The 72,089-nt window shown below is 37.6% G+C and overlaps 2 pseudogenes; both read right to left on the reverse strand.

Moving 5' to 3' along the window:
* Positions 1–34,585: 34,585 nt before the first annotated feature.
* Positions 34,586–36,090, reverse strand: LOC128049490 (28S ribosomal protein S9, mitochondrial-like; annotated as a pseudogene).
* Positions 36,091–54,482: 18,392 nt separating this feature from the next.
* LOC128050011 (protein MAK16 homolog) lies at positions 54,483–55,379 on the reverse strand (annotated as a pseudogene).
* Between the last annotated feature and the right edge of the window lie 16,710 nt (positions 55,380–72,089).

The following is a 72,089-nucleotide window of genomic DNA, read 5'->3' on the forward strand; positions in this document are numbered from 1 at the left end:
TCACTAGTTCAAGTTCTCTCTCACCCTGTTTCTGCATGTTCAGTTCAGTCACTCAGTCATGTCCTACTCTTTGTGACCCCATGATCTGCAGCACGCCAGGCTTCTCTGTCCATCACCAACTCCTGAAGCTTGCTCAAACTCACATCCATTGAGTCGGTGATGCCATACAACCGTATCATCCTCTGTCATTCCCTTCTCCTCCTGCCTTCAGTCTTTCCCAGCATTAAGGTCTTTTCCAATGAGTCAGTTCTTTGCGTCAGGTGGCCAAAGTATTGGATTTTCAGCTTTAACATCAGTCCTTCCAATGAATATTCAGGACTGATTTCCTTTAGGATGGACTAGTTGGATTTCCTTGCAGTCCAAGGCACTCTCAACAGTCTTCTCCAACATCACAGTTCAAAAGCATCAATTCTTCGATGCTCAGCTTTCTTTATGGTCCAACTCTCAGATCCATACATGACTACCGGAAAAACCATAGCTTTGACTAGATGAACATTTGTCAATAAAGTAATGTCTCTGCTTTCTAATATGCTGTCTAGGTTGGCTATAGCTTTTCTTCCAAGGAGGAAGTGTCTTTTAATTTCATGGCTGCAGTCACCATCTGCAGTGACTTTGGAGCCCAAGAAAATAAACTCTGTCACTGTTTCCATTGTTTCCCCATCTATTTGCCATGAAGTGATGGGACCAAGTGCCATGATCTTAGTTTTTTGAATGTTGAGTTTTAAACCTTCTTTTTCACTCTTCTCTTTCACTTTCATCAAGAGGCTCTTTAATTCCTCTTCACTTTCTGCCATAAGAGTGGTATCATCTGCCTATCTGAGGTTATTGTTATTTCTCCCGGCAATCTTGATTTCAGCTTGTGCTTCCTCCAGCCTAGCATTTTGTCTGATATACTCTGCATATAAGTTAAATAAGCAGCGTGACAATATGCAGCCTTGATGTACTCCTTTCCCAATTTGGAACCAGTCTGTTGCTCCATGTCTGGTTCTAGCTGCTGCTCCTTAACCTGCATACAGATTTCTCAGGAGGCAGATAAGATGGTCTAGTATTCCCATGTCTTTAAGAATTTTCCAGTTTGTTATGATCCATACAATCAAGGGCTTTGGCATAGTCAATAAAGCAATAAATGTTTTTTTGGATGTTTTTTGAAAGTGAAAGAGGAGAGTGAAAAAGTTGGCTTAAAGCTCAACATTCAGAAAACGAAGATCATGGCATCTGGTCCCATCACTTCATGGGAAATAGATGGGGAAACAGTGGAAACAGTGTCAGACTTTATTTTTTGGGGCTCCAAAATCACTGCAGATGGTGACTGCAGCCATGAAATTAAAAGACGCTTACTCCTTGGAAGAAAAGTTATGACCGACCTAGATAGCATATTGAAAAGCAGAGACATTACTTGCCGACTAAAGTCCACCTAGTCAAGGCTATGGTTTTTCCTGTGGTCATGTATGGATGTGAGAGTTGGACTGTGAAGAAGGCTGAGCGCTGAAGAATTGGTGCGTTTGAACTGTGGTGTTGGAGAAGACTCTTGAGGGTCCCTTGGACTGCAAGGAGATCCAACCAGTCCATTCTGAAGGAAATCAGCCCTGGGATTTCTTTGGAAGGAATGATGCTAAAGCTGAAGCTCCAGTACTTTGGCCACCTCATGAGAAGAGTTGACTCATTGGAAAAGACTCTGATGCTGGGAGGGATTGGGGGCAGGAGGAGAAGGGGATGACCCAGGATGAGATGGCTGGATGGCATCACGGACTTGATGGACGTGAGTCTGAGTGAACTCCAGGAGATGGTGATGGACAGGGAGGCCTGGCGTGCTGCGATTCATGGGGTCACAAAGAGTCCAACACGACTGAGCGACTGAACTGAACTGAACTTGTTTTCTTGCTTTTTCTGTGATCCAATGGATGCTGGCAATTTGATCTCTGGTTCCTCTGCCTGTTCTAAATCCAGCTTGCATACACATAAATTTTGAACCACTTCAGAGTGAGTTTTATATTCCCTGGTGGCTCAAAGGTTAAAGTGTCTGCCTGGAATGCGGGAGACCCTGGTTCGATACCTGGGTCGGGAAGATCCCCTGGAGAAGGAAATGGCAACCCACTCCAGTACTCTTGCCAGGAGAATCCCGTGGAGGAAGGAGCCTGGTAGGCTACAGTCCATGGGGTTGCAAAGAGTCGGACACTACTGAGCGACTTCACTCACTCACTCATATATAAGTAATATACTTCTAATAAAGTATAAAATATATATATAATATATATATCATGGTCCTTTATTACTTATACTTCTGTGGATATTTCTTAAGAATAGACATATTCTCTTCCATAACCACAGTTCAGTTAACAACTTGAGTAAATTTAAGACTGATAGAATGCCTTTATCATATATACCATCCTTCAATTTCAGTCCTAGGAACTGGAATTAGAATACAATACCTTTTCCCTCTACAGTTGAGGATCCACTCTAGGCTGTGGTATCGTGTTTAGTTCTCGTATCTTTGTAGTCTTTTAAAATCCAGAACAGTTCTATAATCTTTTTTTAAAATTTATGTTAGAACATAGTTAATTTACAATGTTGTGCCAGTGTCTGATGGATAGCAAAGTGATTCAGTTATGCAGATATATGTATCTATTCTTTTTCAAATTCTTTTGAATTGCAAAGGATATTGTGTAAAACCAATTAGGTTATTGCAAAATATTGAGCAGCATTCCCTGTGCTATACAATAGGTTTTTGTTGGTTATCTGTTTAAAATACGGCAGCATGTATATGTCAGTCCCAAACTCCCCATCTATCCACCCCTGCCCTGACCCTTCCTCCCTGGTAACCATGTTTGTTCTCTGGGTCCGTTTCTGTTTTATAAATAAATTTATTTGTGTCACTTTTTTTTAGATTCCACATATAAGCAGTATAATATGCAATTTGTCTTTCTCTGACTTACTTCACTTTTTATGATGATCTCCAGGTCCATCCATGTTGTTAAACAAAGGGCATCATTTCATCCTTTTTAATGGCCGGGTAATATTCCATTGTGTATACATACCACGTCTGGATCCATTCATCTGTCAGTGAGCATTTAGTTTGCTTCCACATGTTGGCTATTGTGAACAGCACTGCAGTGAACATTGGGCTGCATGTATCCTTTTGAACCATGTTTTTCTTTGTATATATGGCCAGAAACGGGACTACTGGATCAGATGGTAGCTCTGTTTTTCGTTTTTTTAAGAAACTCTATATTCTTTTCCATAGTGGGTATACCAATTTACCTTCCCACCAACAGTGTAAGGGGGTCCCCTTTACTCCACATCCTTTCCAGCATTAACTATTTGTAAAATTTTTTTTGATAATGGCCATTCTGACTGGTATGAGGTGGTATCTCACTGTAGTTTTGATTTGCAGTCTCTGTAGTCTTTTAAAATCCAGGACATTTCCATTACCTTACTCTGTGATTTTATGCTATTGACATTTTGAAGACTACAGTCTCCCATTAAAAAAAAAAAAAGCTTTTATTTTTAAAGAATGTTCCTAATTTGGAATTTATATAATATCAACTTGTGCTGCTTATATTTTCTAAGTCTCTTTGCCATACCTAGGTGACTTTATGGCCTTCTCAGGGTACCTCATCTGAAGGCATGTGATGCCTATATACTCCTCATTGGTGATGTTAATTTTCATAACCCAATCAATGTATTGTCTAATTTCTCCACTGTATAACTGTCATTTTCCCACTGGAACTAATAAGTGATCTATGCTAAGACCCTTTGTGCATGCCTGCTAAGTCGCTTTAGTTGTGTCAGATGCTTTGCGACCTCATGGACTGCAGCCCACGAGGCTCCTCTGTCCAAAGGAATCTCCAGGCAAGAACACTGGAGTGGGTTGCCCTGTAATTCTCCAAAGACCCTTTAAGACAGTGTAAATAATATTCTGTTCATCAGAATTTCTCCCCATATATATTGTTCATTGATCATTCTTGCCTGATTTAGTCTTTATTATGATGATGACATAATGCTGATTTTCTATCTCTTGCATTCCCTTCTTATCTGCCAGTTGGCATTCAACATTTTAATGTAATCTAGCATACTCCTTTCTCTACTCTTTGCTTATTTATCTATTTATACTTGATATGAATCTTGATTTCAAATTTTTGAATTGCTTATAATTCATTAGCGTACTTGATTATTTTGTGTTAAAGTTGTTCTTGATTTGACTAGTGGAATACCTTCAAGCAATCTCCCTAGTCTTTGTAACGTACTCCATTATTTATTTATTTTTAGCACTTCCTTAGTTCTGACCTAACAAGATGTTCCAGCTCATCTTGTATATCCTGTGCCAGCTCTGAACTCTGCCGGGGTCCAGCCCTGGTGGATCCAGGGTGATTCGAAGGTGGGGACGGAAACGGCGTCCTGGAAAAAACTTATTTAATTACAGATATAGAGGGAGATTAGAAACAGATAGTGTAGTAGGAGAATTAGTGGAGAAAAGAGGCTGAATAACTGGTTTACATAGAATACCAATCACCACCTACGTAGGCCACAGGTGTCTTTCCATTTTCCCAAAAGAGAGGAGGCACTGAGGCCTCCCCCGTCCAATCTCAGAAGCCCAGGCAGAATTAGCAGGCTTGGTGTGTACCCACATTTCAGATGGGAATTCAGCCAGGAAAATGGGGAGCGAAAAAGAAACGACACGGGGGAATCAGTCTTTCCAGAAACTGATCCGATTTCTTTATTTTTCAGGTTTGTTTATATACCTTTTTGTTATACATAGGGATGAATACAGAGTCACGCGGGGGTTGGCAGACCTGACCCTTGTCACAATCAGTTGCTTCATATAAAATTATACAAAGGTCTTATGAGTTTCATCATCTTTTAGCCATGAGGTCTGCTGACATTTTACGGCTCTTTCTGATACAGGTCAGTTACCCAGAAAACTTATTTTTCCAGGGGTGATTTTTTCTTAAATCAGGCGCCACCCTCCAAATAAAGTTGCATTCCTGTAGGGTGAGGGTGTAGTGAGTTACAATCAAGAAAGGAATTTACTTAACCTAAGGTTTAACATGATTAATCTTAAAGGTTAATACTTATTTCTCCTATATGCTAGTTATATTCATTATAAGGACAGGAATATGGAGATTTAGCAGCAAATATTGGCTCAACAAATGTAAACCCTTCACCAATGTTCCCCTTAAGATCTATTTTGTTTTAAGATAGTGATAAAGTTACATTTTTGCATAGCAAGGACACAGTGATTTATAGTGATTTATAACAAAGTACAGTGATCTATAACAAAAGAGAAGATTCATTAACTCAAAAAGTCTAGTATTGCTAACATCAAAAACTACTATATTTCCTTTTCTATATTCCAAATACATTGATTAATATATTCCCAGGTGCCTAAGGATATGGAGACCTGATGGCAATCATTGACTCATCAATGAAAAAAGCCCTCTGCTAATACTCCAAACTCTCTGTGCTGTTTATGGTTGAGAAGTTGTCACACACATGAGCTAGTCTGTCAGCAGAGAGGTTTGACCTGAGACATCCTTGTCACACCCAGGGCAGGGAATTTGTAGTAATTATTGGCAGGACAAATGAAAAAACCCTTCACCAATATAATTCCTAATCATCCTACTAATACTATACTAATGATCTTCTAACTTCTCAAAAGAGTCTGTTTTTAGAAAGTTTTAAAACATCCCGTGCCTCTCAGAGTTGGGAGGCTGTAAACAATCACATGCGGCTGGACCAGCCTGATCAGGCAGGCCAGAGAACCTTCAGAGTTCGTAAGTTGAAACACTCTTATCACGCCCAGCAATTTTTATTAACTGGAGCTGCAAGTTAACTCCTTCTCTGAGAGAAATGGTTATGGGGGAGAGCTCCCCGTAAAGTACTCTGGTTTTGGGGTAGATGCTCGGGAACAGGGGGTTTCCTGAGGCTTGATCACGCCTTTGCGTATGCCAAGCTTCCTTCCTCATGACCTTTGCCATGGGCGGAGTTCCTCACACTGGCTCCCAACAGAACTCAGCCATTTCTCTAAGAAGTCTTGATTCCTTTTAGTGTAAAATGGTATTAGAGACCAAGATCTAGGTACTGGGTGTACCAAGAGGGATATTTTAAGTATAGTTGACTTACAACATTGTATTAGTTTCTGGGGTACAGCAAAGTGACTGATATATATATATATATATATATATATATATATATATATATACATATACATATACATATACATATATACACACATGCATGTATATATATACAAATAATTTTCATATCCTTTTCCATATTACAGGATAGAGGGCAATTTCTAATAGACTCATAAGATGAAAGATATCTTGAGATTTTACTTAGTTGAGCTGTGATATCATTAATCATTTCAGGTTGAACTCTGCATGTTAAGAAAAGACATAAAGCTCAAATTTTAAAATATTGAAACAAATAAATGTACACCAAATCTAGAATGCTTTTTGCCTATTTTGTTTAAAACTTCATAAAGCAATATAAGAAGAAGTATTCAGCTCTGTGCTGTGTGTGCTGTGCTTAGTTGCTCAGTTGTGTCTGACTCTTTGCAACCACATGGACTGTAGTCTGCCAGGCTCCTCTGTCCGTGGAGATTCTGCAGGCAAGAATACTGGAGTAGGTTGCCATGCCCTCCTCTAAGGGATCTTCTGACCCAGGGATCAAGTGCAGGTCTCTCATGTTGCAGGCAGATTCTTTACCATCTGAGCCACCAGGAAAGCCCAAGAATACTGGAGCGGGTACCGTATCCCTTCTCCAGGGGATCTTCCGACCCCAGGAATTGAACTGGGCTCTCCTGCATTGCAGGTGGATTCTTTACCAGCTGAGCTACCTGGGAAGCCCATTCAGCTCTAACATCCTAGGTTTATTTTATTGCTATGGTATGACCACTACCAGGAAGCTTGGTTTTCAAATAATATGGGGAACTTATTGATTTGGTTTATGGTAATACCCATTAATGGCTAGCATACAGGAACATGACCACATTTAGAAGTGATGACACCCTCATCACAGGCCTCGCTGCCTTGTAGGGGTCACAGGAGAGGTATATCAGCAAGACAGGACTCCTGGAGCCCATCCCATAGTGTTGCAAATGCACAGAGGGTAAACAGGGTTCTTTCAGCATTATTTCACCAACTCCTTAGGTCCAATTTGACTGTCAAATACACAGTGCCTCTTTTTCTGGCCAAATTTCTTAATTTGATTCTCAAAAGGGCTGCTTCAGTAGTCGATTTTCTTTGAAAAGATATTTAAGTAGCTTCCTCGGAGTAATTGGCTTACATTCAACTTGAAGGTTTTATTAAGGTGAATTTTAAATAAAGGGCCTTTCAACCTTGAGTAATAAACCAGAGTTTCTATACCTGAGTTATGGCAATGCCTTGAATTGTGTTAATACTACTGACTGTTTAAATAAGCTCATACTAATTCATATTGCAACAAAATTATAAATGCCACCTTGAATTACTAAAAGCACATAGACATTGATTTTATTCGTAGCATGGACGGAGTACAAAGAACAATGGAAAACTTGCTCTACAATCATAATGCAAAGTTGATGATTTAAATCAAAACACCACAGACATACATTCACAAAACCATTCACAAACTAAATATTCATATGCATAATCACCCTCCCATACAATTATTTAGCCTTCTAGAAACAGGCTTTCTGTTTCCATAATCAGTAGTTGAGTTATCCAATGGACTATACACCACTGGAGAGAAAAAATCAGGGCACATAATATACTATATCATATAGTATCAAAAGGGTCTAGAAGATGAGGTGACATGTGCTTGGCCTTTTATTCCTATTAGGATTTATTTGGCAAACCTTCTCAAATTAGCCTATGAATCAAGGATAATCTTAACTAAAAACTCTATAGTTGCATTAACTGTTAATGAGAAATATATATCTAAGAAATAACTCAAAATTGCATAAGTTTTAGAAGAAATATGATTAAGGTATCAAAGGTTTTTAATTTGAAAAACAGTAAATCCCCTTTAATAACTAGACTAGGTATACATGGGAACCTCACCTTGCCTATCAGTTATCATTGAGATATGAAGTAATATAATACTTACATTTTGTTTTGTATTTGAAAAGGCCACAAAGAACATTTCTAATAACTAGAAATTCTTAGTTTGCATTAATTGGCTGTGATTTATGTAAAGACCCTGGAACTCTCCTATCTGTCCTCATGCATTCAGTCATTGATTTACTTATTCATATTTGCTGTGCAATCTCTGAAAATATGCCAGTTATATCTGTTCTTTAAAGATTTTGATCCCTATTCAAATTTTAAAAAATAATAAAATATAAGACTTTGAACCATTCAGATCGTTAAAGACATCTTGATCTTTGAATGGATCCTAAACAAATCTATCCTTTGTTATGTTCTTGTGTACATACTATATGCCATAGTTAAGTGCTTTTGAAGAGCACTGTACCAAGTACAGAGGAAATTGGAGAAAAAAAGTAGAAAATATAAACTCTGCCTAGAGGGAATTCAAAGGAAAATAGTAGACACAGAGTAAGCTCAAATAAATACATATAATCACAATGAAAAGAAATGAATATATATTAAATGAACTATGAATGTACCTACCAAAATAGTGTTAACTATTTCAGTGCCGCTCACAGAATTGTCTTAGGAAGGAAAGAAGAATGTTTTCTAACATAGTTATGGCAGTCAAGCAAGGAATAGTGAAAGGATGAGCTACTTTTGCTACTTTGTAGAAAATCAGTTCAGTTCAGTTGCTCAGTCGTGTCCGACTCTGCCACCCCATGAATCTCAGCACGCCAGGCCTCCCTGTCCATCACCAATTCCTGGAGTTCACTCAGACTCACATCCATCGAGTCCGTGATGCCATCCAGCCATCTCATCCTCGGTCGTCCCCTTCTCCTCCTGCCCCCAATCCCTCCCAGCATCAGAGTCTTTTCCAATGTGTCAACTCTTTGCGTGAGGTGGCCAAAGTACTGGAGCTTCAGCTTTAGCATCATTCCTTCCAAAGAAATCCCAGGGTTGATCTCCTTCAGAATGGACTGGCTGGATCTCCTTGCAGTCCAAGGGACTCTCAAGAGTCTTCTCCAACACCACAGTTCAAAAGCATCAATTCTTCAGCACTCAGCCTTCTTTGCAGTCCAACTCTCACATCCATACACGACCACAGGAAAAACCATAGCCTTGACTAAATGGACTTTAGTCGGCAAAGTAATATCTCTGCTTTTCAATATGCTATCTAGGTTGGTCATAACTTTTCTTCCAAGGAGTAAGCGTCTTTTAATTTAATGGCTGCAATCACCATCTGCAGTGATTTTGGAGCCCCCAAAAATAAAGTCTGACACTGTTTCCACTGTTTCCCCATCTATTTCCCATGACGTGATGGGACCGGATGCCATGATCTTCGTTTTCTGAATGTTGAGCTTTAAGGCAACTTTTTCACTCTCCTCTTTCACTTTCATTAAGAGGCTTTTGAGTTCCTCTTCACTTTCTGCCATAAGGGTGGTGTCATCTGGATATCTGAGGTTATTGATATTTCTGCCGGGAATCTTGATTCCAGCTTGTGTTTTGTTGAAAATAGTCAAGGACAAAAAGGGACAACTAATCCAGCAAAAGAAATATTCCCAGATAAAATCCAAGCATAAAGTGGTCAATTAATAACCAATGTTGGAAGAAAATGAATAAACTTTAATAAAACATTTGTTGTAAACTTTTATTTCAAGCTTCACTGGTCAAAAATATGGTCTATTTTTAGAAAATGTATATTAAGCCAACAGCTATGAATTGTCTGTTTCTGACAATAGTCACATTCTCCTCTCTACCTTAAGTAAAAATGCTGATGAGTTAGATGTCATCGAATTGCAGTTTTTTTATAGGCCATGATTTAGAAAAAATGGATGGTGCTTCATTCCTATTACTGAAACGCTCACAAGTATCAATTCTAAAGTGTCCTTTAAGCAAGACTTGGAAGGCAATATATACATGATGTTATATCATAAGAGATAATCACTAACATTAAGTTTTATATCACTTCTCTGAATGGCTGTTATAGTCAGCAGGTGACTTGGTTCAGTTCTTAAACAGGTCTAGACTATAGAACCAACTGCCTTATGACTGTGATAGCTGTTTAGGGTGGTTACTCATTCATTGATATTTGGTATGAGTCCCACTACTGTTAGGCAACAGGTGTTGCTTCTATAATCTCTGCACAAGAGTCAACATTCTTATTTTGTTTTATCACAGCCAGTAGGCTCCATGGTTGGATAAACTTTATGAGACTCGTAACATGAATTGAAAGGTGTCAGAGCTTTTGTGAACATACTTTTTCAATAAGAATAGCTAACATCTCATGAGGGCATGCTATTAATATATGCCATAATGCTAGGCATTTTATAAACAAAAGCTGACTTAATCATTATAAAAACCTATAAATATTATTGTTATCTCTGATTATAGAAAAGAAACAAGGCACAGTCACATAGCTATTAAGTAGTTGAGCAGAATTTCAAAGTCAGGTTTGACTCCGGAGTATGTATTCTTTTAACCACTGGGCTTATGTCAGACAGTGGAGAAATATCAGTGTGGTTGCCTTTACAACATAGGAACTGCATATGACATGAAGCTTCTTGTTAGACATCAGATCTTAGTGAGAAATTTGGTTGAATGGATGGGAGAAAATGTGAATTCCTAGTTATGAGTTGAATGGAGCAGGTCTGATAATAGTAAACAAGCTAACAAGCTAAACTTACCAACACATGTTGGGAACACTTATCCCAATCACATCAATATAAAATATGAAAATTCTATTACAGTCACAGCAATTGTTTCAAATAATGGAACTCAGAAAAAAAAAAAAAAAACCCTCACCGAAAAAGACTCACCAAGGGTATGTAATAACTGATGAAGTTACTTGCTACTGCCCAGGCAAGAATGTGACAAGTATGGCTCAGTATTTTGCATCTGAATTCACAATATTAGTATGAAAATGTTGAATGGACTTTAAAAAAGAGCATGCTTCAAAAAAGAAAAACAGCAATACAACTCAAATACCTGAAAAAGATTATCTGGTAATAGCCAATTTCAGATGAAATGGTTTTGACATAAAGCTCAATTGAAAAATTTAGGAAGCTGGTTATAAAATTAAAAGCACTATAAACATGAATTATATATTTTCAAACACCAGACACTTTAGTATAAATCTGTATACTATCTGATTTATTATAAACTCTTACAGCATGATGCCAATAAAACCATTCTATATCAAAAGGGACAAACCCTTGTACGTTCCCATATGCCATGTGTTACAGGCAGTTTCGTGCACCTGCTGTGGGTGTGTTTTTAGTACTAAAAATTCATTTACTGAAAAGCCATGATAGATACAAATTATCTAGAATTTAAAGCCTTTTCACATGTGTCTCTGGTATGAATCAGGATAATTTAGGCCAAAACAAAAATATTAAACAAAAGGCAAAAAACATTTGAAAGAATTGGAGAAACAGTCCTATTAACATCATATAGAAATGTATGACTTTATATATGCAAATATCAGATACTAATAGATGATGAGAAGTTTTGGTAATAGTCAAGCATTCCCTTTATCTTTATGGGAAACACACATATATGGATTTAGGCTAAAGTTTATAACAACAAAACCTGTGCTATGCTTGTAGAAAAGTAAAATCTTTTTATACACAGAAAAGTAATATTTCATATCAATACTTTTTAATATTACATGAAAAACACTGTTATATAAATTAAGAAATACATTGGAAATAGAAAAATGCTGAGAAAATACCTAAGAACTGACAATGAACAGTACTACTTTACAATAAATTCTACTACCATTTTTGACATGACTTGGATAAGAAACACAGCCTCTCTAATATTCATCTCAGTCATAAGAAGGCAAAATACAGTTGCTTACTTCTTTATTGGTGGTGTTAAAGAGAATGTCTTATTATTTTTGAAAATATTATGATGAATGTTGCTATTTTAACAGAACTTGAATATTAATTTTATAAATATAAATTGTAAAAGTTTACTATTATTCCTCCAGATCCATTGTTAAAGAATCTTACTGAAATTGAGAAAGAAAAGATCCAATACAACCTTTTCAGCTGTAGAAAAATTATTTGAAATGCTAAACCTCAAAGAGTAAAATTATTATCATTTTTTTCCTCCAAGTCTCTTGCTCTTTGGGGACTGTTTCTTTTTTAATTTATTGCTCTGTGTTCTAAAAAGTGGAGAAAGATTACAAACCACATTTTAAAAGTGTATTAAATGTAACTTATAGTAAATTAGTAATACCTCTTGAAAAACCATGCTATGCACTCTCCCATGGTACTTCCTTTGGGGGAAGATAACTCAATTGTGTTGATTTAAAGGTTCTGTCTGGTTCTTTTAAACATTCCTTTGATGTTGTATTGCTTTGCTTGTAATAGACTGTTATTGCCTATATTGAGTTTGCAGAGTGAAGGTAAATCTTTTGTGATGTGATTGTGCCATCACAAACTCAATATTGTTCATAGGACCTTTATAACTCTCAGCCACATTGCAGCAGAACAGCACACATTTTCATTTTTACCTTTTTAGATTTTTATTCTTTGCTCTGAAGCTGGAAGTATGTATGCTTACCTACACTCTATAGTGCTTGTTCTGTGAAGCGATAACTCATAAGAAAAGAGAACATTGTCAGGTGGTTGTTTTCTTTTTCTGAAATTGGTGATTTTATTGTTGATCTTTTTCATTATGTTCCATTAGGTACTCTACTGTGTTATTGAAAAAGCACCACTGTTGGAAAAAGCTCAGTTCAAATATCTATCCAAGTTTCTAGTTTGAAATGTTTTCTGAATGCATAACGACAATATTAAAAGAGGTTCTCCTGAGGAGTTCCATCCCACCTTGAAACTCAGATAAATGCAATTTCCCCCATGTGTGGCAGATCACACAAAGAAGACAAGTGAATCAGAAGTAGTAACATGGATATTTCAATATTAACATTGGCCTGTTTGATTGAAAATAGAAACTTCATGTAATGGCTTACGATATTATTTGCTGCTTTTATTTAATTTCTTGCCAATTTTTTTCTCTTTTCACTGGTACAGCATTCAACTCAGTTTAAAACTGCTTGCAAAGCAAGAGAGCACCAAGGCTACTTTTTAGGCATTTATTTTACTTCCTTTATTTGTTTTTGGTTCTGGCTGTGCTGGGTCTTCATTGCTTTGCACCAGCTTTCTTTAGCTGCTGCAAACAGGGGCTACTCCTCTTTGTGGTGTGCATTCTGGTTGCTTCGCTTGTGGAGCGCAGGCTCTGTGTGTGTGGGCTTCAGCAGTTCTAGCACACGAGCTCAATAGTTGTGACTTGTAGGCTCTAGAGCGCAGTCTCAGTAGTTGTGGCGCATGGGTGTAGTTGTTCTGCAGCATGTGAAATTCTCCAGACCACGGTTTGAACCCATTTCTCCTGCACTGGTAGGTGGATTTTACCCACTGTGCCATGGAGGACATTCCTATTTTACTTCTGACATGTGCCTTGTTCCTACTATCATTTTTCCTGTTATGTATGATGGTATGAACACACAGTTTGGGGGGAAAGTTAGCTGATAATCAATTTTGAGAAAAATAAAGACTATCCACAAATATACAAGGATATTTTATATATTACAGCAGGCTGGATTTTAAACAACTGTATTCATTGGGTATATTAGCAGATTATACCTCTGCTAAGGGGCTTCCCAGGTGGCATGAGTGGTAAAGAATCCATCTGCCAATGAAGGAGACATAAGAGACGTGGGTTTGATCTGTGGTCAGGAAGATCCCCTGGAGGAGGGCATGGCAACCCACTCCAGTATTCTTGCCTGAATCCCATGGACAGAGGAACCTGGCCAGCTACAGTACATGGGGGTCTCAAAGAGTGAGTCAGTTAGTTAGTTAGCTAGCTAGTGAAAATAAAATCATAAGTCTTTTATCCTGAGAGATTGATAAATATTAGTTACAGTGGTAAATGTCTATAGTATCTGCATTTCTAATTAGCTTCTTTCTGTTTTCCCTTTCTTGTCACTTCTACACATTACTCTAGGACCCTTGCAAATGAAAGTCTTAAGAGCTCTACAATGATTTGTGGAGAAAATTAAAGACACAATTTATAGGAAGAAAAATTTCAGAGGTAATGCTTAATGTGTGTAATTTTCAAAGATGAACATATGTTTTTCAATGAGAATGAAGTTCATGATTGAAACAAGAATTCCTTTGATGGGGTTGCAGAGAGCATCTGACCCAGAAGTTGCAAATGGATACCCATAGGGCCATAGATAGGCTGTAAGATGTTGTATTTGACTTGCACAAGGCTTTAGGTTTTTTTATTTTTGTTTTAATTAGGTGTTAACATTTTAAAATTGGAGTTTTACTTTAGAATATGAATTTTCACTTCAGTTGTACAATTGAAAACTCTGATAACGCTGGGCCAACATTCTCACCAGGGGCCCCTCCTCTAGGTTTCTCGTGCGTGCATCTTCTGGCCACAGCCTCCACGTGGGCTGCTTCATTTCCGTTACTGCTGGCTCCTCTGGGCATCTGAGTTTGTGGTATCTGTTGCTAGTTTAATGTTAGCAAGTTCTTCAGCCTCTTCACTTTGCTCACTCTGGCTTCTTGTTTTGGCTTGGGTTTCTCTCCAATTCCATCTGTCAGAGTACTTATACCTCAAAAGCATTTGTTCCCCATGGCTTTCTTCAGTTCCTCATTATTACTTCATAAGAATCTCTCCTGCTCTAATTCTTCCTCTGCCCCTTGTTGCACACAATCTTCCTTGAGTTATGTTGATGGCGTTTTTCTTTTGCTTCCCACTAACTGTGAACACTTGAAAGGCAGGGGCCATCTTTGCATCTGAAAGAGTGACTTCTAGCCATGCCTTGCACCTTGTACATTCTCAATAGATGTGTAGTAATGCAGATGCAGGTATATGGGAATGTATGGTTTTTATCTGTTAGATCATTGAAATTAATATTTAGAAAGTATTTAGGAGATTTAAATTTCCTATCCAAGTGGCCAAGGAAATAAAAATTAGAGGGTCAAAGAGCAGAATTCCTTAAATGGATAATTGAGGGTAGATTCTAACTATTATTCACCTCAGTAATTGTAGAATGAGTTGTTAAATCACAGCTTAAATCTCTTTGGATGTTAACACTGGGAGAGAAGTTGCCTCAATCCTATCTCCTGCCTACGACAGGCTGGCAATTTAGCCTCACTTCCCCCCCTGCTTGTTCTCCTTTTCCTTTGTATGGAGATAGCAGGGCACTTAGCAATTACATTCCCAGAATCGCTGACAGCCATGTTTTGAGTTTTTGCGAAGCAATGCATTTGTATCAGGTCTGCAAGGTGAAAGAAAAGTCAGCGCCATATTGCCCTTCCTCTGGCAGCAGCAGGAAGTGGACTTCTCTGGACATGAGAGTTTACAGTTATCTCTGAGCCATTTTTCTAAGAATTACCTGTTTCCTGATCGAAGTATCTAGAGCAGTTTCTGCTTTCCTAGCTGTTTTCTTGATGGAACTCTTGCTGACTCACTTTAAAAAGAAACAGACAGCAAAATGCCATTTAGTAAATTTGTTTCTGACTTTGACATAGTCAAATATTTAAAATAAGAGTTTTACCAACTAGAAAATAGTGTGAATGAATATCTCCAGAATAGGAGGAGTATATCTTCCTCATAAAAGGAAAATAAATTGGCATTTCCCCCCCTCCTATCTTTACCCTAGGAGAAAGGTAAAGATATCATAGGTTTTCTCTGGAACATTCATAAGAAAAGCATATATTTTTTATACAAGACTGGTTTGCAAGGAGAGTAATGTTTTGGAAAAAAGCAATCTAGGCTATGTATAGCTGATAAAAATACTTATAATAAAAATATTTTAAAAGTACAATGGAAAAGAATAAATACTTCCTATCCTTAGCTTAAATTGAATGGTTAGCAGGGTGTTCTGTATATCATATATATCTGGTAAATACTTACCGATTTAAATATGAAGAAAAAGGGAAAATTACCTTGCTCTTTTTCAGTGAAATCTGGTGTGTGTCAATGATATTACTTGTGTGAAATAATTTTAAAGATGTCTTTTTATTTGGCTTTGTGAAGCATAATCAAATCAGAGTGTACTGAGCACTCCGACAAATCTAGAACTGGCATTGGTTCCTACTCAGTAGATACGGGAAATTGCAAATTACGCTTTCCTTTTGCTTTCAGTTAGCTAGAATTTCAGTAAAATTGCAATCACAAATTTATTTTGATTAGCCAAAGCACAACAAGTAAATTTACCATGTCTGAGTCAGAGCCGTATAGTATGGAAGGCTAGACCACTGAGGTTTGCTATTGTGAGTTAGAGGATCAGTAATATTCCCATGAGCCCATACCTCAAAGTCACCCCCAGTCTACAAGACAGAGCTGTCTTGGTTGGAATTCAAGGAAGTTCTTCCCTGAAAAAGTGGTTAGTTTCAGCCAATTGCATGCTTTTTTCTCTGCTATATTTCTAATTGTCCTGGGTTCTTGTTGCCTGCTAGATTTCTTGCATCAGGCATTTGGACTCTTCTCACAAGTGAAGGGATGCAGATTGATGTTTTGCAGGTTAACATTTTTCTGTGAGATGCTGCTTTGTCTCGGCGAACATGATCTGCTAGCCATTTCACTTTGCTTTTTACACAATTTTTTCAAGGTAAACCAAAGAAGTTGAGAAAGTAGTCTCTTATCAGTTCAGTTCAGCCGCTCAGTCATGTCTGACTCTTTGCAACCCCATGGGCTGCAGCATGCCAGGCCTCCCTGTCCATCTTATATAAGATAGTAAAGATGAGAGTTATATTATTACTGATAATATGTAATAAATGTATTTGGCTGTTTGGTGAGTCATTGGTAATTTGAGGTACTTTGTGCATATTTGTGAAAACTTGGCTCATTTTTAGAACAAATTGGCACTAGACATAAAGTCTCTTTCTTTCTTCTTTATTCATATGGCAGCGTATTAGAAAATAGGCACATAGAACTAAAGCCAGCAGAATGAAATCTTGGTTTACCTCCATCCAATAAGATATCTAGGAAATGCAGTTGACTAAAAAAACTTATAAAACTTAAATAATGGCAACTAGATTTTTTCAATTTTCGGAGAACCACAAAGTATTATTTCATAATAGGATTTTATATTAAGAGAAATATGCAGGCTGTCTCTAGCAGTCATTCTTGATTTGCTGTCTTGTAGATTTTATACCTATGCAATTGTGATTATTTAAAAATCTAGATAATGGAAGTCCTAAAATTCTTATTCTAATTTGTTAAAAAACCCTCTTGTTACTAAAACAGGAATATTTATTAATATATATTTTAATATGTAAAAAGTATATATAATCTAATTTATAGACATCTATATATACTAATACAAATATTTTGCCACTGTGAAAGAAGAAACTTTGTTTCTGACAATCTAATATATTTTAAACAGATAGAAGATAGTATTTATTAGTGGCAAATCCCAAACAATATGAAAGTATATAAAACACAATCCTTTCTTTTAACCCCTTACTAGGACGATAAATAATGTCAGTAATTTGACATATATTTTCCCTGTTTCTTCCCATATATTTGAAAACATAATGTAATTTATGTAGATTTCTAAAATCCTGAATGAAATAATACTAATCACAATATTACATAAACTACTTTTTTTTTTGCTCAGCTGGGTCAGGAAGTTCCCCTGGAGAAAGGATATGCTACCCGCTCCAGTATTCATGGGATTCCCTGGTGGCTCAGCTGGTAAAGAATCCTCCTGCAATCCCAGAGACCTGGGTTTGATGCCTGGATTGGGAAGATCCCCTGGAGGAGGACATGGCAAGCCACTCTAGTATTCTTGCCTGGAGAATCCCCTTGGACAGAGGAGCCTGGCAGGCTACAGTTCATGGGATCACAAAGAGTCAGACACAACTGAGCAACTAAGCACACACACATACATATTGTGGACATCTTTCTAGGTAAATATATAGGGAGTATAAATAATTTTATAAATAAAATAATCAAGAAATAATAGAGTAAAGTAAAATAATTATATAAAAACATATTTTATATTTTATGACCTTGATTTGCTTTAGATTATTTCAGTGTATTGGTAAATTAATAAAGTAAATAAGGTAAATTCACCTTATTGGTGAATTATTGAAAAAGTTTCCTTGATAGTGTATCCATGATAATGAAAGTTGCTTTAAAATTTCTCTTATTTTTGTTTATTTTTAAAAAATGTATCAGTTCAGTACTTAAAAAATTATTTATAGAGATATTCTGTACTTCAATAAATATGTTTAATGTAATCTCTAATTCTATTTTATGATTAACTGTAAAAAATTCTTTCGTAAGTTCAAATAACCTGAAAGTCATAAATCAAAAGTCCATTCATCTTCATACCTTAAAGGAAAATAAGGTTGCACTATTATTTACTTGTAGGAGAAAAGGAAACAAGATTATAGGAATAAACTCACTAGGAGAGTTGCAAAAGAATAGGAATAACATTATTAAAAAGATAGGACCATCTGGATATTTGGTAATCATATTTTAATTTTCTGACTTAGTGTTTTTATGTGAAATAAGAGATAAGTAAGGGCAGACCACTTAGAGTGCATGATACCACTCTAATGGCAGAAAGCAAAGAGGAATTGAAAAGCCTCTTGATGACAGTGAAGGAGGAGAGTGAAAGAGCCAGCTTAAGACTAAATGTTAAAAAAACTAAGATCGTGGCATCCTGCCCCATTGCTGCATGGCAAATAGAAGGGGAAAAGGGGGAAGTGTGACAGATTTCCTCTTCTTGGGCTCTACAATCACTGCGGATGGTGACTGCAGCCATGAAATCAGAAGACAGTTGCTTCTTGGCAGGAAAGCTGTGACAAACCTAGACTGTGTATTGAAAAGCAGAGGCATTACTCTGCCAACAAAGGTCCGTATAAGTCAAGGCTATGGTCTTCCCAGTGGTCATGGTACGGTTGTGAGAGCTGGACCATAAAGAAGGCAGAATGCCAAAGAATTGATGCCTTCAAACTATGGTGCTGGAAAAGACTCTTGAAAGTCTGTTGGACAGCAAGATCAAACCAGTCAATCTTAAGGGAGATAAACCCCTGAATATTCACTGGAAGTACTGATGCTGAAGCTGAAGCTCCAGTATTTTGGTCATCTGATGTGAACAGATGACTCTTTGGAAAAGTCCCTGATGCTGGGAAAGAGTGAGGACAGAAGGAGAAGAGGGCATCAGAGGATGAGATGGCTGGATGGCATCACCAGTGCAATGAACATGAACTTGGGCAAACTCCTAGAGATTGTGAGGGGCAGGGAAGCCTGGCGTGCTGCAGCCCATGGAGCCACAAAGAGCTGGACACGACCGAGTGACTGAACAATAGCAGCAGCAAGGGCAGACCACCATTAAGATTAACATGGTGTGTGGATTATGTGAGAATAGAAGCTCTCTTGTATTTTTGAGATGTCTAACTAAAAATTTAATTTCTCAGATGAGTGAAGCAGTGAGGAGTCACCAGTGTGATCCAGGATCACATTGCTAAGTTCAGTGATCAGTGCTTACTCCTAATTTTACTTGACCTTTCAGCATGACTTGAAAGAGCTGTTCTCTTTTTACATTTATACATTACTTACTTAAAAATTTTAAAAATTTCCAGCTTTATTGAGATGATGTGGATATATAACATTCGGTAAATTTAAGGTGTATAGCATGCTGATTTGGTACACTTATATATTGCAAAATGATTATTACCATAAGATTAGCTAACACCTACATCATGTCACATAGTTACCATTTTATTTTTGTGGTGAGAATATTTAAGATCTACTCTCTTAGCAACTTTCAAGTATGTAATTCAGTGTTATTAACTATGAGCACTATGCTGTATATTAGATCCCCAGAACTTTCTGATCTTATAAGTTCAAACAATACAAACTCCTGAATTAATATCTCCAGTACACTCCCACCCTCTCACTCCTGTTAACCAATCACCAGGCTAGTTTCTTGAAACAAGTCTTTTCTATTAAGAGATTTGCAAATATGTAAAACAATGTTACTCTTATCACTATTTTTTTCTGTTTTGGAAAATATGACTTGTTTAGTTAAATTGATTATGTTAGCATATGAACAGTTAATTGTTACTTTAAGTGATTGAATAAATATTTTAGTATTTCTGTTTTAATTTCTAATATTATAAATATGGATAGATATAACCCACACAAACAAAAGATCTTTGGGGTCATCAATACTTTTTAAGACTGTAAAGAGGTCCTGAGAACAAAAGTATTGACAAATGCTGGACTAAATTAAAGGAGAAAATAAGTTAAAAGAAAATAGTAAGATAAAACAATAATTTTAGCATTAAACTTGAGAGAAAACCCAAGAATAATAAAGATCAGAACACTTTCATTTCAAAGGCAAAATTTCTAAGATGCCAATTATATTTATAATTACATATTTTGATTTAACATGTAAACTATTTTTAAAAAGCCAAGTTCAAACAGAAATGTAAATTAAATATGGAAAGCTGATCAAAACAGTATACTTTCCTTTAAATAGTGCTCCACTCCACCATGTTTAAAAAACTTCCTGAGACACTCATAGAAAATATACACTTAAGTCCTTAAGCTTGATTATAATTAAGTCCTGAAAAAATAAACACAAAAAAGAAATCAAGGCATAATAACTAAGAAAAACCAAGCAAAAAGAAAAGATCAGAAATGAATATATTCTTTACAAAGGTTTTATGATGAAAATAAATCCCAAAATAAAAGTAAAAGTCAAGTTAGCTATGTTAAATCATTCAGTGAAAATAAATCAGACAAATGCATAAGTTTCATTAGGCAGAACAAAACACCAGAATTTAGAAAAGCAAATTAATGCTGTATATAGTAAATTCTATTATGTGTAAGACCCTGGCCTATGAACTTCAAGGAAGCCTTAGATGAATTGTAAAGAAACTTGTGGTTAAGATGGTTATAGTTTAAAATAAAAAGCAAATGTAAAGTGATTTAGATGATAAAGTAAAGCATAAATTTTAAATGATAAAAAATATAATAGGCTATAAAATAATGAAAAAAGTTTTTTAACTCTTCAAAAAATTTAAATTACATTAATAACTATATATACTTCAAATTTAGACAGATATAAGCCTTAGCAACAATATTCGTTCACATATTTTATTCAGTTCAACTCAATTCTAATCTACTCATTCATTTATTTAGTCATTAGTCATTTAATTACATACACAAAAAATCTACTGAATAGAATATGCCAGGTACCTTGTAGATGCTAAGAATAAAGAAAAAAGCAGAACAGACTTATTTGTCCCTAGAAGATAATAGTCAAATAACATGGTCAAACATATACTTTCAAAACTGGCACTGAGCTCTGAATGGGCAGCAGAGATGCTATGAAGTACAGGACAGGAGAGTGATCTAGCTGGGATTCTGAAAAGGCTTCCCTGGGAATGTACTATTTGAGCAGGTCTTTGAGGGCCTGTAGAAGAATAGGTAAAGGAAAAGGTCATGACAATGAAGATGAGAAACTGTACTCAGTGTACTGTTGAAGCTTAGCATGGAGAATTTTGAGCATTACTTTGCTAGCATATGATATTAGTGCAATTGTGAGGTAGTCTGAACATTCTTTGGCACTCCTATGCCAAAGCCTTTGACTGTGTGGATCACAATAAACTGTGGAAAATTCTGAAAGAGATGGAAATACCAGAGCACCTAACCTGCCTCTTGAGAAATCTGTATGCAGGTCAGGAAGCAACAGTTAGAACTGGACATGGAACAACAGACTGGTTCCAAATAGGAAACAGAGTATGTCAAGGCTGTATATTGTCACCCTGCTTATTTAACTTATATGCAGAGTACATCATGAGAAACGCTGGACTAGAAGAAACACAAGCTGGAATCAAGATCACTGGGAGAAATATCAATAACCTCAGATATGTAGATGACACCACCCTTATGGCAGAAAGTGAAGAGGAACTCAAAAGTCTCTTGATGAAAGTGAAAGAGGAGAGTGAAAAAGTTGGCTTAAAGCTCAATATTCAGAAAACGAAGATCATGGCATCTGGGCCCATCACTTCATGGGAAATAGATAGGGAAACAGTAGAAACAGTGTCAGACTTTGTTTTTTTTTGGGCTCCAGAATCACTGCAGATGGTGATTGCAGCCATGAAATTAAAAGACCCTTACTCCTTGGAAGAAAAGTTATGACCAACCTAGATAGCATATTCAAAAGCAGAGACATTACTTTGCTGACTAAGGTCTGTCTAGTTAAGGCTATGGTTTTACCTGTGGTCATGTATGGATGTGAGAGTTGGACTGTGAAGAAGGCTGAGCGCCGAAGAATTGATGCTTTTAAACTGTGGTGTTGGAGAAGACTCTTGAGAGTCCCTTGGACTGCAAGGAGATCCAACCAGTCCATTCTGAAGGAGATCAACCCTGGGATTTCTTTGGAAGGAATGATGCTAAAGCTGAAGGTCCAGTACTTTGGCCACCTCATGAGAAGAGTTGACTCATTGGAAAAGACTCTGATGCTGGGAGGGATTGGGGGCAGGAGGAGAAGGGGACGACCGAGGATGAGATGGCTGGATGGCATCACGGACTCGATGGACGTGAGTCTGAGTGAACTCCGGGAGATGGTGATGGACAGGGAGGCCTGGCATGCTGCGATTCATGGGGTCGCAAAGAGTTGGACATGATTGAGCGACTGAACTGAACTGAACCTTTCTTTGGCTGGAATGAAAACTGACCTTTTTCCAGTCCTGTGGCTACTGAAGAGTTTTCCAAATTTGCTGGTATATTGAGCACAGCACTTTTAACAGCATCATCTTTTAGGATTTGAAATAGCTCAGCTGGAGTTCTATCACCTCCACTAGCTTTGTTCGTAGTGATGCTTCCTAAGGCCCACTGGACGTCTCACTCCAAGATGTCTGGCTCTAGGTGAGTGATCACACCATTGTGGTTATCTCCATTGTTAAGATCTTTTCTGTTTAGTTCTGCAGTGTATTGTTGCCACTTCTTCTTAATATCTTCTGTTTCTGTTAGGTCCATACCATTTCTGTCCTTTATTGTGCCCATCTTTCCATGAAATGTTCCCTTGGTATCTCTAATTTTCTTTAAGAGATCTCTAGTCTTTCCCATTCTATTGTTTTCCTCTATTTCTTTGCACTGATTACTAAGGAAGGCTTTCTTATCTCTCCTTACTATTCTTTGGAACTCTGCATTCAGATGAGTATATCTTTCCTTTTCTCCTTTACCTTTCACATCTCTTCTTTTCTCAGCTATTTGTAAGGCCTCCTCAGACAACCATTTCACCTTTTTGCATTTCCTTTTCTTCAGTTCAGTTCAGTCACTCAGTCGGGTCTGACTCATAGACTGCATAACCCCATAGACTGCAGCACACCAGGCCTCCCTGTCCATGGCCAACTCCTGGAGTTTACTCAAATTCATGTCCATTGAGTCAGTGATGCCATCCAACCATCTCATCCTCTGTCGTCCCCTTCTCCTCCTGCCCCCAATCCCTCCCAGCATCAGGGTTGTTTCAAATGAGTCAGTTCTTCACATCAGGTGGCCAAAGTATTGGAGTTTCAGCTTTAGCATCAGTCCTTGCAATGAATATTCAAAACTGATTTCCTTTAGGATGGACTGGTTGGATCTCCTTGTAGTCCAAGGGACTCTCAAAAGTCTTCTCCAATACCACAGTTCAAAACATCAATTTTGGGGGGAGGTAGTTTTGATCACCCCCTTCTGTACAATGTTATGAACCTCCACCCATAGTTCTTCAGGCACTCAATCAGATCTAGTTCCTTGAATCTATTTCTCACTTCCACTGTATAATCACAAGGGATTTGATTTAGGTCATACCTGAATGATCTAGTGGTTTTTCCTACTTTTCTTCAGTTTAAGTCTGAATTTGGCAATAAGAAGTTCATTTTTTTTCCCTAATAAAAAAGCCACTTTCTTATGTCATATCACCTGCTTCTTTGAATTGTTATTGTTAACTTTTCACTGGTGCTTTCAATTTTCCAGTGCAGGAGGTTTGGAGATAATTTTTCAGTTTTTAAGGATTGGCCTGTTGGGTAATATAGATATAAGCAACATGTAGTGATATGGAGTCATCCAGAAATTCCAGGGTCAATTCAATAGAAAAGACAGCTGAGTGGGCATGTTGAAGTATAAGGAGAAAGTTAATAGAGGTAGTGAGAACAATGAGGAAAATCCAACTAGGTGCAGGTATTTTTTAACAAGATTAAAATTTGCAGTTCACCTTCAGTTGGTAGGGATTGATACCTTCTCACTGTCTGCAGCATTTGGAATTGATAACAACAGTTACTATAATTCATAAGTAGAATAGTTCAGCTACATTTGATTGTCCAGCTCTTCAGTAGAATCAGGTTTGGCCTTATAGGGTTTATAAGAACCTTCCTAGACATGTACATCTCACAAATAAGTAACAATTTTAAATTAAGAAAAAAGTGAAGAATATTGACATGGGTTTGCCAAATACTTTCTGTTAAGTAAGGACATTAAAAAAAATTGCCATCATTTATCATCATATTATTAACTCTCCAAGAAAAGAATGGCAAAATCCTAGAGGAAAGTAGGGTCCTCAGGAAATAAAACTTGGCATTTTAGAATTCTCTCTTTCTCTTTCCTTTGCCCTTAATATTATTTTTCTCTCTTTAGTATAGACTGGTTAAATCTTTGCCACAGACTGGCCTTAGTCCAAAAACAAACATCTGAGAACAACAGATTTTCCAACCTACTTTATAAAAAAGCAAGAGTTTTAAGATATTCTAGAAAGATGTAAGTCTATTTCACTCCTTAAAATCTTTATGATGGGTATTTTTAGTGTAAAACTATTCTGATTGTGGAAACTTTTTGGAAAACAGATTCCAAATACCACCTGCTTTAATACAAATTAATTTGTTTTACTTTTATAATCTCATAGTAGAAGACTAAAATTTTTTAAAGCTTTTATTCCCAGAGGCCAAATAAACAACTTATATTCCTATGTTCCTTGAATAATTATTTTATTGCTGAAATTTGCAAATCTTTATTTTTAAGAGGAATGGAGGCAAAACAGTTGGTGATTTTCTTGTCCTAAGAACATCGATGCCCCATACTAGTGGAACATGAGACAGAAGAGCTTACCATGATCATTTCTGTAGAGTTCAGATGTCAATAACCTGACCCATTAGGTGAACTCAAGAATAAAGCATAGACAAACAGCAACAGCCATCATTCAAACTGAGGCATTTACAGCTCTCTTCTACAACACACCTGCTACTCCAGATGAAGTTTTGCTTCCCTGTGAAATGCTCTAATTTGCATGGACTTTCAGTGACCTATCTATCAGCACACAGCAAGAACACACCTGCCTAAAAGGCTGGGTCCTCTTTTTATATATCATTGCTCACTGCAGGGAAGTATAATAAAGCAAGACAACATAGTTAAAAATTGCAGACATTAAAGAGGAAACAGGAATAGTAAATGATCAGATTAAGCAATACGAGTGTGAAAGTGAAAAGATAAGACAGAACCAAAAGTCAAATGAATTGATTTTTATCTAGGAGACTCCTTTTGAGCCCTGCTAATTTTTTTTTTTTCATGGAGTTAAAACACACAAGATAAAATTCTTTCATTTGTAGGTCTTGCAAAATAATGAACCGGATTTGTTGGAGAAAATGTGAGGCCGAGGGAGCTTGAACCTTTGCATACACAGTTGGCCAGTGGGCTTATGATAGATCTGAGGTCCTCGGGGAGATAAGGAGCCCAGGCAGTTCTCAGAGCTTCTGGCAATCCACAAGGACATCATTTCTCCTCTGCATTGACTCTTCATATCTTGGTTGAGAAATATTAACGTGACAGGTACATCTTCTTGGTGCACTTTTGTACAGCCAATTTCAGGAAGAAATGTATTGTTTCCTTGAAATAAAATTGACCCTACTATATAATAAGAATTTAAATGAGAGCTGTACCATGGGAGGGGCTTCCCAGGTGGCGCTAGTGGTAAAGAACCGACCTGCGAATGCAGGAGACATGAGATGCAGGTTTGATCCCTGGGTCTAGAAGATCCCCTGGAGGAGGGAATGGCAACCACTCCAGGATTCTTGCCTGGAGAATCCCTTGGACAGAGGAGCCTGGAAGGCTACAGTCCATAGGGTTGCAAAGAGTCAGATATGACTGAAGCGACACAGCACATATGCGTACCATGAGAAGATGGGAAAACCAGATAAGGAGTCAGGAAATCTGGGTTCTGATCCTAATTGCTAAAACCCATTACTGTATTATAATAGCAAAACTACAATTACCTCTAGACTTTTGTCCTCACTTGTAAAATAAAAGGTTTATACCTAATTTTTAAAGTCCCTTTCAACTCTGAAGTGTTATGATACATGATATATTTTTGATCTCCTAAGGAAGCACTTCATCTAAACACTGGTTTTGTTGCAGTTTTCTTCCCTTTTAGAGAAAATTTGTTGACCAAAGTCAATATACTATGCTATCCAGTGTTAAAACATTCTAAGGGCTAGATGAAAGTGATTTTGAAGAAAATAGGTCATGCTATCTTATACAGCTACAAAAAAATAAAGACTTTATAACTCATATAGTTATACAAAAATAAAAATAAGAATTAGTATGGTTAACCAGAATAAAACAGATTACATCTGTCATTTTTATGGATAAAGTTGTCCATAAAGAAAATCTCATGTACCTTTTCCTTTTCCTTTTTACCTTATCTTTTAAAAACATTTTCTTTTTTTCTGAAAGAAGATTGCATTAAACCTGTGATCTATCACAGTTAAGAGATCATTACTGAGGCTATAGTCGGAAATACAGTCTTAGTCACAGGAAATTGACTCCTCATGCTCTAAGGACTATGATTCAGGCTCTCCTGGCTCTCAATAACAAGTGATTTTTCTCTTTCAGTATCTCCATTGGTCATGCCTCTGTAAACCCCACTGTCAAGTTTTCTTCCTCTCTCTGCTCTGAGCTGTGCCCTGGGCTAGTGAAAGAGGTCTGATCCTGAAGACAGCAGCACTTAGTTCATTCGGGCTTCTGGAAGCACAGCAGGAGATAAGTGGACAGGAGGAGAAAGGTCAAGGTATTTCTTCCCTCTCTCTGGCTTTGGCCCAGTGGCTGTGTCCCTCTCACGTGGCTGAGCTCTCAGTTGGTCCGGAAATGCTGCTTCTTCCACTTGCTCAGTACCCTTCCACTGGTGATGGGTTCCTGGGACTTGTCCCTGCCTGATTCACCGTCTCTTACTGGTTCCCATACTCCTACACAGAGCTCTGAAATCATACCTTCTTTCATTCAGTTTTCTTCACTATCCCTATGAAGGTGTCTCCTGCTGACAGTACACTCTCCTTCAAGGGTTTTAAAAGTCTTCCTATTATAGATTTAGCAAAAGTACATTTGTCCCCCAAAAGGTGTACTTTGATTTTAAAGGTCAGTTTATTTTTTAAGAGTTTCTCTGAATTTTAAAAATAAAAAAATTACATGAAAGGAAAAAGATTTCTTTGTTATGACAGTCAGCTTTTTTATTCAGTTTTGTCATTAATTGGGACAGCATGCTCACAGCCAGTTCTAAAAGAGTTGATAATGAAAGAGTTTCCATTATGCCTTTTCATTCTCTTAGACATTCCTTCTCACCCTACTGAAAAATAAAGTCAGTCCCTCTTCACACACACCCATCCTCCCCCCATAAAAGGAAAAAGAAACCTACCCAAATCTTTTTGGATACATTAATTCTTATCAGTGCCACTTTATACCCGAGAGCTCAACAATTTCTATTTTGTGATTTTTTTTTTCAGACTCCTTAACATTTATGTGGCAATCACTGGTATAAGATTGACTTTCCAGTGTTACCGCACAACACATCATAAGGCATCCACAAAAGACCAAAGATACTAGAATAAGCCAACTGATAACTGAGCTTTGATATGCTGAGCTGCCATCATCTCTCTTTTCACTTAACAAATTGTTTGAAAGGAAGTTGGAATAAAAGGCAAGCAGCAAAATGCCCCGTTGCCCAACAGAGATTTCTTTAGACTGAAGATCATCTAACACGTTTGTTTCTCCTTCCTTTTTTCTCGTTAACTATGTCCGATCCTGCTGTACAGGTGTGGTTGATACATTTCACCTGTGTCACTCCTCCTCTTTCTTCCACCATTAACTCTTTTCAGATTCAGAATACTTCTGAAAAGATTTTATTGAAGGACTGCACTTTTAGGTTGTCTTAGAATTTCCAAACGTAGAACAAAAGCTAAAGGCAATTAAATTTTATAAACTATTAAAGTCTTAGTATTGCTGCGTTTGGCATGGACTATTAAATGGAGCAAGAAAACTGGTTTACTTTTGATGGACAAAGTTTGGTCATGTGTACATAATCCAAACTGTGGAAATTGCTACAGGAATAACAGCATGCCTCAGAAATCAATGAAATCAACGCCTGTGGTATACTATTTGAGTTTTTTCCCCTCCCCGCATCTCACTCCTCTTTCTTTCTCCTTTTTTTAAGGGTTAAACTGGGTGGTTTTCAGAGTTTTACAAGAGAACTATTAGTGAAAAACAATCTGATACATTCAACTTACTAAGGCCCTACTCTTTCCCTCTAATCTTTCAGCAGGACCCAAGGGAGGCTAAAGTTTAGATCAGTCTATTCTCCACAAGAACTTTGATTCACTATTAAATTCCGTCTAATGAAGATGACTTTGCCATCCCACGGCCATCAGCAGGCTATGTGTGGGACAATGCAAAACCCACCTTGTATAGAGGAACATTGTTCTTTCTTCTTAGTCACACCAGTTGAATAGACTCTCATGGAAATTCACATGCACAAGAGACCTGTGAAATCAGTAACAGTATTAATCTCTAGGGTACCTTGCTGAGTCATGTTAAGGAAATAACTATTTTGCTTAAGTACACACTTGTTCGTGTCTTAACAGCTTATCATGTTTATGATAAGAGCAAATAGATGAGACAGAGAAAAAGAGGGAGGGAGGGAGGCAGAGAGAGAGGAGAGAGGAAAAAGGAGACTTTTATTAATGACAAAAGTTAACATTATAATATAAAATATAATTCAACTACTTGCAAATTATGCACTAATTAGGTGAATCTAATTTTCCTATAGTTTTTACTTTGTAGATAAATTTTTAAAATGTGTGAGTTTGAGAATTCTGAAGCTTGTTTTAGTACTTAAAGAATTTCTGATATATCACTCATACAAACTAGAGAAATTAAAAATAATGAAATAAACTGATGCTGATATTAAAACTATTCCATTTAATAAAATCGTGTATCGACAATGTTTATTTACTCTTTACTTCCTATTTACTTCATACATTAGAAATTAGGCAAAATTAGACAAATGAAGCCTTATAAATAATGAAGTTTTGGGGTTAATAATGATCCAAACTAGTGCCAGAGATAACAATTTGTGCTTTTAGGAGGCAGTACTGCATAATGGTTATAGGCATGAACTCTTAAAATTCATCATATACTACCCGTGGAACAGGTACAGATTAACCTCTGGGACCTCAGTTTCCTTGTTTGTAAAATGAGAATTATTCTTCTGTAAAACTACTGTCTAAGTTGTATGTTGATGTGAAGATTTACTGAGACAACATATATATAAGGCATTTAGAAGAGTAATTGAAACATTAAGTAGTAAATGCTGTTATTATTAATGTTTTATTCATTGGACACTGTGCATGCTTTCTGATGGAGAAAAACAGCATCACAATGATAAAATAGAAATATTTAAGATATTAAATAGCAGTAAAAACTATAATATAATTCATATACATTATTTAACATGAAACTAAATGTTAATTCTTAATTTTTTTTCTATTAGACATGTTAGAAAAACAGGTGAGTCTACTCTAGTTGTGACTGAGCAGTTCCTATAAGATTTACCTTCCTACTGAGAGCAACTATAAACCACAGAAAAAATTTAAAAAGGCAATTACCAGAGGTACATACATGTGTGCTTGGTCAAGTCTGACTCTTTTAGACCCCATGGACTGTAGCCTGCCATGCTCCTCTGTCCATGGGATTTCCCAGGCATGGAGACTGTGTGGGTTGCCAGTTCCTCCTTTAGTGGATTTTCCCTAATCCAGGGATCGAACCCACATCTCACATCTCCTGCACTGGCAGGCAGATTCTTTACCATTGTGCCACCTAAGAAGCCCCAATTACCAAAGGTACTATAGAGTAAATAAAAGCAGGCAAAATCTGGAAGGGACATGATATTTGGAAGACGAGAATATGCCTTATGAGTTTCTTTTTTTGGTGGCTTTTTACCTGAGTCCAGGCCCACTCAGTGACATAGAAAGTGAAAGTGTTAGTCTCCCAGTCAAGTCCAACTCTTTGCAACCGCATGGACTATATATAGCCCGCCAGGCTCCTCTGTCCATGGGATTCTCCAGGCAAGAATACTGGAGTGGCTTGCCATTCCCTTCTCCAGGGGATCTTCCCAACCCAAGGACCAAACCCAGGTCTCTTGCATTGCAGGAAGATTCTTTACCATGTGAGCCACCACTGATAATTGTCTAGAAGTCTGTAGTCTTAATGGCTTGAAGAATTAGGCAACAGAGTTTGAGGGCACCAGAGCAGGGCACTGGGAAGTAAGGGAAAGTACTAGGTTGAATAATGTTCCCTTAAAATTCATGTCCATCCAGAATCTGTGAATATGACCTTATTTGGAAATAGAAACTTTGCAGATCTAATTAAGGCAAGACCATATTGAATTAGTGTGGGTGCTAATCCAATGACAGTATCTTTATATAAGAAGAGGGAAATTTTGACATAGACACACACAAGAGGGGACATTACCTTATGAAGATGGAGGCAAAGATGGGAATGTTGTTGCTCTTCAGTTCCCTAGTTGTGTCCGACTCTTTGGCAACCCCATGGACTGTAGCATGCCAGGCCTCCCTGTCCTTCACTATCTCCCAAAGTTTGCCCAAGTTCATGTCCATTGCATACTCTGATGCATCCAGCCATCCTCTGATGCCCTCTTCTCCTGCCCTCCTCAGTCTTTCCCAGAATCAGGGTCTTTTCCAATGAGTCAGTCATTTGCATCAGGTACCAAAATACTGGAGCTTCAGCTTTAGCATTAGTCCTTCCAATGAGAATTCAGGTTTGATTTCCCTTTGATCTCTTTGCTGTCCAAGGGACTTTAAAGAGTATTCTCCAGCATCACAGTTCAAAGGCATCAATTCTTTAGCACTCTGCCTTCTTCACAATCCAGCTCTCACAACCACACATGACCACTGGGAAGACAATAGCCTTGACTATACGGACCTTTTGTCGGCAGAGTAATGTCTTTGTTTTTCAACACACTGTCTAGGTTTGTCATAGCTTTCCTGCCAAGAAGAAATTGTCTTCTGACTTCATGGCTGCAGCAACTGTCTGCAGTGATTTTAGAGCCCAAGAGGAGGAAATCTGTCACTACTCCCCTCCCACCTTTTCCCCCTCCATTTGCCTTGAAGTAATGGGGCCAGATGCCATGATCTTAGCTTTTTTTTTTTTTTAATATTTAGTTTTAAGCCGTTTTTTTCATTCTCTTCCTTCACCCTCACCAAGAGTTTCTTTCATTCCTCTTCATTTTCTGCCTTTAGAGTGGCAGAAGTTTATCTGAGGTTATTGATGTTTCTCCCACCTATCTTGATTCCAGCTTGTAACTCATGCGGCCTGACATTTCTCATGATATGCTCAGCATATAGATTAAATAAACAGGATGACAACAGCCCTGTTGTAGTCCTTTCTCAATCCTGAACCAATCGGTTGTTCCATACAGGGTTCTAACTGTTGCTTCTTGACCTGCATACAGGTTTCTCAGGAGACAGGTAAGATGGTCTGGTATTCCCATCTCTTTAAGATCCACATGTATCAAAGGCTTTAGCATAGTCAATGAAACAAAGGTAGATGTTTTCCTGGAATTCCCTTGCTTTTTCTATGATCCAGGAAATGTTGGCAATTTGATCTCTTGTTTCTCTTCCTTTTCTAAATCCAGCTTGGACCTCTGGAAGTTCTTGCTTTGCATAATGCTGAAGCCTGGCATACAAGACTTTAAGCATTACCTTACTAGCATGGGAGATGAGTAAAATTGTCCAATACTTTGAACATTCTTTAGTGGTATCCTTCTTGGGAATTGGAATGAGGACTGACCTTTTCTGGTCCTGTGGCCACTGCTGGGTCTTCCAGTTTGCTGACATATTGAGTGCAACACTTTGATAGCATCATCTTTTAGGGTTTTGAATAGTCGTATTGGAATTACATCGCACCCACTAGCTCTACTGACAGCAGTGCTTCCTAAGACCCACTTGACTTCACACTCCAGAATGTCTGGCTCTGGGTTACTGACCACATCATAGTTATCCAGTTCATTAAGATCCTCTTTTGTACAGCTCTTTCATGTATTCTTTCCATCTCTCCTTGATTTCTTCTTCATCTGCTAGGTCTCTACCATTTCTGTTCTTTATTAAGCCCATCTTTGGGGAAAAAATTTCCCTTGATATTTCCAATTTTCCTGAAGAGATCTCTAGTCTTTCCCCTTCAGTTGTTTTCTTCTAGTCTTATACACTGTTCACTGACGAATGCCTTCTTGTCTTTCTGTGCTATTCTTTGGAACTCTGCATTTAGTTGGATGTACCTTTCCCTTTATTCCTTCTTGTTGTTGTTTTTTTCCTACCTTGCTCTTCTTTCTTCAGCTATTTGTAAAGCCTCCTCAGATAACCACTTTACCTTCTTGCCTTTCTTTTTTTCTTTGGGATGGTTTTGTTCACTGCCTTCTGTACAATAGTACAGACCTCTGTCCATAGTTATTCAGGCACACTCTTTACTAGATCTAATCACTTGAATCTATTCATCACCTCCACTGCATATTCATCAGTTCAGTTCAGTTGCTCAGTCATGTCTGACTCTTTGTAACCCCATGGACGGTAGCACACCAGGCTTCCCTGTCCATCACCAATTCCCAAAGCTTGCTCAAACTCATGTTTGGTGAATGAAACTCATGCATCAAGTCGGTGATGCATCCAACCATCGCATCCTCTGTCATCCCCTTCTCTTCCTGCCTTCAATCTTTCCCAGCATCAGAGTCTTTTCCCTTGAGTCAGTTCTTCAAATCAGGTGGCCAAAGTATTGGAGTTTCAGCTTCAGCATCAGTCCTTCCCATGAATATTCAGGACTCATTTCCTTTAGGATGGACTGTTTGGACCTCCTTGCAGTCCAAGGGACTCTCAAGAGTCTTCTCCAACACTGAAGTTCAAAAGCATCAATTCTTCAGTGCTCAGCTTTCTTCACAGTCCAACTCTCACATCCATATATGACTACTGGAAAAACCATAGCTTTGGCTGGATGGACCTTTGTCAGCAAAGTGATGTCTCTGCTTTTTAGTATGCTGTCTAGGTTGATCTTAGCTTTTATTTTCATGGAGCAAGTGTCTTTGAATTTCATGGCTGCAGTCACCATCTTCAGTGATTTTGGAGCCCAAGAAAATAAACTTTGTCACTGTTTCATTGTTTCCCCATCTGTTTGCCATGAAGTGATGGGACCAGATGCCATGATCTTAGTTTTCTGAATGTTGAGTTTTAAAGCAGCTTTTTCACTCTCCTCTCTCACTTTCATCAAGAGGCTCTTTAGTTCTTCATTTTCTGCCATAAGGGTGGTGTCATCTGTGTATCTGAGGTTATTGATATTTCTCTTGGCAATCTTGATTCCAGCTTGTGCTTCATCCAGCCCAGCATTTCACATGATATACTCTGTATATAAGTTAAATAAGCGTATTCATAGGGGATTTGATTTAAGTCTAGGTGGATGGCCTAGTGTTTTCTCTGATTTCTTTAGTTTAAACTTGAATTTTGCTATTAGAAGCTAATGATCTAAGCCACAGTTAGCTCCAGATCTTGTTTTTGCTGACTATATATAGCTTCTTCATCTTCAACTAAAAAGAATGTAGTCAATTTGATTTTGGTATTGACCATTTGGTGATATCCATGTGTAGTCATCTCTTGTTTTGTTGAAAATGATGTTTGCTATGACCAATGCATTCTCTTGGCATAATTCAGTTAGCCTTTGCCCTGCTTCATTTTGTACTTCAAGACTGAACTTGCCTATTACTCCACGTATCTCTTGACTTCCTACTCTTGCATTCCAATCCCCAGTGTTGAGTAGAAATCTTTTTTGATGTTAGTTCTAAGAGTTTTTCTAGGTCTTCATAGGACTGATCAGCTTCAGCTTCTTTAGCGTTGTTGGTAGGGGCACAGACTTAAATTACTGTGATGTTGAATGGCTTACCTCGGAAACAAACTGAGATCGTTCTGTCATTTTTGAGGTTGCACCCAAGTACTACATTTTGAACTCTTTTGTCAGTTAACAGGCTACTCCGTTTCTTCTATGGGATTCTTGCCCACAGTAGTGGATATAATGGTGACCTGAATTAAATTCCCATTCCCATCCATTTTAGTTCACTGATTTCTAAGAGGTCGATGTTCATCCTTACCATTTCCTGCTTGGCCGCATCCAGTTTACCTGGTTCGGGCCCTAACATTCCCGGTCCCCATGCAACACTGTTGTTTGCACTGGCTCTCACTTTCACCACTAGGCCTATCCACAGTGAGCATCATTTCTGCTTTGTCCCAGCCACTTGGTTCTTTCTGGGCTATTAGTAGTTGTCCTCCTCTCTTCCCCAGGAGCATATGAGATACCTTCCGACCGGGGGGACTCATCTTTTGGTTTCATATCCTTTTGTCTTTTTATACAACTCCTGATTTTCCCATGGCAAGTATATTGGGGTGGTTTGCCATTCCCTCTTCCAGTGGATCACGTTTTGCCAGAACTGTCTACTATGAGATTGGAATGTGCAGCTGCAAACCAATCAATACCAACTATTATTGGCAACCACCAAACCCTGAGAGAGAGGCATAGAACAGATCCTTCCTCAGAGCCTCCAGGAGAAGCAAGCTAATATTGCCAATACCTTGATTTTGGACTGCTAGCCTTCAGAACTGTAAGAGAACAAATTCTTGTTTTAAGCCACCTAGTTTGTGATACTCTCTTGTAACATCTCTAGGAAACTAATACAGAGAGAAAACATAGGGAAAGAGAAAATCAATACCAGATAATACCACATTGATAATCTTTTCAGCAGCCAAATGGACTGAGCTTATTCTTGATCTGACAGTTTTTCCACTAACATTTTTTCTAGTTCCTCCTTAATCAGTCATCTGCTGCCAATTGGGTCTTTGGTTTTTAGTTTTTTCTGAAAACAGACCTTGAGCTCACAACTGGTTTTGGTTGTTTTTTTTTCTTTTTTCTTCTTCACCTGTAGTAGCTTTCTGTGTGCCTCATGCATTCTTGAATAATATGCTTGTTTGCCAGTATAAAAAGAACATGAAATGGGCGGCCATCTTCTCCCCACTGGATGCTCTTTGTTTTGGAAAAATCTCTTCAGGATACTTCATTATTGGCTGGGCTCACTTCTCAAACCCCTGGGGAAAAGGTAAGTAATCACTCTGTCAATATTCTCTTGCGTAAAACTTTCTGAATCTTTTCCCATCATGTTAGTTAAATGTCTCTTTCCTATGTTGAGTTCTAAAATCTGCTGTGTAAGTTTCACGTCTTAAAGCTGCAATATTTTTCTTGTTATAACTGCAGTGTGTCTTAGCCTTTGCTATGCTTAGTCACTCAGTCGTGTCCGACTCTTTGTGACCCCATGGACTGTAACCTGCCAGGCTTCTCTGTCTATGCAAATCCTCCAGGCAAGAATACTGGAGTGTGTTGCCATGCCCTCCTCCAGGGGATCTTCCCAACACAGGGATTGAACCCAGGTCTCCCAAATTTCAGGCAGATCCTTTACCATCTGAGCCACCAGGGAAGCCCTTCTTAGCCTTGATAACTGGCATCTGGTATTTGTCTGTAACTCAGCAGTGGCGGCTTTCCAGAGGCCTTGTCTAGGGGCAAAGCTAATTCTAACCCTAAGAAAGAGACAGAAGGAGGCAGCTAGGGGGCAGGACACACAGGGAACAACCATGTTGGCAAAAGGAGATAGAGAGAGGACAGAGGGCCAGGGCCTGCAAACTGCAGCACACATCTTTTAAAATACTAATTTTAAATTTCAAGATGCAGTCACCATCTTCAGTGATTTTGGAGCCCCCCAAAATAAAATCTGCCACTGTTTCCAGTTTTTCCCCATCTATTTGCCATGAATTGATGGGGCTGGTTGCCATGACCTTCATTTTATGAATGTTGAATTTTAAGCCAGCATTTTCACTCTCTTCTCTCACTCGCATCAAGAGGCTCTTTAGTTTCTCTTCACTTTTTGCCATTAAAGTGGTATCATCTGCATATCTGAGGTTATTGATATTTCTCCCAGCAGTCTCTTGATTTCTGGCTCATGATTCATCCAGCTCAGCATTTCACATAATGTACTCTTCATATACATTAAATAAGCAGGGTGACAATATACAGCCTTGACATATTTCTTTCCCAGTTTTGAATCAGTCTGTTGTTCCATGTCCAATTCAAATTGTTGCTTCTTGACTTACATATAGGTTTCTCAGAAAGCAGGTAAAGTGGTCTGTTATTTATTCTCATTTCTTTAAGAATTTTCCTCAGTTTATTGTGATCCACACAAAGGCTTTAGCATAGTCAGTGAAGTGGAAGTAGATTTTTTTTTAGAATTTCCTTGCTTTTTCTATGATCCAGTGTATGTTGGCAATTTGATCATTGGTTCCTCTGTCTTTTCTAAATCCAACTTGTATGTCTGGAAGTTCTTGGTTCATGTATTGTTGAAGCCTAGCTTAAAGGATTTTGAGCATTACCTTGTGCATCTCAATGAAGCTATGAACCAGGCAGTTCAGGGATAAGGCAATGGCAAACCACCTCAGTATTCTTGCCTCAAGAACCCCATGAACAGTATGAAAAGGCAAAAAGATATGACACTGGAAGGTGAGCCATCCCAGGTTGGTAGATGTCCAATATGCTACTTGGGAGGAGCAGAGAAATAACTCTAGAAAGAATGAAAATTCTGGGCCAAACAGAAATGACACTCAGCTGTAGATGTGTCTGGTGGTGAAAATAAAATCTGATGCTCTAAAGAATAGAGAGGGACTATCACTATAGATATTAGAGACATAATAAGAATAATAAGAGAGTGTGAGTGAGTGAGTGAAAGTTGCTCAGTTGCGTCTGACTCTTTGTGACCACATGGACCATACAGTCCATGGAATTATCCCAGCCAGAATACTGGAGTGGGTAGCCTTTCCCTTCTTCAGGGGATCTATGCAGCCCAGGGATCAAACCCAGGTCTCCCGCATTGCAGATGGCTTCTTTACTAGCTGAGCCACAAGGGAAGCCCAGTAAGAGAATATATTGACAACTTTATGCTCATATGTTTAACAACTTAGGTGAAATCGATGAATTCTTTGAAAAATACAACCTACCAAAACGGACACAATATAAAACAGAAATTTGGAAGAGTCATATATTGTAATAGATTTGTTGATTGATTAGAAAAGTAGTGTTTTTCCTTGTTTTTATTTCATGCCTGATTTTTTAATAGAGTGTCTTAATGTACTTTGTGTGTGTCATAGATCTCTTTATTTTAATCTGGTAACAAAATACTGTTCTCCAGCAGCTGTTTTTACCTTTGTCATGTGATCAAAGTTAATACTACCTATGATGGGACAAACTGATATCATGCACCTCCTGATCTGATGCACTGAGAAGGACACAGTGTCACTACTGTGGTATTCTCACCAACAATGAATAATCTGAATTTAATCATGAGGAAACATCAGATAAATTCCAATTGAGCAGCATTCTACAAAATAACTGGCTAGCATTCTTTAAAGTGTCAAGGTCATCAAAGACAAAGAAAGGCTGAGTAACTACTTCAGCTTATAGGAGAGTAAAGTGACATGACAACTACAGGCATTGTAGGTTAGATCTTGAAGCAGATAAAGAATATTAGTGGGTAAATTGGTAAATTTGAAGAAAGTCTATAAATTAGACAATAGTGTTACTTAATGTTAAGATTGATTCTAATACTATTTTCTTGATTTTAATGATAGTACTGTGGTTATTGAGAGTGAACTCCAGGAGTTGGTGATGGACAGGGAGATCTGGCATGCTGCAATTCATGGGGTTGAAAATAGTCGGACACAACTGAGCGACTGAACTGAACTGAACTGAACTGTGGTTATATGGAACTTCCTTGGTGACTCAGACAGTAAAGACTCTGTCTGCAATTTAGAAGACCTGAGTTTGATTCCTGGGTTGGGAAGATCCCCTGGAGAAGGGAATGGCTACCCACTCCAGTATTCTTGCCTGGGAAATCCCATGGACAGAAGAAGCATGGTGGGCTACAATCCATGGGGTTGCAAAGAGTTGGACACAACTGAGTGACTAGAACTCTGGCACTCACTGTGGTTATATAGAAGGTGAAAGTGTTAATCACTTAGTCATGTCTGACTCTTTGACCCCATGGACTGTAGCCCTCCAGGTTATTCTGTGCATGGGAGTCTCCAGGCAAGAATACTAGAGTGGGTTGCCATTTCCTTCTCCAGTAATCTTCCCAACCCAGGGATTGAACCTGGGTCTCCCACATTGCAGGCAGATTCCTTACCATCTGAACCATGTAAGATGATATTTATAGAATATGAGTGGAAGGTGTATAAGGATCTTTTATACTATTTCTGCAACTTTTTGTAAGTATAGAATTATCTCAAAATTAAATTTTGTAAACTTCTAAGCTTAAAAATTAAAAGAAATTTAACAAAAAAGTAGCTTTTGAACTTAACTTGCTCTCTTCAACTAGTCTACAATTGGTTAACTGCCAGCTGGTGATTATGCTGAGTTCAATGTAGACAGTCTCTGGGCTCTTGGAGTTTGTATTCTGGTGGGGAAAGATATTTATTTTAAAAATACTTTTGTTGTTATTTTTCAGTCACTAAGCTGTGTCCAACTCTTTTGCGACTCCATGGACTATAGCATGCTAGGCCTTACCAAGAATGCAAATAGATTTTTTTTGGCAGACTCTTTTCCATGAACTAGGCTGGGGAAGAATTTAAAAGCACCAAAACTTTGATTCAAGTCCCTAATATTCTAACTTTAAATCCTGAATTTAAAATTTGAAAATTGACAAATTTGTATATGTGTATGTATATTGCTATGGACACCAGACAATATTAGATGTTGATTACATATATATTCATGTTACATTTATCTAAGTTATAAGTAGATTTTTAAATTGTAGATCCAGTGACCAGACTGTCTATTGTTCTTTACAGAAATTACTCTGTCCTTATCTCTGAAGGGGCTGAATTGACCAAACAATCGCAACCTGAGCTAAATCTCCTAATAAAACTAAATACAAATGGGTAATATGTACTTGATTATATTTAATCATTATAATAACTTCAGTAAACAGTTTTGAAGATGAAGTTTTTAGTTGCTGGCTGGCCCAGCTTTTCTTATGATTGCTGGAAATTTTGGTGCTGTCTGTGACCATAAAACTTAATATATTCAGGAATTAATTCTATGACCGAGACCTCATGAGAAGACTCCATGACCTATTGAGTTCAACAAAATTGATGCAGAGTGTTTTAGAGCACAGTGATTTGGAAAGCCGGTGAACCAAGAACAAAAAATGTTGGGCTGACAATTCTATGTCATTCTAGGGCCCCTCTTAGGGCTTTCCAGGTCGTACAGCGGTAAAGAATCTGCCTGCCAATCCAGGAGATGCAAGAGATGGAAGTTCGATCCCTAGGTCGGGACTATCCACTGGAGTAGGAAGTGGCAACCCACTCCAGTGTTCTGTCCTGGAAAATCCCATGAACAGAGGAGCTTGGAGAGCTACAGTCCATGGGTTGGACATGGCTGAGCATACACACACACACACACATAGGGCCCCTCTGCCTTTGTTGTACAATGGGTTTGGAAAAAGTCCTCTGACATTCAAAGGACATAATGATACATTTGCACTCATGTTTAATTTTCTGATCCAAGTAATAACTGACACTATAAATTGAGGATTTCTTCAACCTTAATGGATAAAAAATTTTTTGTTCTTCATGAGTGTCTAAGTATAAACTCTTAAGGAGAAAAATTTTAGTCTCCCAGTGATGATCTAAAGCTTCACATTTTAAACTAAGGATCAATTGTTCACTATGCAGAAAATGTTAAAGACTGCAGTCCTACCACGTTTTCTCTACCTTTCATTAAGCTTTCAAAATCCCTGTTATGGATAGTCTTTTTCTCTCTCTCAGGGTCTTTTAATTTTTAATCACAGTTGTCTCAAATGCTGATCATATTTCTGAGAAATTACTTTATGTAAAAGATGGAGCAAGATAGAGTTGCCACATACCTTTTTATCTTTTCTGTGAAATTATTTGAACCTAAAGTTGTGGTGACAAGGTTGCTTCTAATAGATTCTGTTGCCATGGAAGCAGGCTGTTGAAAAGAGCAAGACTCAAAACCTCCAACTCTTTGCATGTTTATACCTATGCTCACAAATATATAAATTTTAGATTGAATGGAAACCTGTTGACCATGCAGTATTTTTCAAAAACGAAAGTTATAGATGCTAATACAGCAGAGTTGAGCTAATTGTATATAATCAAGATTCTTTTATACAATAAATTGGTGAACTGAAATAGATTTTTAAAAATATTTTTAGGAGCCAGAGAGAAGTTATAATTCAAGACCTGAAATGAAAGAGAAGGAAAAAAAAGAAGAAGAAGAAGAAGAAAGTGGAAGGAAAGAAAGAAGAAAACAGCCAATTATTCATTCATTAAGTACATACACCAAGTATGTGCCTGGTTCCATAAAGATAAGATTAATATCCAACGTTTTCTTTCTATAGTCTCATTGCTTTGTTGTTTTTGTTGTTCAGTAGCTAATTTGTGTCTGTTCTTTGTGACCCCATGGATTGCAGCATGCCAAGCTCCTCTGTCCTCCACTGTCTCCCAGAGTTTGCTCAGATTTATGTCCATTGAGTCAGTGATGCTATCTCACAATCTCATCCTCTGCTTCCCCTTCTCCTTTTGCCTTCAATCTTACCCAGCATCAGGGCCTTTTCCAAAGAGTCAGCTTTCATGGCTTAGCCCAGTCCATTACATATAACAGATGCTCAATAAATATTTATTGAGTGAATTAAGACATAAGGGTAGCAAATATCAATGTTGATGAAAAAGAGATTTGACTCATAATGGTGTAGAGAATCTAAGGGAGAAAGTAGTGTCCCCTTAGGGGCTTCCCTGGTGGCTCAGACTGTAAAGAATCTGCCTGCAGGATTGTGGGAGACCTGGACTTGATCACTGGGTTGGAAACATCTCCTGGAAGAGGGCATGACAGCCCACTCCAGTATTCTTGCCTGAAAAACCCCCACAGATAGAGGAGCCTGGTGGGCCGCAGTCCATGGGGTTGCAAAGATTCAGACATGACTGAGCAACTAAGCACAGCACAGTGGCCCTTAGAGTATCATACATATGAAACCGGCCAGACTCAGTTAGATCCTCCTGTTAGGGTAAGAGAAGTGCTTGGGCAACTGACCCACTGCACGTGTCACAGCAGAACGCACAACACATAATGTTCAAGAATACTGGCCATCTTTGGACCTCGTCCAGGCAAAGCTGACAGTAAGAGACTAAAATAGAGCAATATAACCAGGGAGATAGCCAGACCATGGATAGTCCAGCAGCTGTTAACATAGTGTGTGCCATGGGAATGTATATACATCACACAAGGATTTCTATACAAATGTACAGATATCTTTTTTCTAAATATTTCAGTACTGTTTAGAGATTAGTATTGGACATATTCACTCTTTTTTACATCATAGATATGTTTTACCAGATGCATTTAAAGAAAAATATTTGTGTGCTTGTGGGCTAAGTTGCTTCAGTCATGTCTGATCTTTGCAGCCCTAAGGACCATAGCCCGCCAGGCTCCTCTGTCCATGGGATTCTCCAGGCAAGAATACTGGAGTGGATTGCCATGCCCTCCTCCAGGGGATCTTCCCAACCTAGGGATTTGAACCCACATCTCTTTATGTCTCCGGCATTGGCAGGCAGGTTCTTTACCACTAGTGCCACCTGGGAAGCCCATAAAGAAAGATATAAAATTTATTTTAAATTGTGAAAACATTTACTTTGAGATAATTTTAGACAAAGTTGCAAAAATAGTACAGAGTTCCTATAGAATCTTTGCCCAGTTTCCCCTCATGGTATCTTCTTATATAAATATAGTACAGTGATACAGACCAGGAAAGTAACATTACTACAACAATGTTAACTAAACTAAAAGTCTTACTCAAATTTCTTTTTTTTCATTAATATCCTTTCTCTGTCCCGATATCTATTCCAGGATCTCATTGTGTTTATTTCTCATGTCTCCTTAGCCTCCAGTGTGAAGCCAAAACCTCTTAAAAAAAAAGGAAATTTTACTTTCATCAGAAAAATATGTCAAAAGTTAAATTTTCAATTATTAATAGTAGTATTGCTATTTCTGGTTCCTTCCCCATTTTCAGAGCACAGCCAAGAAAAGTAAGAGTCTGCATTTAATTGGGGAGAAGACCTACCACTATCTTTCCTACAACCTGGGCTTCTCTGATAACTGCTTTGTGTTGTTTGGATTTAATTCTTACAGAATTTTGAGGGGAACATTCAAAATCTGTGGACAACTTTATAGTTGACAAGTTGCAACAATTGTCAACAAGGGTAGAAGAAAAGTAGAGGAGTAGAGAAAAAATGAGGTGGACTTTATTCAGGACATTCTGCTGATGCAGACTAGAAATATACTGAGGAATTGAGATTACAAATACCATCCAAAAGACAGAGTTTAGGACAGAATTTTTGAACTCCAGTGCCAGATAAGTATTGTGAATAACTGGAATTGGTACTAAATCTGGGACTTGTGTCATGATAAAGACACAATGAGTGAAAAAAATGGCAAGTATCATCTGGCTCAGTCAGTAATGAAATGGGGTGTGGTGAACTGGAGGACACATATCACATCTAAAGCCAGTAGTTGGTATTTAGCTCTATTTGGAATTTACAATCAGAATTTGGGTCCAGTGTTGCAAGATTCTCAGGTGGTTTTTCACAAGAGAACTTTTTTCCCCCAAAGAATTTTATGTGAAAATTCTTATTTTCATTTTAGTTTTTAAGATTTTTATGAGATCTACAGTCACAAAAGTTATAACATTAAATTTTCTCCATAAAATATGCACATGAGTTTCAGTTAAATACATCTAGATGCTGGATGGTCTGCTGGAGTGAAGTGAAGTAAAAGTTGCTCAATCGTGTCCAGCTGTTTTCAACCCCATGGACTATGCAGTCCTGGAATTCTCCAGACCAGAATACTGGAGTAGGTAGCCTTTCTCTTCTCCAGGGGATCTTCCCTACCCAGGGATTGAAACCAGGTCTCCTGCACTGCAGGTGTATTCTTTACCAACTGAGCTATTAGAGAAGCCCCTTAAGTGTACTCAAAATCTAAGTGACTCATTTCTACTCACTGGTCCTGTAATAGGTACAAGTCAAATGCCATAGAAAAAGTTCAAACTACTTCATGTAACAAACATTTAATTTACTGACAGGGTCCAGCCCTGGTGGATCCAGGGTGATTCAAAGGGGAGACGGATAGGCGAGGAAAACTTATTTATTTAGAAATGTAAGATTAGATTAGGAAGAAATAGTATAGTAGGAAATTTAGGTGGAGAAAAAGAGGTTGAATAACTTGGTTTACGGGGAAAACCAATAAAACCTCGAGACAAGAGGTTTGCACCATCTACGTTAGGCCACTGGCGCCCACTTGAATATCGAAGGGTGCCCCACCTTAGGCTCCCTTTCACGTGGGTCTTAGAAGCCAGGGCAAGTAAGTAGACGTGGTGAGCCTCCCCGCTCCAGATGGGAATTCAGCCGAAAAAGGGAGAAAAGAATGACATGGGGAGCCCAGCATCGGTGCAAGACTCAAGACTTTATTTTCAAAATCAGCTTATATACCCCAAGTTGTACATAAAGAAATAATGGAATATACAGAGTTATGCAGGGGCAGCAGTCCTGACCCTCATTGAGACCAGTCTTTCTTTTTGCATATCTTCTCGTATACAAAAGGTCTCAGGTGGTTTACATTATCTTCTGGCCAAGAGGCCTGTTAACATTTTTATGGCTCTCTTCCTGGATAATTGTCTGTCAACCAGAAAACTCCTTTTCCCTAGAAGTGTTTTTTCTTTACTCTGCAATTTACTATTAGTAAGTTCAAACAAATCAGAAAAAGCCAAAAATCTATTCTACTAAAACTTTATAGGAAGATGATATAGACAACACTGCTGATAGAAAATTCTTATTTTTAAATGTTAGTAACTAATTTGCCTGTGAGTTTCTCTTGAAACTCCCTCAACTCTTGAATTGCCTAAGAACTCCAAGGCCTTTCTCAGTCAATCAGAGTCACTTTTCATCCAAACACTGTGAAAAGAAAAAAACAGGACTAATCAGTCTTCTTTTGCTTTTACAAGCATGCTGTGGGAAAAACTATAGGCAAGTCCAGCAAACAAAGGAAAGTAACTGTTGCTTTATATAGAGAAGAGGGAAAGGCTGGGAGGAAGTGTTTTGAATGAAAGTCCTTTGGAGGAAAGTGAGAATTTAGGTTAGTGACGGCTTCCCATTGGCTGAATTGCAATGTTTTCATTGGTGGCACTTGTCACTGGGCAAGGACAAAATCTTCCTCCTGCTGGGGTAGTAAAGTAGTAACCTTCCTCCTGTTAGAGACACAAGGTATGTCTCTTCCTTTTGGGGGTCCTCAGATGGCAATGAGTTGGTAGTGTGTGAGAGCTTCCCCTTCTGGATTCCCAACTTCAATTTAAATGAGGTTTCCTGTATTCAGTGTTACGCTCCCAATCGAAGAAATTCCGTATGAGAGAACTTTTGAAACAGACTCTCACAAACCCAGCTTATATGTACCCTTGCCATAAACAGCACCCAGGCTCAGTTCAGTTCAGTTCAGTCGCTCAGTCGTGTCCAACTCTTTGTGACCCCATGAATTGGGAATTTTCAAATGATTTTTTTTAAATCTCATTTATTTCTCTGGACAGAGGAGCATGGTGGGCTACAATTCATGGGGTCACTACCTGCTCTCATACAATGAAAGACCTTTATAATGAAAATTCTTTGTTCTTATTACTTATTCTAGCCTTTCAGTCTCTTTCTAGCCTCTTATCCATCCCTGCATGGTTGGAAACTTCTGTTTAATTGTGAAAAATACTGTTCCACTACCAAAAGTGATGTCTGGGGAATTTTTAAGAAGATAGTGTCAACCAGAATGTTAATCTTATTTTATTTTCAGGTATCTATTTTGTCCCCCAACTTGTACTTAATATAAACTTAAGTGTGTGTGTGTGTGTGTGTTAGTCACTAGTCATGTCCGACTCTTTGTGACCCCATGAATTGTAGCCCACCATGCTCCTCTGTCCAGAGAAATAAATGAGATTTTAAAAAATATCATTTGAAAATTCCCAAAGCACAAATGTAAAATACTAGTCTAGAGTAGAAAACTTTGTAAGTTTCAACATGAAAAAGTTAGTGCTAATGTAATTGAAAAGTCAGTATGTGATAACTTTTATCACTATGCTTATACTTTATCAATAACAGGAAAAAATTTTGTGTGATATGGTTAAATTGTTCATATTGATCACCCAGCAATTTTATGCATGATCTAAGAAAACCATAGAACACTACTCTTTAAAAAAATTAATTTATTTATTTTAATTGGAGGCTAATTACTTTACAATATTGTAGTGGGTTTTGCCATACACTGACATGAATCAGCCATGGGTGTACATGTGTTCCCCATCCTGAACGCCCCCTCCTACCTCCCCTACCCTTTAACACAGTAAACATGGGTCAAAATGTTAATACTAAACAACTTAATTATTTCTTTCCTCAGAATAAGAGCTTCCTGGCAAAATGATTGCAGCGTCAAGGAATGCTCTGGATTAAATAGGTCCTGGACACTAATTCCAACTTGCCGCCTACATTCCCTCAGTCTTGGGCCTCATCTTGGGCATGAAATTCTGTAGTAGTTGTGTTTTTCCTTTGAGAGTCCACATTTGCATGTGGATGTGGATGTTTTGAGAACCTGTTTTTGAAAAGTTAACTGGTGGATTGGATTTGAAAAGACCATGAAGGATCAGTGATCCATTAAGCAAAAACAGATTTAACCACCTACGTGGTGTTGTCCCAATCTTGTTCATGAAAAAGAAATAAATGTTGGGGGCAAATTAACTCAGAACCTCTCCAGGATTTCTTAATGGATCTAAACTCCCTTAAAAAATGCTTGGAGTTTTTGTTTTACAATTAAAACAAGAAATTCTTTATTTCACATTAAGAAGCTGACATTCTTTAACACCTGAAATCAGAGCCTTTTAACTAGGCTCAGTCACCCATGAGAATTAATCTTCAATATTTAAATAAAGGATATTATGAAGGATGGGCCAAGATGATTCCCGTGATGAAAACCAGTGTAATGATACTAAGAGCAAACTGTGCAAGGCCAACTTGGGTTCAAGTACTTCAGGGGGTTTCCCAATCAATGTTTCGATTTCCTAAAAGGGGTTATTGCCAAAGTTTTACTGATGATGAATAATTGATTCAACTGGCTTCTCGAATACATAGTTTTCTGATTGAAATTTTTGGATAAAAATGTAGAGTACCCAAAATGGCTCATTTTAAAATGGATTCAGGCATTTTATAGGTCAAACCAATCAAGTCTCTCCTTCAAACATAAATATGTACATATCTCTGAAGTGAGATTTAATTGTGTCCCCCCAAACAATATTACTTAAAAACGTCATCACACACATAGCATGGCTTTATGTATCCACAGAAAGACACGCAAAGACAAGTACTTTCACTTGCCATGTGATGCCGTTCCTAGAACTGTGTGTTCAGACTGCCTTTCAAGACTTTTAAAAAGACATAATTGGTGAATCATCCAAAGTGAAATATATTTGAAAGCATTTTTCTTATTTTATACTAGATTAGGTTAGACATTTGTTGATATAGCAAGTACTTTTGGGTTATACTTTTATAATACTATGTTATGTGTTAGAATATTTTTGTGGGTTTAAGGTGTTTTGCTTTATTTTTACTATTTTAATTGTATGTTTTGAAGGTTTTTTTTATGTTCTATTTATTACATTTATAACTGTTAGTTTACATAATAATACTCTTAATCCTCTATTAGTTTAAATAGTTATCTGTTAATTTCCTTCTATGGATAATAAGCAAAATTAGGTATTTCTTTTTCCTTCTGATTCTTTAAGTCATTTTTGTTTTGCATTCATTTTGCTTAATTATATTTCTTAGTGTTTAACTTTTACTATATAAACCCAGAGGCAAATATACTTGAAAGTATTTTTTTAATATATACTATTTTCTGTGTTTAAGTGATATACCTTAAACCCTAGTTGCATATCAGTGTACTTTATAATTTTTATGAGAGATCTTCATTTCTATATTGTCAAAGTTTACACCATTCTCACTTGACAATATAACCATAATCCAACATTTGTGTTACTCTTGGTCCTATGGTTATATAGGATTAATATTCACTGTCAGTTTTCCTTCATCTCTTGTGTGTGTGTTAGTCACTCAGTCGTGTCTGACTCTCTGTGACCCCATGGACTGCAGCCCACCAGGCTCTTCTGTCCATGGGATTCTCCAGGCAAGAACACTGGAGTGGGTTGCAATTTCCTTCTCCAATGTGAATTTTAGTAGTAGTAGTTTAGTCGCTAACTTGTGTCCAACTCTTGCGACCCCACAGACTGCCATGTTCCTCTGTCCATGGGATTCTCCAGGCAAGGACACTCGAGTGGGTTGCCATTTCCTTCTCCCCCTTCATCTTGTACTTGAATGAAATTCTTAAATCTATTCTTTTTCCTTTTCAAATTGGTTTTACTTTTATACTTGGATGATATAAAGGTCAGGTATAATTTTTTATTAAGTGGCATTGTCTTTTTTTCAGTGATCTGTAGGCAGTGCTCAATGACTCTTTCATGGACAGTGTTGACTTGGAGACCTGTCTGATTTGTTCTCCTTTACTGACTTTTGTGGGTTAGTCCCAATTCATGCCTATTGTCCATGCATTCTTTTAAACAATATTGTATAAGTTGATGTTATAGCTAGGATGTTAATATAAATATTTCATTATATTCCAAGTCTAATAATAGCTTATTTAACTTATATGCAGAGTACATCATGAGAAATGCTGGGCTGGAAGAAGCACAAGCTGGAATCAAGATTGCTGGAGAAATATCAATAACCTCAGATATGCAGATGACACCACCCTTATGGCAGAAAGTGAAGAGGAACTAAAAAGCCTCTTGATGAAAGTGAAAGAGGAGAGTGAGAAGGTTGGCTTAAAGCTCAACATTCAAAAAACTAAGATCATGGCATCTGGTCCCATCACTTCATGGGAAATAGATGGGGAAACAGTGGAAACAATGTCAGACTTTATTTTTTGGGCTCCAAAATCACTGCAGGTGGTGACTGCAGCCATGAAATTAAAAGACGCTTACTCCTTGGAAGGAAAGTTATGAACAAGCTAGATAGCATATTAAAAAGCGGAGACATTACTTTGCCAACTAAGGTCTGTCTAGTCAACGCTATGGTTTTTCCAGTGGATGTGTATGGATGTGAGAGTTGGACTGTGAAGAAGGCTGAGCGCCGAAGAATTGACGCTTTTGAACTGTGGTGTTGGAGAAGACTCTTGAGAGTCCCTTGGACTGCAAGGAGGTCCAACCAGTCCATCCTAAAGAAGATCAGTCCTAGGTGTTCATTGGAAGGACTGATGCTAAAGCTGAAACTCCAATACTTTGGCCACGTCATGCGAAGAGTTGACTCATTGGAAAAGACTCTGATACTGGGAGGGATTGGGGGCAGGAGGAGAAGGGGACAACAGAGGATGAGATGGCTGGATGGCATCACCGACTCAATGGACATGAGTTTGGGTGAACTCTGGGAGTTGGTGATGGACAGGAAGGCCTGGTGTGCATGAGGTCGCAAAGAGTCAGACACGACTGAGCCACTGAACTGAACTGAACAGAACTGAATTATACTACAACTCAGTTTGACTGGTTTATATACTTTTCCTCCTCAGGTGTGATAGGCTTTTTCAATCAGTAGATAAAGTCCTATTCTCCTCCATCTTATTGTCTGGCTCTCCCTTTCTCTCTTCCTCCTTCTCCTCATACCCCTTCCCCTTCTCTACCCCACTTCTTCCCCTCCCCTCTCTTCCCCCCTTGTTCCTCCCCTCCTCCTTCTCCTTCCCCTTCTTCTTCTCCTCTATTTCTTCTCTGCTTCTTCCTCTTCCTCCTCCTCCTTTTCCTTCCTACCCTTCTCTCTCTTGTTTCTCCTTTTTCTTGTTTGTAATCCTTTTTACTTTTTACATATTTAATTTTCTCACTTAGGTCCACTATATCCCTTACTGACATTTTAGCAGTACCTATTCTCTTTCGTGATGCTTCCAGTTTTTACTTTATTCCTGTGGCATTCTTCCATTTTACTCCTGGACTCAGTCAACTTTTCTCTTCTCGTTCCTAAGCTCTTGTACCTATGCTCTCTGCTTTGTTTTATAAAGATACTTTATTATTATTACTATTATAATTCATGGCAAAATGATGGGTCACACTAATATTTGATCTGTGACTTAAATTTTTTTTTTGGTTGGCTTCATAAGCCTTGTTTTTAATTTATTTTTTTATTGAAGGATAATTGCTTTACAGAATTTTGTTTTTTTGTCAAACCTCAACATGAATCAGCCATAGGTATACATATATCACTCCCTTTTTGAACTTCCCTCCCATCTCCCACCCCATCCCACCCCTCTAGATTGATACAGAGCCCCTGTTTGAGCTGCCTGAGCTATACAACAAATTCCGGTTGGCTATCTGTTTTAAATATGTTAATGTAAGTTTCCATGTTACTCTTTCCATACATCTCACCTGCTCCTCCCCTCTCCCCATGTCCATAAGTCTATTCTATATGTTTGTTTCTCCATTGCTGCCCTGTAAATACCCTTTTATAGATTCCGTAAATAAATGTTAGTATACAATATTTGCCTTTCTCTTTCTGACTCACTTCACTCTGTATAATAAGTTCTAGGGTCATCCACTTCATCAGAACTGACTCAAATGTGTTGCTTTTTCTGGCTGAGTAATATTCCACTGTGTATATGTACCACAACTTCTTTATCCATTCATCTGTCAATGGACATCTAGGTTGCTTTCATGTTCTAGCTATTGTAAATAGTGCTGCAGTGAACAAGGGATACATGTGTCATTTTCAATTTTGGTTTCCTCAGGGTATATGCCTAGGAGTGGGATTGCTGGGTCACATGGTGGTTTTATTCCTAGTTTTTAAAGGAATCTCCATACTGTCTACCACAGTGGCTGTATCAGTTTACATTCCCACCAACAGTGTAAGAGCATTCCCTTTTCTGCACACTCTTTCCAGCATTTATTGTTTGTAGACTTTTTGATGATGGCCATTCTGACCAGTGTGAGGTCAATCTCATTGTAGTTTTGGTTTGCATTTCTCCAATAATAAGTGATGTTGAGCATCTTTTCATGTATTTGTTAACCATCTGTATGTCTTCTTTGGAGAAATGTCTGTTTAGGTCTTTCTCCCACTTTTTATTCGGTTGTTTGTTTTTTTCTGGTATTGAGTTGTATGAGCTGCTTGTATATTTTGGAAATTAATCCTTTGTCAGTTGTTTCATTTGCTTATTTTCTCTCATTCTGAGGGTTGTCTTTTCAACTTGCTTATAGTTTCCTTTGCTGTGAAAAAGCTTTTAAGTTTAATCAGGTCCCACGTGTTTATTTTATTTCCGTTACTCTAGGAGGTGGGTCATAGAGGATCTTGCTTTGATTTATGTCGAGTGTTCTGCCTATGTTTTCCTCTAAGAGTTTCATAGTTTCTGGTCTTACATTTAGGTCTTTAATCCATTTTGAGTTTATCTTTATGTTGGTGTTAGGAAGTGTTCTAATTTTATTCTTTTACATGTAGCTGTCCAGTTTTCTCAGCACCATTTATTGAAGAGGCTATCTTTGCCCCATTGTATATTCTTGCCTCCTTTGCCAAAAATAAGGTGCCCATAGGTGTATGGGTTTATTTCTGGGCTTTCTTTCTTGTTCCATTGGCCTATATTTCTGATTTTGTGCCAGTACCATACTGTCTTGATGCCTGTAGCTTTGTGGTATAATCTGAAGTCAGGAAAGTTGATTCCTCCAGCCACATTCTTCTTTCTTAAGACTGCTTTGGCTATTCGGGGTCTTTTGTGTTTCCATATGAATTGTGAAATCTTTTGTTCTAGTTCTGTGAAAAATGACATTGGTAATTTGATAGGGATCACATTGAATCTGTAAATTGCATTTGATAGTATAGTCATTTTCACAATATTGATTCTTCCTACCTATCTCTCCATTTGTTTATGTAGTCTTTGATTTCTTTCATTATTGTCTTATAATTTTCTGGGTACAGTTCTTTTGTCTTCTTAAGGTGAAGTGAAGTGAAGTGAAGTCGCTCAGTCATGTCCGACTCTTTGTGACCCTGTGGACTGTAGCCCACCAGGCTTCTCCATCCATGGGATTCTCCAGGCAAGAAAACTGGAGTGGGTTGCCATTTCCTTCTCCAGGGGATCTTCCTGACCTAGGGATCGAACCCAGGTCTCCCGCATTGCAGGCAGATGCTGTAACTTGTCTCCTTAGGTAAATTTATTCCTAAATATTTAATTCTTTGTGTTGCAATGGTGAATGGGATTGAATCTTTAATTTCTCTTTTGGATTTTTCATTGTTAGAATATTAAAATGAAAGTGATTTCTGTGTATTGATTTTGAATCCTGCAACTTTGCTAAATTCCCTGATTAGCTCTAGTGATTTTCTGAAACTATCTTTAGGGTTTTCTATGTACAGCATCATGTCACCTGAAAACAGGAAGAGAATTACTTCTTCTTTTCTAATGTGGATTCCTTTTATTTCTTTTGCTTCTTTGATTGCTATAGCTAAGACTTCCAGAACTATGTTGAATAATAGTGTGGAAAGTGGACACCCTTGTCTTGCTCCTGATCTTAGGGGGAATGCTTTCAGTCTTTCACCATTGAGAATAATGTTTGCTGTAGGCTTATCATAAATAGCCTTTATTATGTTGAGGTGGGTTCCTTCTAAGCCCATTTTTTGAGAAGTTTTCATCCTAAATGGCTGTTGAACTTTGTCAAAGGTTTTTTCTGCATCTATTGAGATGATCATATGGTTTTTATCTTTCAGTTTGTTAATATGGTGTATCACATTGATTGATTTGTGTACATTGAAGAATCCTTGCATTTCTAGAATAAACCCAACTTGATCATGGTGTATGAGCTTTTTGATGTGTTGCTGAATTCTGTTTGCTAAAATTTTGTTGAGGATTTTTTCATCAGTGATATTGGCCTGTAGTTTTCTTTTTTGTGTTGTCTTTCTCTGGTTTTGGTATCAGAGTGATGGTGGCCTTGTAGAATGAGTTTGGAAGTGTTCCTTCCTCGGCAATTTTATGAAAGAGCTTTAGAAGGATAGGCATTAGCTCTTCTCTAAATGTTTGATAGAATTCTTCTGTGAAGCCATCTTGTCCTGGGCTTTTGTTTTGGGGGAGATTTTTGATCACACATTCAATTTCAGTGCTTATAATTGGGTTATTCATAATTTCTATTTCTTCCTGGTTCAGTCTTGGAAGACTGAAATTTCCTAAGAATCTGTCTATTTCTCCATTTTATTGCCATATAGTTGTTCATAATACTCTCTTATAATTCTTTGCATTTCTGCATTGTCTGTTGTAACCTCTCCTTTTTCATTTCTAATTTTGTTGATTTGATCCTTCTCTCTATTTTTCTTGATGAATCTAGCTAAAGGTTTGTCAATTTTGTTTATCTTTTCAAAGAACCAACTTTTAGTTTCATTAATCTTTACTATTGTTTCTTTCTTTTTCATTTACTTCTGCTTGGATCTTTATGATTTCTTTCCTTCTATTAATCTTTTTTTTGTTGTTTATCTTTTTCCAGTTGCTTTAGGTGTAAAGTTAAGTTGTCTATTCGATGTTTTTCTTGTTTCTTGAGGTAGGATTGTATTGCTATAAACCTCCCTCTTAGAACTGCTTTTGCTGCATCCATAGGTTTTGAGTTGTCATGCTTTCATTGTCAGTTGTTTTTAGAAATTTTTTTGATTCTAATCAAATTCAAAATCAAATTCTTTTGATTTCTTCACTAACCTGTTGGTTATTTATTTATTTATTTATTTTTTCAGAGGCAACAATGTTTTCCACATACTCTGTTTATCCATGTGGGAATTCTTCCTTTTGTCTCATAGTCCACAGAAGTTTACTTTTCCAAGCCATCACATATAACAGCTGTGTGTCCATGTATACAAAATTTATAAATCATTGTCTGAAAATCTTCAATTTAAAGTTATAGGCAGCATGAAAAGAAATTAACATCCTAAATATATTGAGGGATACTATATTCATCTTGGCTTTTTAACCTCAAGCAGTTTTCGAGCCCTATATCTAATCTGCTTCATGTTGGCTGGTAGAAAGCTGCTGCTTTGTGAGCCAGTAGGACATTTCCAGTTCCCAGCATTACACCAGTACCATGAGCTGCCCTAGTGTCATCAGTTCTTTCCTTCTTTGAGTCTGATACCAAGAAAGAACCACCAAGGTGAAGTAACAATAAAAAAAACAAGCCTGTTTGGTTTCACGTTTCAGGGTCTCCTGGCTAAAATCCCCCACAGCTGTGAAGACAATCAGGTGGGGAACTGCATCCGAAGAGTGCAACAGCTTTCTGAAGGCGCTCCCTGTGATGCAACTTAAGACTTGTATTACTTTCCTGAAGAGGAAAGGATTGTCTTTCTCTTCCAGTTGTTTTCAATGGAATTATTTCAGGCAAAAGGTATATTTATACTAAACATTATAACTTCGACCTTCTCTTTCCTTCTTTTTAACTCCCACAGAAGTAGGGAAAGGAGAATATGAACAAATGGAATCTGGACATTTCTGAATAAAGGGGCGGGGGAGGCATGCAATGGGGAGGATGCCAAGGAAACAGGGGTGAGTGGGTAACACTTAAATTTAGAAATATTTATACCCACAGACTCACCCCTTATGCTTCTTGGGCTCAAGCTGTTACTTCAGCACATGTCATGTAACAATGCTATAAAAATATTCACAATTTAGGCTTTTGTCCACTCCCTCCTTGCCCCACAGAACTAGCATAAATATTAAAAACACAAATATTGTGTTAAAAAAAAAAAACAACAAGAAGAAGAGCAAAACCCAGAAGTGTTATGTGTTTAAGATGTAAAAAAGGAAGATGTTCAGTCCTATTTACAAATGTCTGAAGGGAAGTCACGTGGTTCTGGCCTTGGCCACGGGCTCTGTCTCTTGCTGGTACTCTGTCTCTACGTAGGCTCTTTGCCTCCTCAAAGGCCCTTTCAGAGGCGTTTTGCCTTTGTGTTTGGCATCAAGGGCTTTTTCTTCTTCTTCACTGGAGGATTTATCATCCTGACCTTCATCACTGATGGCGTCCAGTTTATCCGTATCCTCAAAATCACTTATGTCACTCTCATCCACTTCATCATCTTCCACAAACTCTCTTTTGCCCACATCTTCTTCATCTTCTTCATCATCTTTTTCCTCAGCATCTGAAGAGTCACTCTCTGACTCCTGCTCTTCCAGGGCCTTGTCGAAGGTGTGGATGGGGAAGTTGTAGATGTCACCATATGTATCCTGTTTCAGTCTCTCCAGCAACTCTTTTTCGATGGCATTGTCAAGCTGAGCAGGTATTAATGCCTTTTCCTCTCTTCGTTTTTCCCTCCACTTCACCTTTTTACTCAAAGGAACAAGTTTCCTCTGTCGCTTAAGTGTAAGTTTTCAAATTCGAATCAGGTACTAGGTGATCTTGGTGAATCTCTGCCTACATTTGTGTCAAATGAAACGGGGCCAGTAAATTAGGTTTTCATCTATTTGCTCCAGTGCTTTCTTACAGTTTTTATGAAGCCGGACCCGTTCCCAGAGACACCTGGGGAAAGCTGTTCATTCTATAACCTTCATATACAAGTAGCACTGTCCTTTCTCTTCTTTGATAGTGGCATACTGACTGTTTGTCAGGGGACAGGATGACTGATTACACAGTCCAGTCAGGCTATATTCATTTCTGCAGAAACTCTGAGTCATGGTTCTTATTTTGAAGGAACAAAATTGCTTGTTTCCTAGTATATCCCAGATAACATCGTCCGACTGCATTTCGTCAGCAGTTCACCAGGTAGAGCCGGGTCAATCGAGGGGAGCAGCCATGCTACTTCTGGAGAATCCCCTGTTGGTTATTTAGAAATGTGTTGTTTAATCTCCATGTGTTTGTGTTTCTTACAGTATTTTTCTTGTAATTGATATCTTGTCTCATAGCATTGTGGTAGGAGAAGATGCTTTTATATGATTTCAATTTTCTTAAATTTAATGAGGTTTGATTTGTGACCCAGGATATGGTCTATCCTGGAGAATGTTCCATGTGCACTTGAGAAGGTGTATTCTTCTGTATTTGGATGGAATGTCCTAAAGATATCAATGAGATCTCATCTAATGTATTATTTAAGACTTGTGTTTCCTTATTAATTTTCTGTTTTGATGATCTGCCCATTGGTGTGATTGGGGTGTTAAAGTCTCCTACTATTACTCTGTTACTGTCAATTTCTCCTTTAATGTCTGTTAGTGTTTGTCTTATGAATTGAAGTGCTCTTATGTTGGGTACCTAGATATTTACAATTGTCATGTCTTCCTCTTGGGTTGATCTCTTGATCATTATGTAGTGTCCTTATCTCTCATAATATTCTTTATTTTAAGGTCTGTTTTGTCTGATGTGAGGATTGCTACTCCAGCTTTCTTTTGCTTCCAATTTGCATGAAATATATTTTTCCATCCTCTCACTTTCAATCTATATGTGTCTTTAGGTCTGAAGTGAGTTTCTTGTAGACAGCATATATAGGCCTTGTTTTTGTATCCATTCAATCAGTCTGTGTCTTTTGGTTGGAGCATTTACTCCATTTACATTTAAAATAATTACTGATATATATGTTCCTATTGCCATTTTCTTAATTGTTTGGGGTTGATTTTGTAGATCCTTTTTCTTCTCTTGTATTTCTTAACTATATAAGTCCCTTTAACATTTATTGTAAAGCTGGTTTGGTGGTACTGAATTCTCTTAACTTTTGCTTGTCTGAAAAGCTTTTTATTTATCCATCAATTTTGAATGAGATCCTTGCTGGGTACAATAATCTTGTAGATGTTTCCCTTTCAATACTTTAAATATATCCTGCCATTCCCTTCTGGCCTGCAGAGTTCTGCTAAAAGATCAGCTGCTAAGCATATGGTGTTTCCCTTGTATGTTACTTGGTGCTTCTCCCTTGCTGCTTTTAATATTCTTTCTCTGTGTTTTGTCTTTGTTAGTTTGATTAGTATGTGTCTTGGCATGTTTCTCCTTGGGTTCATTCTGTATGGGACTCTTTGTGCCTCTTGGACTTGATTGATTATTTCCTTTTCCATGTTGGGGAAATTTTCAACTATAATCTCTTCAAAAATTTTTTCACACCCTTTCTTTCTCTCTTCTTCTTCTGGGACCCCTGTAATTTGAATGTTGGTGTGTTTGATATTGTCCCAGAGGTCTCTGAGACTGTCCTCGGTTCTTTTCATTCTTTTTACTTTATTTTGCTCTTCAGAAGTTATTTCCACAGTTCTATCTTCCAGCTCACTGATGTGTTCTTCTGTTTCAAATATTCTGCTATTGATTCCTTCTAGAGTGTTAATAATTTCAATTATTGTGTTGTTTGTCTCTGTATGTTTATTCTTTAATTCTTCTAGGTCTTTGTTAATTCTTGCATTTTCTCCATTTTCTTTTCAAGATTTTTGATCATCTTTACGGTCGTTATTCTGAATTCTTTTTCAAGTAGTTTGCCTATTTCCTCTTCATTTATTTGGACTTCTGTGTTTCTAACTTGTTCCTTCATTTGTGTAGTATTTCTCTGCCTTTTCATTATTTTTTTTTACTTGCTGTGTTTGAGGTTGCCTTTTCCCAGGCTTCAAGGCTGAATTCTTTCTTCCTTTTCATTTCTTCCCTCCTAAGCTTGGTCCAGGGGTTTGTGTAAGGTTCGTATAGAGTTAGATTTGTGCTGAGTTTTTGTTTGTTTATTTGCTTACTTCCCTGGTGGCTCAGACGGTAAAGCATCTGTCTACAATGCGGGATACCTGGATTCAATCCCTGGGTCAGGAAGATCCGCTGGAGAAGGAAATAGCCACTCCAGTACTATTGCCTGGAAAATTCCATGGACAGAGGAGCTTGGTAGGCTACCGTCCATGGGGTCACAAAGAGTCAGACACGACTGAGCGAGTTCACTTTCTGATGGGCAAGACTGAGTGAGGTGGTAATCCTTTCATCAGGCATTTTATCTCCCTTATTTTTTTTGTTTCCATCCTCACACTTTATTATCTTAACAAATGCAGTGCTTCTCTTGAATTATTATTATAGAAAATTTGTGTATGGAGAATATAGGGTTGTGTTTACAGAACAGAAGAAATTTTCATTATTAACAAAGTTTGTGAATTTGCATTCTGACAGCCATTTCCTTTCTAGCGAGCCTATAAGAAGACAGGGAATGTAAGTTTATGAACACTTCATTCTGTAAAGGTGCCCTGTCTAGTTGACCCCTCATTCATTCATATATCTCTGCTTCTGGGATTTTATCAGGCTCAGGGAAGCTCTTTGTCACTAGCCTATACTTTTTTCCCTATTGTTACTAAAAAGGGATCTGATTTCGGATCTTGGAGTAAGCATTCCAGCTTGGAAAATGTTCTTTGGGATCAGCCCTGCACGGGGCACAGCACAGGCTCCCCTCATCCAATGCTCTTGCCTGCCTTGATTGTCACTGCCTGTCTATCAGTTTTATGATTTGCAGATTCATATAAGGCTTTCTCTTCCACATCCCCTTTGTTATTTTTAAATGATATATAGGAAAGAAGAAAGTGACAAAACTATGCTACTCTCCTCAACTAGGAAGTTTCTACCAATAGATTTGATGTGAAGTACCATGACGCTAGGGGCTTCCCTGGTAGTTCAGCTGGTAAAGAATTGCCTGCAATGCATGATGCCCCAGTTTGTTTCCTGGGTTGGGAAAATCCCCTGGTGAAGGGATAGGCTACCCACTCCACTATTTTTGGGTTTCCCTGGTGACTCAGATGGTAAAGAATCCACCTGTAATGTGGGAGACCTGGGTTCAGTCCCTGGGTTAGGAAGATCCCCTGGAGGAGGGCATGGCAACCCACTCCAGTGTTCTGGCCTGGAGAATCCCCATGGACAGAGAAGCCTGGTGGGCTACAGTCCATGGGGTCACAAAAAGTTGGACATAATTGAGCGACTAAGCACAGCAGAGCAGCACCATAATACTAATTTGGCCGTAACTATATTATAAATTTCATTTTGATTTAATTCATCGACTTAATGGACATGAATTTGAGCAAACTCTGGGAGATAGAGAAGGACGGGGAAGCCTGGTGTGTTGCAGTCCCTGGGATCACAAAGAATTGGACATGACTTAGTGACTGAACAACAAATGAACTTTTAGAAGTGAGTTTTTAAATTTCCAGATATAAACGGTTCTTTATTGGCTAGTGGAAGACAGGGGATTATCTTTTGTTTTTATTTCTAATTGTACTGGATTTGGCTTTGCTGAGGCTTCCTCTCTTTCTTTTGATTATGTTTGTTGTTTATTTATAAACTACAGCAATTAGAAATATTTTAATGTCTTCAAAAAAGAATGATTAGTATGTGCTACTATGTATACAACTATATAATGGACTATTATGCCAACATATTTATTAAAAAATCACAGTTTCAAAGAATATTTAATAACAGGAAACATGTTGTTACTTAAAGAACTGTCAGCTTACACTAGTTTTTTAATTTAGAGAAGTGAATTCATTAATATGGATGTGTACATTTTAGAAAGTTGGAATGATTTACAATTCATCTTCTTTGTATTTTATTTGTATTTTCCAAATTATCAATATTGAGTGTAGTATAATTACTTAATCAAAAGTAAATAAGTATTAAGCTCAATTTTCTAAGAGTAATGAAGCATGATTTAGTTGGTTTAAATTTTCTAGTCCAGCATATGGAAAATCTTGGCAGATGTTCCATAAAGTGTTTGAAAAAATATTTTATGTACGTTAGATTAAGCTTAATAATTATCTTATTAAAATCATCAATATTTTAAGCTAGGTTGATATCTGAAGGAGAGCCATTTAAATTTCCTATAATTTTGGACTCAGCAATTTCTCCTTGAAGTTCTATGCTTTTTTGTTTTATCTACTTTGAAATTATATTATTAAGTAAATAAATCTCAATGGTTGACATTTAGATTTGAATTTACGCTGGAAGTTTTCTTCAAAGCAGAAGGGTATTTGCGTTAACAGGTAGAAATCATAAAGCATCTGCTCTAGTATGACCAGAAATATTTACGTGATGAAGCATAAGTTAGTGACCTTAGATGAAGGTAACTAGTGAAATTCTTCATGTTTTCCCAGCTTTTTCACTGTTATAAATAATTCTTAAATATACTTAACATAAGAATATTTGAGGCCTTTTGTGATTTTTTTTTTCCATTGCTCTAAATTCCTGGAATTAGTATTAGTGGTTCAAATGGTGTAATTATTTTCAAGGTTTTTGATAAGCATCACCAAGTTGCTTTTCAAGAAGATTATACCAGATAATCTTCCATCATGAACATATGAATGTGCTCATTTCAGCTATTTGCTAACACTGTATACTATCATTTTGAGGTATTTGTTTATAGGAACCATGGAAGGTAGTATCTCCTTGTGTCAGAGGCAGCCATTTGCCACCAAAATCCTTTCTTCCATTCTTCCGCAGCATGAGGCCATAGATTCCGGTGACTCAGCAGCAGCAGCAGCTCAGTTACAGGCCTCATTCCCCAGCCCTCTTTGCAGCTAGATTTCGCTTTGTGGCCAGATTATGGTAGTATAAGCAGAAGGGCATGTGCCACTTGTGGAACTCGGCCTTAAAACACTGAATGCCTATTTCCCCATGTTTCATTTTCCCCTGGCTTTCCCCTGAAACATGGGTGAGCCTATGACCATGTGTTTGGGAACTGCAGAACTCTAACATGGGAGAAAATGGTATTCCTGAACAATAGTGTGAAACGAAACCACTAGCTGACTTGGACTTTGTCACCCATGACTGTTATAAGAGAGAGAATAAACTTCTATGTTCCTTAGCTACTTTATTTTGGGCCTGTTTATTACAACAGCCTAGTTTTTACCCTGATTTATGTACTCATTTTATTTTATTTTGAATTATTTGCTGGATTTATATTATAAATTTCTTTAATGGGTTTGGATTAACTCTTTGTACATTAACATAAATAGTTCTTTGCTGTATATAATTTCATTTGCTTTCAAATTCTTCTTAGGCAATTAAATTTCTCAATTATATTGGTATCATGACCAACACATTTCTTCATTTTACTTAGTGAAATAGTCTCTGCTAATATACATAATGATATTAATGACAGTCCTAAAACTAATATTTACTTTCTGCTTCTGCCATTAAATCATCTGTAATATTAATTTCCAAGACTTTTTAGAGTCGTATATTTCCATGATTTAAAATAGCTTTCATACTTGGGAACTAATAAGGACATATAACTCTAAGAGCTACAACTTTAAATCACAAGAAGAATAAGAAAAGTATTATAGATTATCTAGCTGTTTTTGCCATTTCCTTCTTTTTGCTGTATTGCTAAAAGAATTGGAGATGGAACAGTAACATAAGCAAGATTTCAATAAATTTTTGGAAGCTGGAAATTAAAGGAACGAAAACTGAATTAGTTGGGTTATCATCTAAGTCAGTGGTCCCCAGCCTTTTTGACTCCAGGGACCAGTTTTGTGGAAGACAATTTTTCCACAGACCAAAGGGGAGGAGAGAAGGATGGTTTCACGTTGATTCAAATGTAGTAGGGTTCACACTCCTTTGAAAATCTAATGTTGCCGCTGATCTAAAGTGGAGCTCAGGTGGTAATGCGACCAACGGGGAGTGGCTATAAATGCAGACGAATCTTTGCTTGCTTTCCTCCACTTATGTCCTGCTGTGCAGCTCAGTTCCCAACAGGCCATGGACTAGTATTGGCCTAGCATCTGGAGTGGTTGTTCAGTTGCCAATTCGTGTTGGACTTCTTGCAACCCCATGCCAAGGACTGCAGCATGCCAAGCTTCCCTGTCCTTTATTATCTCCTGGAGTTTGGTCAAACTCCTGTCCATTGAGTTGGTGGTGCCATCCAACCATTTCATCCTCTTTCATGCCGCTTCTCCAGGAGACTGGGGACCCATGATCTAAGTGATTATAGTGGGGGCCTACTGATGTAAGTTAATCACCATGCAGAACCTGTAAGACATACATCAATTGACAGTATCAAGTATTATGAAGGATGAACATAGATCCTTTCTCATGTCTCAGGAGAGGAGAGTTTTAATCAGAACCGTGGGGTACTTGGCATTTAAGAGTACAAGGGTGAGATGGGCTGAAAATATGGTATTTAGTGAAAATAGGAACTGTGGGATCCTCAGTCACTTCCTTTATTCCTAGCATTTCTGAAGCAATGTGTATAAAAAACTGAATGACCCTAGAGAAAATATCTTAAAATACTGAAATTTGAATTTCTTGCCATGAAAATTACCTAATGTAATGAAAGCCCATATAATGGGATATCATCATAAACTTTCAGAATAGGAATAAAGAAAAAAAAAATCCTAAAGTTTTCCTTGAGGTAAAACAGGTCGTGAATAAAAGATCAGAAATAAGAATGACATTTGACACCTGAAGAACGAAACTGAAGTGTAAAGAAAATAGAGCCATGGCCTTAAAATTGAAAGAAAAATTTCCCACTCAGGTAATGAGGATAAAGATATTTTCAAACTCTCCGGGTCTCAAAAATTGACCTCTCATTGGCCCTTTTCCCCTGTAGGAATTGATAGGCAAACACGTTCCGCTAAAATGAAGGAGTAGATCAACAAAAAAGAAAATGTGGAATCCTGGAAAGAGGGGAAGACATTGTGAAGGGAATTATTAGGATGATGACTGTGTACCAGATGGAGAGAGAAGACAGTCTGCAGTGAAGCAGGAGGAGCTGAACTGACATCTCCAGCACAGATGATCTGAAGTAGTTGAAAATTTGGAAAACAACTTGCTAGGTCTGTTTGAATCTTTGAGGAAAATTAGAGATAAGCACATCACAGACCAATTTTTTTAAAAGTAATGTATTAACTAGGGAAAATGATCTTATGAAACAAAAACATAATTATAAGATACTTGGCAGCATACAATATTTACAGTCACAATGCTATAAACTCTGATGACTGATTTCACCTAACAGTTACAAATATATTAGAAAGAAGGGTGGAGGTGAGGTATGTGTCTATGAGATTACAAAATCTTCACTGACCTTCAGTGCTAATTTTATTCTTAAACTACGAATGAATTTGTATAATAAAATAAAAATTTATTATGGACATTAATATATCCATATTTTGCATTGTTGTTCAGTCAATTAGTCGTGTCCAACTCTTTGTGACCCTGTAGACTACAGCACTCCAGGCTTCCCTGCCCTTCACCATTTTCCAGAGATTGCTCAAGCTCATGTCCCTTGAGTCAGTGATGCCATCCAATCATCTCGTCCTCTGTCATCACTTCTCCTCCTGCCTTCAATCTTTCCCAGTATCAGGTTCTTTTCCATTGAGTTGGCTCTTTGCATCAGGTAGCCAAAGTGTGTTGGAACTTGAGCTTCCTATCAGTCCTTCTAATGAATATTCAGGGTTGATATCCTTTAGGATTGACTGGTTTGATCTCCTGACAGTCCAAGGAACTCTCAAGAGTCTTCTCCATCACCACAGTTCAGAAGCATCAATTCTTTGGAGCTCAGCCTTTTTTATTGTCCAGCTCTCACATCTGAACATGACTACTGGAAAAACCATAGCTTTGACAATACAGACCTTTGTAGGCAAAGTAATGTCTCTGCTTTTTAATGCTCTGTCTAGGTTTGTCACTGCTTTTCTTCCAAGGAGCAAGCGTCTTTTAATTTCATGGCTGTAGTCACTGTCCACAGTGATTTTGGAGCCCAAGAAAATAGTTGGTCACTGCTTCCATTGTTTCCCCATCTATTTGTCATGAAGTGATGGGTCTGCATGCCATGATCCTTGTTTTCTGAATGCTGAGTTTTAAGCCAGATTTTTCACTCTCCTCTTTCACTTTCATCAAGAGGCTCTTTAATTCCTCTTCATTTTCTGCCATTAGGGTGGTATCATCTGAATATCTGAGATTATTGCTATTTTTCCCGGCCATCTTGATTCCAGTTTGTACTTCATCCAGCCTGGTATTTTGCATGATGTACTCTGCATATAAGTTAAATAAGCATGGTGACAATATACAGCAGTGACATACTTCTTTCCCAATTTTGAAACAGTCCATTTTTCCATGTCCAGTTCTGTTACTTCTTGACCTGCATACAGATTTCTCAGGAGACAGGTAAGCTGGTCTGGTATTCCCATCTCTTTCAGAATTTGCCATAGTTTGTTATGATCTACACAGTCAAAGGCTTCAGCATAGTCAATGAAACAAAGGTGGATGTTTTTTGGAATTCTCTAAATTTTTCTGTGATCCAACAAACGTTGAATATTTGATCTCTGTTTCCTCTGCCTTTTCTAAATCCAGCTTGTCCATCTGGAAATTCTTGGTTCACATATTGTTGAAGCCTGACTTGAAGGATTTTAAACATTAATTTGCTAGTATGTGAGATGAGGGCAATTTTGTGTTAGTTTGAACATTTCTTGGCATTGCCCTTCTTTTGGGATTGGATTGAAAACTGACCTTTTTCAGTCATCCTGTGGCCACTGGTGAGTTTTCCAAATTTCCTGGTATATTGAGTGTAGCACTTTAACAGCAAAATCTTTTAGGATTTGAAATAGCTCAGCTGGAATTCCATCACCTCCGCTAGCTGTGTTCGTAGTAAGACTTCCTAAGGCCCACTTGACTTCACATTCCAGGATGCCTGGCTTTAGGTGAGTGATCACACAATCGTGGCTATCAGGGTCATTAAGATCTTGTTTTGTATAGTTCTGTGTATTCTTGCCACCTCTTCTTAACATCTTCTGCTTCTATTAGGTCCATACCATTTCCATCCCTTATTGTGCTCATCTTAGCATGAAATGTTCCCTTGGTATCTCTAATTTTCTTGAAGAGATCTCTAGTCTATCCCATTCAATCGTTTTCCTCTATTTCTTTGCATTTTTCATTTTAAAAAGCTTTCTTATCTCTTGTTGCTATTCTTTGGAACTCTATGTTCAGATGAGTATAGCTTTTTCTCCTTTGCCTTTTGCTTCTCTTCTTTTCTCAGTATTTGTACAGCCTCCTCAGACAACCATTTTGCCTTTTTACATTTCTTTTTCTTGGGGGTAGTTTTGATTACCCCTTCCTGTACAATGTTACGAACCTCCATCCATAGTTCATCAGACATTCTATCAGTTCTAATCCCTTGAATCTATTTGTCACTTCCACTGTATAATCATAAGGGATTTGATTTAGGTCATACCTGAATGGCCTAATGGTTTTCCCTATGTTCTTCAACTTAAGTCTGAATTTGCAATAAGGAGTTCATGGTCTAAGCCACAGTCAACTCCCAGTCTTGTTTTTGCTGACTGTACAGAGCTTTTCCATCTTCAGCTACAGAGAATATAATCAGTCTGATTTCAGTATTGGCCATCTGGTGATGACCATGTGTAGAGTCGTCTCTTGTATTGGAAGAGGGTGTTTGCTATGACCAGTGCATTCTTTTGGCAAAATTCTGTTAGCCTTTGCCCTGCTTCATTTTGTACTCAAGGCCAAACTTGCCTGTTACTCCAGGTATCTCTGACTTCCTACTTTTGCATTCCAGTCCCCTATGATGAAAAGGACATCTTTTTTTGGTGTTAGTTCTAGAAGGTCTTATAGGTCTTCACAGAACTGTTCAGCTTCATCTTCTTCAGTATTAGTGGTTAAGGCATTGACTTGGATTACCGTAATGTTGACTAGTTTGCCTTGGAAGTGAACTGAGATAATTTTGTCGTTTTTGAGACTACACCCAAGTACTGCATTTTGGACTCTTTTGTTGACTATGATGGCTACTCCATTTCTTGTAAGTGATTCTTGCCCACAGTAGTAGATATAATGGTCATCTGAATTAGATTCACCCATTCCTGTCCATTTTACTTGGAATGTTAGGTCCATGAGTCAAGGTAAATTGGAAGTGGTCAACCAGGAGATACTTTGCATTAGATTTCCAGAAATTTTCTTAGGATAATCTTTTAAACTTTAAACTTCTGTCTGTGCTTTTAGAACTGATCATTGCAATGTTGATCCAACTGTAAGACTCTTGCATAACAGCAGGAGTCGTGCAATTGTATTTTTAAGGTGTAGGTAAACTTTTAAAAATGTTCACCTTAGGTCAAACCCCATCACTTGTTTTTTAAAATAACTTTACCGATAATTCAGTATTCTTTACCCACTGGTTTTCAGTGAATGTTGAAACCCTAAAGTTCCACAGAATCCTTGATAATAGGTCTCCCTATCCCCCATGAATTGAAAAATATATGATTTTATCAAGAAGGTTTCACTCTAAATAGAATCAACGGAGAATATTTATATTTGGGCACAAGTTTTTATATCTTTTAGCAACTGTATCTTTCTTCTAACCCTTTTTCCCCCAGAGGTCTTGCCATGATTTCTGAATAGAATATCCTTTCCATTATTTGTTTCTTAATCCATATTTGTGCCTCTATCAAATACCTATTTAAAGTAAGTTTTCTTCATCAAGGACCACTTGAATAGTTCTGCTCCACACTGATCATTTCATTATTCCATTTCTCTTAGTGCTTGTGTTTTGTGTTACATTAATTTGTACCTGTTTTCATGTCATCTTTGCCTGTGTTGTTATATCTTTTCATCTGCATTTTGTTCCCCTATTATATTGTAAATTCTCTGAGAATGAGGACAATGTCTTTAACTTCATTTGCATATCTCCATGACATCAAGTAGAGAATTCCATTTGAAGGCGGCACTCAATTAAATGATATTTTCACTGACAGAATCATGTCTAGCTTTGGAAAATATGGTTTATGATGCACTCAGTATCATTGTTATATATATTTTTTTTCTTAAAAATTCTTTAGGAAGCATACATATACAGCATTATGTAGAAGATACATGTGGAGTAGTTTCAACAAGACATACTACACAATGTATTGACATATAATTTAAAAAATTCAGATGGCAGATAACAAAACATCATTGGTACATATATATATATACATATAGATGTATATATATAATTAATTAATTAATATTATTTGTCCAACCTGCATTTTTATAGATGTTTGTGGATATATAAAAAATATATATATATATATACACACATCTATATATGTATATATACATATATATATATATATATATATATATATAAATGCAGGTTGGACAAATAATATTAATTAATTAATTTCAGTAATATCCAAAATAAACAAAAACATACCTTTAGAGTACATTCTGCCTCTCCATATCTTAAAAAGTAGTTCACTTGGATTTATATATTTATATTAAAAATGTATGTTAAGAACAATAAAATTTCTAAGAGACTTTGGCTTTCTGTAGTACCCAGAATGTATATAACCTCTTTAGCTTGTTTTTTCATAAACTTGCCTCAACGTTCTTTTTTAATCTCATCAAAATTATATCAAATGCTCAGTTCCAGAATTCTTTTAGCTTCTATTTTAAGATTTAACACAGAATCTTAAAATATTAAAGCTGGAAGAGTTCATTAAGTTCCAACAGTTTCCAAATACGCTAGAACTACAGAATCAGGAAATTTATAAAATTGAAGATCCCAAGCCCTATTCCCTGCAGTTATCACTTACAAGTTAGGGTCTAGAAATCCATCATTTTAACAGGCACCCTACTTACTCCTAATATATTGGCAAATCAATAGTTTACTCTGGTTTCTTCATCATAGATATAAATAAATGAAGACATTATACACACATAAATGTGTGTGTGTGTGTGTGTGTGTGTGTGTATGCATGTGTATAGATGTATTGTAAGTGACATGCTGCTCCTCAGATGTGAATTCTAATTCTTAATCCTTCCCTGCCCCCTTCCTCATCCAGTGGCACACTTCTGCTTATATCCCCTGGGCAGTTCCAACTTCAAGTCTTTGCCCACAGTCTTTTGCAGTGGCCTCTCTTTTCCTTTGGATCAAATCAAACTATATGGTACATATTTATCATGATGCCTTCCCCATCTCAGAATCATACAGTTATCTTTCTTCACTGAATTCTTGTGGAACCATTTATCTGACACTGAATCATGACACTGCTGGCATGAAGATTATCTATGGATAATACTGAGTTCTACTCTGACTTGTGTTCCCATCAAACCTATTAGAAATTCTACCTTGGGAAAATTTTTACCAAGGTAGAGGGGGAACATTTTTAATGGCGATAAATCCTTACTCATTTTGAGAAAGTGTTTTAACTATCAGCAAACTACATCAATGATCTGCTAGAGTCTAAAAGTATCATGCATGATATCTTGGTTTCTCAGAGATTCTCAAACTTTAATACACAGAAGAACCACTTGCCATTGTATCTCTTAGTCTGGTCCAGGGGTATTTTAATCTATATATACTATACTATTACTTAGCTTTTGATTAGATTTTATCTCTCATTAAATTTGAAATCTCACAAAGTATTCTGTCTTCTCCATATCCCCCATCATAGCACCTGTCCATCATTAATTATATTATTAGTAAATGCTTAAATTGAATAATTAAATCTGTCAAGACTGTTACTAAACTTTCTGATTTTTAAAATCTCTTGTTAAGAATACTTAAAGCAGGAGTCTCATTGGAAGAAGTCTGAAAGGCACGATACAAAATCTTTCCTCCTTTATGTAAGCCAAGAATAAAAGTTAAGAAAAAGGTAGAAGATGTCATTCTCAAAAAAGAAACCCTAGAGACTTCCCCAGTGGTCCAGTGATTAAGACTCTGCCCTCTAATGCAGGGGGCATGAGTTCCATCCCTGACTGAGGAATTAAGATCCAACATGCCTTGCAGTGTGGCCAAAATAAATAAATAAAGAGAACTCTGTAAATTAAAAAATATATATATATATATAAAATGGGTTTTCTTTTGCTACCATCAATTTCAGTTCACACAACTATTTGTATGAAACTTGCAAATTAAAAGGCTAATAGAGTTTTGCCGAGAGAACACACTAGTCATAGCAAACACCCTCTTCCAACAACACAAGAGAAGACTCTACACGTGGACATCATCAGAAGGTCAACACCGAAATCAGATTGATTATATTCTTCGCAGCCAAAGAAGGACAAGCTCTCTACAGTCAGCGAAAACAAGACCGGGAGCTGACTGTCCGCTCAGATCATGAACTCTTTATTTCCAAATTCAGACTTAAATTGAAGAAAGTGGGGAAAAACACTAGATCTGATTTAGGTATGACCTATATCAAATCCCTTATGATTATACAGTGGAAGTGAGAAATAGATTTAAGGGACTAGATCTGGTAGACAGAGTGCCTGATGAACTATGGACTGAGGTTTGTGACATTGTACAGGAGACAGGGATCAAGACCATCCCCATGGAAAAGAAATGCAAAAAGGCAAAATGGCTGTCTGAGGAGGCCTTACAAATAGCTGTGAAAAGAAGAGAAACAAAAAGCAAAGGAGAAAAGGAAAGATATACCCATTTGAATGTAGAGTTCCAAAGAATAGCAAGGAGAGATAAGAAAGACTTCCTTAGCAATCAATGCAAAGAAATAGAGGAAAACAATAGAATGGGAAAGACTAGAGATCTCTTCAAGAAAATTAGAGATACCAAGGGAACATTTCATGCAAAGATGGGCTCCATAAAGGACAGAAATGGTATGGACTTAACAGAAGCAGAAGATATTAAGAAGAGGTGGCAAGAATACACAGAAGAACTGTACAAAAAAGATCTTCATGACCCAGATAATCACCACAGTGTGATCACTCACCTAGAGCCAGACATCCTGGAATGTGAAGTCAAGTGGGCCTTTGGAAACATCACTATGAACAAAGCTAGTGGAGGTGATGGAATTCCAGTTGAGCTGTTTGAAATCCTAAAAGATGATGCTGTGAAAGTGCTGCACCCAATATGCCAGCAAATTTGGAAAACTCAGCAGTGGCTACAGGACTGGAAAAAGTCAATTTTCATTCTAATCCCAAAGAAAGCAATGCCAAAGAATGCTCAAACTACTGCACCATTGCTCAAAATTCTCCAAGCCAGGCTTCAGCAATACATGAATCGTGAAATTCCAGATGTTCAAGCTGGTTTTAGAAAAGGCAGAGGAACCAGAAATCAAATTGCCAACATCCGCTGGATCATCGAAAAAGCAGGAGAGTTCCAGAACATCTACTCTGCTTTATTGACTATGCCAAAACCTTTGATTATGTGGATCATAGTGAACTGTGGAAAATTCTGGAAGAGATGGGAATACCAGACTACCTGACCTGCCTCTTGAGAAATTTGTATAAAGTCAGGAAGCAACAGTCAGAAATGGACATGGAACAACAGACTGGTTCCAAATTGGAAAAAGAGTACGTAAAAGCTGTATATTGTCACCCTGCTTATTTAACTTATACGCAGAATACATAATGAGAAACGCTGGGCTGGAAGAAGCACAAGCTGAAATAAAGATTGCTGGGAGAAATATCAATCACCTCAGATATGCAGATGACACTACCCTTAGAGCAGAAAGTGAAGAAGAACTAAAGAGCCTCTTGATGAAAGTGAAAGAGGAGAGTGAAAAAGTTAGCTTAAAGTTCAACATTCAGAAAACTAAGATCATGGCATCTGGTCCCATCACTTCATGGCAAATAGATGGGAAAACAGTGGAAACAGTGACACACTTTATTTTGGGGGGCTCCAAAATCATTGCAGATTTTGACTGCAGCCATGAAATTAAAAGACACTTGCTCCTTGGAAGGAAAGTTATGACCAACCTAGATAGCATATTAAAAAGCAGAGTCATTACTTTGCCAACAAAGGTCCCTCTAGTCAAGGCTATGGTTTTTCCAGTAGTCATATATGGATTTGTGTGTTAGACTGTAAAGAAAGCGGAGGGCCAAAGAATTGATGCTTTTGAACTGTGGCATTGGAGAAGACTCTTGAGAGTCCCTTGGACTGCAAGGAGATCCAACCAGTCCATTCTAAAGGAAATGAGTCCTGAATATTCATTGGAAGGACTGATGTTCAAGCTGAAACTCTAATACTTTGGCCACCTGATGCAAAGAGCTGACTCATTTGAAAAGACCCTGATGCTGGGAAAGATTGAAGGTGGGAGGAGAAGGGGACAACAGAGGATGAGATAGTTGGATGGCATCAATGACTCAATGGATATGAGTTTGAGTATACTCTGGGAGTTGGTGATGGACAGGGAGGCCTGGTGTGCTGCAGTCCACAGGGTCGCAAAGAGTTGAACACAACTGAGTGACTGAACTGAGCTGCAAATTAAATTATTTATTTACAAAATCAGCTGTACTAGATTTTGGAATTTAGAAATAATTCTGACCCATGAAGGAGTAATAACTGTTAGAATAAATGCTTATGACCTAGTTGGCTTTAGAATTTAAGTAAAAATTTAGAGAGGCCTCTCTCTCAAGGAAGAGCTTCCATGGGGTCAGTTGCAAAGGACACTTTCCCTATTGTCTTGTTGCTTATCAATTGGGATGTTTTATACAAACACCCGAATGCCATGTATGGCTCTATAAGGTTTAATGGATCTCCATAGTAGTAAATTGTGGGTTCTCTCTGACAAGGAGGAAGGGTTTTAAATCTATTGTAGTAGGTAGTAGAAGACACTCGGTGGACTTCAGACCATCATTCACACCTCTTTTTGCAGTAAATATTTCTGGAGATGCACAGACTTTTTCAGGTCTCTAGGACCCACTTAGACCAGTAACTATCATAAGTTTTACCAAGAATTCCTTATTTTGGATTAAGGCTCAAAGATTAATTTGCTTTAATCACAAACTTTATTCCTCCCAGTTCATGAATAGATGGCTGTATTGGTATAACTATAGTCCATTTATAAATATTCTTCATATCATTTGAAATGCATATAGAGAAAAAGCCAATAAATTGACAGCTGTATATAAAATTTTTCGTTTTGGCTTCTTCTTAAATGGGAAGGCATTAATTTTGTTTTTTATTATTATCAGGAGACATCTATTTTTCAATTTAATAGAATGTTTTTCCCTTGGATATAGTCATTTTATTGGTTACTATGACAATATCTTTCAGATATAGGTTGGTATTGTTATCTTAATTTTATGGTTACTACATTTAATCTATTTTATGCTTATCTCTGGTCTCCAGTTTATGGCAATGTGTGTCCTGGTAAAAGAGTCTGCAACTTTCCCGCATTCCTATGATATAACACAAGCACTTTGTCTGATATTTGACAATAGTACCATCCCATGAACCACACTTATCTTTGTAGGTATGCTGATTTTCTCACTTCTTCTATGTGTAAAGTTATATCACATATTTATTACCCCCAGTAAACTTTAGCATTAGGCTGTGATTGAAAGTATCTCAAGTGAGATTTCATTTTTAGCATTCAATGATAAGGAAAATCCTTGCATGAGTGCTTCATTCTATCAGACTTTCACTCTTGTGCCCTACCCTTCCCCATTTTCTTTCATTGTCTGTCAAAGAAATTCTCACTTGTTCATAAGTGAATTTGGTGTTCTCAAGTGCAGGGAGGAGCAGAAGAGGGAAGGAAGAGAACCTGAGCAGTCACATGGAAGGTTCAGAGCAGAATCTGAAG

Source organism: Budorcas taxicolor, chromosome 6 (assembly GCF_023091745.1).
Source record: "Budorcas taxicolor isolate Tak-1 chromosome 6, Takin1.1, whole genome shotgun sequence".
NCBI classification, from domain to species: domain Eukaryota; kingdom Metazoa; phylum Chordata; class Mammalia; order Artiodactyla; family Bovidae; genus Budorcas; species Budorcas taxicolor.